Source organism: Erythrolamprus reginae, unplaced genomic scaffold (assembly GCF_031021105.1).
Source record: "Erythrolamprus reginae isolate rEryReg1 unplaced genomic scaffold, rEryReg1.hap1 H_1, whole genome shotgun sequence".
In the NCBI taxonomy this organism is placed as follows: domain Eukaryota; kingdom Metazoa; phylum Chordata; class Lepidosauria; order Squamata; family Dipsadidae; genus Erythrolamprus; species Erythrolamprus reginae.
The window spans coordinates 376923-434185 of record NW_027248462.1 but is presented as its reverse complement, the minus strand read 5'-3'; the positions used below and the strand labels follow the sequence as shown (position 1 = coordinate 434185).

General features: G+C 40.6%; 1 protein-coding gene across 1 annotated transcript; it reads right to left on the bottom strand.

The window, feature by feature from the left end:
- Nucleotides 1–12782: 12782 nt before the first annotated feature.
- On the bottom strand, nucleotides 12783–47472 carry LOC139155270 (sarcoplasmic/endoplasmic reticulum calcium ATPase 1-like). The gene is made up of 22 exons (XM_070730391.1): nucleotides 47005–47472; nucleotides 45707–45724; nucleotides 44829–44911; nucleotides 41637–41741; nucleotides 40164–40302; nucleotides 33352–33432; nucleotides 32784–32869; nucleotides 31134–31431; nucleotides 29569–29735; nucleotides 29336–29424; nucleotides 28182–28284; nucleotides 27099–27230; nucleotides 25576–25701; nucleotides 24663–24881; nucleotides 22796–23131; nucleotides 22040–22260; nucleotides 21638–21840; nucleotides 20852–20937; nucleotides 20593–20726; nucleotides 19031–19148; nucleotides 17947–18064; nucleotides 12783–13282 (listed from the first exon to the last, which is right to left on the bottom strand). The coding sequence occupies exons 1-22, from the start codon at nucleotides 47120–47122 to the stop codon at nucleotides 13260–13262; spliced, it is 3003 nt and encodes a 1000-aa protein (XP_070586492.1). The 5' UTR covers nucleotides 47123–47472; the 3' UTR covers nucleotides 12783–13259.
- Nucleotides 47473–57263: the final 9791 nt, after the last annotated feature.

The following is a 57263-nucleotide window of genomic DNA, read 5'->3' as shown; positions in this document are numbered from 1 at the left end:
CTGGCATAAGCCAGTGAAAGTGGTCCCAGTGGTACATGATACCACATCCCTCTCCCTCTATTGAGAGAAGGCTGTTCAATTTTGACATAGATGAACAGTATTTTCTTAACAGAGTCCTTTCAACAGTTGTAAGAAGGCTCCACATTAGAGGTGGGTTCCTCCCAGTTCGGACCGGTTCACCCAAACTGATAGCGACCCACTAGTAGCATCATGATGACGTCACAGAACCAGTTCAATCGGTGCCAGTCTGTGGGCACCACAGTCTTTTAAAATAAAATTAAATATATATATTAAGAATTTTCCTAAAAATGCGAGTTCCAGGTATACTTATAAATGAAGAGGCAGTAGCCATCACAATCTCCTGAACATTTAAAATTTATTTAAAACTACAAAAAAAACCTATTAGGCTTTCATCAGATCTCTATTGACTTTGTCAGAATGTAAAATCCCCATTGAAGAGATGGTTGCTTTTATGTAATGCTGCTCAATTTAATCATTGCACACATTGTATGTGTGTATGTGTGTGTGTAAAATATTTTTGCTGATAATGAGAAGGAAGGGAGATTACTATAGATCTATTTCGGGCTTATTTTGCCTTCATCAGTTAGCCATACCTTTACTGGAATTTGAACCTGGGGCTCTGCCTTGTAAAGCAGTGGCCTTAGCCTCTAGGCTACAGGCTTGTCCCCTGTATCAGCTTGTACAGGGGAAGGGTTACATGTGATTTTTTTTTGTCGCGTTGACTTACCAGCAATGTGCATTGCAATTGCCACCTTGTTTTTGGCTTTGGGGGGGATTTTTTTTAAACAAAATTTCCCATGGCACAGAAGGAAGTAAACTGGCAGCGAGGTAAGTTAGAATCCATGTCTGCTCCACACCTATTGCACCACTCAGGTGATCCTGATGACACAGATAAACTCACATAGAAACATAGAAGACTGATGGCAGAAAAAGACCTCATGATCCATCTAGTCTGCCCTTATACTACTTTCTGTATTTTATCTTAGGATGGATATATGTTTATCCCAAGCATGTTTAAATTCAGTTACTGTGGATTGACCAACCACGTCTGCTGGAAGTTTGTTCCAGGGATCTACTACTCTTTCAATAAAATAATATTTTCTCATGTTGCTTTTGATCTTTTCCCCAACTAACTTCAGATTGTGTCCCCTTGTTCTTGTGTTCACTTTCCTATTAAAAACACTTCCCTTCTGGATCTTATTTAACCCTTTAACCCTTAAATGTTTTGATCATGTCCCCCCTTTTCCTTCTGTCCTCCAGACTATACAGATTGAGTTCATTAAGTCTTTCCTGATATGTTTTATGCTTAAGACCTTCCACCATTCTTGTAGCCCGTCTCTGGACCCGTTCAATTTTGTCAATGCCTAGGGAGGGTGGAGGTAAAACGTATCAGGAAAGACTTAATGAACTCAATCTGTATAGTCTGGAGGACAGAAGGAAAAGTGGGGACATGATCGAAACATTTAAATATATTAAAGGGTTAAATAAGGTCCAGGAGGGAAGTGTTTTTAATAGGAAAGTGAACACAAGAACAAGGGGACACAATCTGAAGTTAGTTGGGGGTAAGATCAAAAGCAACATGAGAAAATATTATTTTACTGAAAGAGTAGTAGATCCTTGGAACAAACTTCCAGCAGACGTGGTAGATAAATCCACAGTAACTGAATTTAAACAAGCCTGGGATAAACACATCTCCATCCTAAGATAAAATACAGAAAATAGTATAAGGGCAGACTAGATGGACGATGGGGTCTTTTTCTGCCATCAGACTTCTATGTTTCTATGTTTCTAAAAATGGGATGCTGGGACAAAAATGGGTATATATGGTGTATAAGATGCACCAAAATTTCCACCCTCTTTTGGGGGAGGGGGGACATGTGTCTTATACTCCGAAAAATACAGTGAATCCTTCAATTCCCCACCACCCAGTCAAAACTGAAGAAACGCCTTGGATGAGAAGTGAAACATCTTCGAAGAAAAATGAGAAAGTCCAGTTGCCTCTTGAAAAAGCACCTTTGGATATGCAGATATCGATAGGTGTTCCTGCCACTGGCCAAATAGCTTCCAGCACCCCAACTCGTAAAACAATCTTTTCTGGTTATTTCACATTCCCATTGCAACCAAAGACTCATATCAGAATGCCTTATTTCAGCTAACAGGCAATAATGGCGGTTTCTGGCCCAGGAAATTCAGTGCATTTTTTGCAGGCATGCTGCTAATGTTAATCAGTCATCTCATGGTGATGGTTTGGGGAGGGGCTGCTGCGGTTTTCAAAAATGTTTTGCAGCTGGGGCCAATGATGGATGTGTGGGCAGAGCTCTAACAGCCAGCAACAGATGCTTAAATTAACCACGATATAGGACATTTTAGCCCAAGATTTAGCTGAGCTGCAAAATAGGCAGCAATATCAGGGTGTTGCCAACCAGGAAAACTAACAATCTTTTGCATACATAGATATTGTTCCTAACTTTCTTTCTTTCTTTCTTTCTTTCTTTCTTTCTTTCTTTCTTTCTTTCTTTCATATTTCTATGCCGCTCAACTCCCGAGAGACTCAAGGCAGATCACAACAAAAATAATTGTGGATCAATATAAAAGCATTTCAGTGTAAAATAATTGCAGTCACCCAAATGTGCTTTCTGATGTCACACACAAGCACCACCATTTTATATTGTGTGAGATAGGTGGCAAACAAATTTAATACGGTATATTGAAAACAAACCAACAAACCAACAAACAAATATATTATGTCAGAATATATTTGTATTGCAAGCTATGTTTCATTACAAGTACTTTTACACACGCACACACACACACACACACTCACATGGATCACAGGTGGGCCATGGTTTTCTTCGCTGCTGGGTTGCTCCTTGATGCGCCGTACATGTGTGCACGTGCATTGCTAAAAAAAACAGCTTATGTGCATGTGTAGAAGCAAATGTAGAAGCAAGGTCTTCTAGTCCAACCCACTGCTCAAGCAGGCGATCCTTGTACCATTTCAGACAATTGATTTTCCAGTCTCTTCTTAAAACCTTCTAGTGATGGAGCACCCACAACTTCTGAAGCAAACTATGCCAACGATTAATTGTTCTTCAGGAAATTTCCCCTTAAGAGCATAAAAAGAGCCATGCTGAATCAGGCCAAAGCCCATCGAGTCCAGCATTCTGTGTCACACAGTGGCCCACCCTCCCTTTCCCTTGACTCCCAACAAGTGGTACTCAAGGGAATCCTGCCTGCCTCAACCAACATAGAGGCGGCACATGGACATCCGTTTCAATAACCACCGATACACTTGGCATCCATGAATCTGTCTCATTCTGCCTTGAAGCTATCCAGGCTGACAGCTGTCACAACCTCTTCTCGAAGTGAATTCCATAAACCAAGGACCCTTTGGGTGCAGAAATATTTCCCTTGATTTGTCCTCACTTTCTTACCTATGAGCTCTAGGAGGGGTGTCCTAGTATTGTGTGATAGAGAAAAGAATTTTTCTCTATCCACCTTTTCTCTATCCATGTATGATTTTATACACTTCGATCAAGTCATCCCTTAAACGCCGTGTTTCAAGGCTGAAGAGACCAAGGCGTTGCAACCTGGTTTCATAAGGGAGATGCTCCATTTCCTTATTTCTAGGTAGATTCTCTCTTGATTCATTTCCATCCATTGCTTTTTGTTCTGCCTTCAAGTGCTTTGGAGAACAGATTGACCCCCTTTTCTTTATAAAAGTCTCTTTGTCATGGTTCCAAGTAATGCTCCTAATCAATTCAAGATTTTTTATTTATTTTTATTTATTTATTCATTCATTCATTCATTTGTCCAAAACACAATACATATGGAAAAGAATAGACATGAAGTAATATATATAAAGATAATATGTAAAAATAGAGAAGATATATGAAAGGAAGAAAATATATATAATATATGAGATAAAAGAAAGACAATTGAACAGGGGATGAAAGGCACACTAGTGCACTTATGTACGTCCCTTACTGACCTCTTAGGAACCTGGAGAGGTCAATCATGGATAGTCTAAGGGAGAAATGTTGGGGGCTAGGGGTTGACACTATTGAGTCCGGTAATGAGTTCCACGCTTCGACAACTCGATTGTTAAAGTCATATTTTGCCTTGGCTCCTTCAAAATTCCTGTTTATTGGGTACATCAAAGCAGCATAATGTCAGGTCCCATAGAACCCTACCAGGACACCCCATATTCTTGTGGGGAGGGCCTAGATGTATTTCTTGCTTTATCACTATTTTCTCCCTGTAGTATGTCTCTATTGAATTTTGATATACCTTCTTGAGAACGTAAGAGGGGTAGGAATGGTTAGAATGCCATCTGTTTGTCTCCAGCAAGCTACAACTGGGAACAAATTGTTATCAACTTTTCAGCTTGCGCTTCTGAAAACAACTCCGTACCTGCGGATTGGCTTACCCTGCTCTGGATTGAGGGGAGGTGTTGAATCAGAATAATTGCAGAACATGTGGTTGCCTGATTCTTCTTTATTAGTAGTGTTGGGCAAACCGAACTTGCATAGTTCAGGTCCGTGCAGAATTTTGCGGTGTTTGGAATACCGAACCCGAACTTTTAAAAAAGTCTGTGTTCAGATTCGGTGTTCGCTCGAACACCACGGTGGGCGGGAGGTGGAGGTGGGGAGGGCTCTGACTCAGCAAAGCTGAGTGAGGAATTCTGGGAGTTGAAGTCTACAAAGTCTTAAAGCGGCCAAGGCTGGCTGGCTGAGGAACTGTGGGAGTTGACCCTCAGAGTGGAAAAAAGCTCCTATGGTAGAAATGGGTGGGTGGATGCGGGGGAGAAATAGTGTTAAAAGCAGGAAGTGACCTAAACTGTTCTTTTTAATAATTGGATTTGTACTGTGCTTTGCCGTTGTGAGCCGCTCCGAGTCTTAGGAGAGGGGTGGCATTCAAATCAAATCAAATCAATCGATCGATCGACTGATCGATAGATGGATAGATAAAATCAATCAATCAATCAATCCATTTTACTTCTCTTCTTCCTAGAAGAGGGGAGCTGCTGCTTGCACTGGGACAGGTATTTTGGGCTTGGAGGCGGCACGGCTCTCCCCCCCCTGTTGCGCCCATTGCCCAGGGCAACCCGCGGCCACCTGTCTCCTTTTATTTCTTACGGAAAAGGTCTGGCTGTGGCGTCTGAGCCTTTTCCATAAGAAATAAAAGGAGACAGGCAGCCGCGGGCTGCTTTGGTGGAAGACGGGAGGGCGAGGCCAGAAGTGTTAGGGTTCGGGTTCGGGTTGGGGTTCGGGTTCGGCGAACTTACCCAAACTCCGCCGCCAAGTTCGTCCAAACCCTCCGAACCCAAACTTTGTTGGGTTCGCCCAACACTATTTATTAGGAATCGGGCCGTGCAACAAAGAAACAAGTAATAAGTCTAGTTGAAGTTTGTGGCAAAAGACAAGGCGGGCGGCTCAGCTCTCCCTTTTTAAAGGGCTTTCTTACTGTAGGCCCAGCTTTGACAGCTGTTTCGATTTTCCTGCCCGTGGCATGGCCAATCCGCGGCCAGGGCATGTAGATGAGCTAGTTCAAACATATATTTACATAACCTATTGACATATTCCTATTGACATGGATACATAATAGGAGGGGTTTATATCTCTTATGTATGAGAGTCCTCAGATCCTGCCATCTTTGTCTTGCTATCACTTTCTCCAGTTAAGGGCAGGGATGGGCTATTGTCCAGATTGGGGGGGGAGGAACGCAGTGGGGTAGCGAAAATGGAGCTCAATCCCAGAACACCCTATTTGCACTGAAGGATGTTGAAAGAAAATGCAGGGCGTCCTGCATAAGCTACACCCACAGTGTGGTAGTAAAAGTTTTGGTAGCCCTTCACTGGTTAAGAGCTACCAAAATTTTTACTACCATATTGTGGGTGTGGCTTACTTTGTGGGTCTGGCCTGATGGTCATGTGACTGTGTAGGAGTGGCTTCCCAGCCATGTGACCAGGTGGGAGTGGCTAGATAATCATGTAATTTGACCAAGGATTTTCCAAGAACCTCAAAACAATACCCATATGAATGGACGCAAAACAAGCAGGTCATTGAATTCACCCACATCCTAGAAATGAGCAGCCATAGAAAAGTGAAATGACAGAAACCTCTCACTTAGAATTTTGAAAGTACATTTTGAGCATTGTCAGAAAGGTGCCTTCATGATTAAAATGGCCACTCACAAAATAATCACTTACTCAAAGGCAACAATCAAAGTGAACATCCCAAAATGCTCCATTCCACATAACAGTCTTGCTGATTACCAAACAAAATCAATGTTTCTGCCAAAACATTAGGTTTCAAGCATTATTCATTTTATTTTCTAGAGCGGGGTCCCCAAACTTGGCAACTTTAAGACTTGTGCATTTCAACTCCCAGAATTCTCCAGCCAGTTATGAAGACATCCGATCTAGAGAATATTATAGCCATTTGGAAAGGAGGGGGAGGCAGAAACCCAGATTGCATAGAATAAATTCCAGATCTTATCTCCTTATACTTTTGTTTGTAGCACTTACAAACCTAGAGACTTTTATTTGTAGCAGAATCGCCAGCTTTGGGGTTTTTTTAACACTTTCGGGAAGAACGTAGAGGTTGCCCAAAGAGAATGTGCCACATTTTTTTCCCAATATCTTTTGGTGCAAATTGGGCGCTCTGGGGTGGAGCTCATTTTCACTACCCTACTGCATCTCCCCAGTCCAGGCAGCAACCCCCCCCTGACTTTCTCTCAATAAAAGTTTCATTTTTAAATAATGCCTGTTTCAAGAGTTCTGCTTTCTTGAGGAGATAGGAGAGGCAAGACCTTACACAAACACATGGTCAGGTGTGAAACCAACATTGAATAATTCCCGTATTTTTGGTATAATTAAAGAATAGATACCATCGCCTCTTGTGTCACAGGTTATGTTAGCCAAACAAGTCGATGATTAACTTCTCAGCACTACCTCCTGCTATTACTAGGGCACGTTGATCTGACCTTGGTTCTCAGGAGCCTTATTGTTGTTATGTCTGGCACATTGGAAGAAAACAGTCTACATTTCATAAGCCCAGCTCCATCCCATAAATATGGCAACTGATAAACGAAACAAGAAAATATGGCTTTAGCTAGAATCATTTTGGGAGTTGACACTCTTTTGCGGCGAAGACAGAATGACACACGGACAAGAGCTGTGGGTTATATGGGTCACTTTATTAATTTGATTAAATAACACAAAACACCTGCAGAGATGAAGCCAAAGGGGCGGAAATTCCCTTTCAATAACATTTCTTTGCAACTAATGGGCAAACTAATGGGAAAGTTCCTTGCAGGGCAAGGCAATTGTCCCCACCGTTCTCTTGCCCCTTTGCTACACCAGCTTTGCCATGTGGGAAGGCTCAGCCCCAGTCTCTGGCCAGCAAGCCTCAAAGGCATCCCCACTCCATTACTCAGGCGGAATCTGCCCGGAGGTCTTGGCGAGGGGTAGCCTATCACCATCCAAACGGTGCCCAAAAGGAGATCACACAGTTGCTGCTAATGCCCCTTTTCTGCCCCTACTTGCCAAAGTGACCAAATTACAAAAGCCAGTTATAAACAGAAGTAAACTAAAGAAAAGCACACACACACCCCTAACCATTACCATCCTTTTTCCGCAGTGTGGAGTAGACAAAAAAAACCAGTCTTGCCATAATGATGCCAGACCACAACAAATCCCTACTCGGACCCATGGGTAACCACTTTAATCACACTGAAAAGAGGGAGGGTGGGCGGGTGTCTTCAACTCCTGGCCACTGGGAAAAGGAAGGAGCAGCGAGTGGGGAGGCCTTAAAAACCCCTAGCTGGGCCCGCCTGTCCCAGCGGCCCCTTGAGCGCACGTTTGCACCAGGCATTGTGGGCGATCTTGCAAGCACTCACGAGACCGCCCACCTCAGAAGAAAGCTGTTGGGTTTCACCACTCTACTGCATGCTTGCACTGTCTGGTAAACACATCTCTATGGTCAGGCAGCAATTAACTGACCAGCGTGTCACCTTTTGATGACCAAAAGGGGCAGGTACTCTACAGACTATATAAACTTCTGCAAAGTAGATGCTCCTCCCTTCTGATCCTCTTTTGGCCCTGATGACCCTTATTTCCACCTCCTTCTACCTACTGTGTGCTCCATTGTCCTCAGCTGAGGACACATGTGTGAGATCAATCTGAAAGCATCCTCACACATGGAAGCATCTAGAAGTTATTAATATGTACTGGAATATAAGCATTTATGCCTGCATTCTGTAGATTCACGAATCAACAGAATTGTAAGTAAAGATTGCAGTTTATTTCATCTTTATGAAGGAGTGATCATTCATTTCTAATAAATGGGATTCTAAGCCACGCAATTAATTTATTGCCATGCTCAATCCGCTGCAAATTAAGCCAGCTGAACTCTGCTAATATTAATAATATTAATAGTAATTAAAATACCCAACAAAAGCCGCCCGAACATGGTGGCCTCTGTGTTGCCTCCTCCTCACTGCAAAAGCTGTCGGAGGTGAGTTCTGCTGGCAGGCAATAGTATTAGAACAGTACTATCATGTCACTCCTAATCCTTCTTTTCATTAAACTACACATACCAAATTCCTGCAAACATTCTTTGTGTGTTTTTGTTTTTAATCACCTTTGTTGCTCTTCTCTGAACTCTTTCCAGAGTCGTGACATTTTTTATATATCATGTTGAGCAAAACTGGACAGAATATTCCAAGTGTGATCTTATCAACAGTTGTTCTAGTCTTGTGCTTTTCAGCTTAATTACAGCCTGTGCTCAAGGATTAATTTGTCGATTTTGCAACTGCGTTGTCTAGACTTCAGTTACCCACCATAAGTATTCTGCATTATGAAACTGCTATTATTCCATCTATGATTCCATTTGGCCCGCTCTCAAAGGAGGCATATACAGCATGTCTTCTTATTTGTACTTGAGAAGCCTCTCACTAGGACTTCCTGTTTTTGGAAGTCTTTCTTGAGCGATAATGCTAAGAATCTTTTTTATCTGGAAATACCCATTTTGCTGCTGGCAGAGCAGATTTGTTTCTGCCCATATAGTGTGATTTGCATTTCCTAACTGAATATTATAGTTTCAATCTGTCTCATAAAAAATAAACAATTAACAGCTTTTTTCTTTCTTTTTTGCATGGGACCAGCTCCAGAGAAATCTCTTTGCCTGGTCTATTTAGGAAGAGGAATGATAAAGTGGCAAATTCTTTTCTTGCTTTTTCCCAGATGTTTGATCAACTATTGGGTGGCGGTTAAAGGTTACATTACTTTCAAAATAAGAGTCAAACAAACCATAGTGAAAACAAGCACTTTCATGACAACTACAGTAGTCCCTCGCTATATCGCGCTTCACCTACCGCGGCTTCACTTCATCGCGGGTTTTCAAGAAATATTTCTTAGGATATATGAGAGAGAGATTATGTATACGTATGAGAGAGAAAGAGAATGTTGTTGCTTTATTGTTTTTTATTATTTTTATTAGTTTTCAGTTATATTATATATGTACTACTGTGATATGTATTTTGTAAGAGTGTGGGAAGGGTTTATAAACACTTAAAACAATGAAAACTTACCAAACAATTATAATATAAATACTTAAATAAGTACTATCAGTCGATAAATTCCACATCGCGGATTTCACCTATCGCGGCCGGGTCTGGAACGTAACACCAGCGATAGGTGAGGTCTTACTGTATGGTTACAAATGTTAAGATAATACCTTTTTTTGTGAAGAAAACATTGAATGTCTGCGTCCTGTGCAATCAAAAATGCAGAATTGTACAGAGTGGGAAATACAGTGATCCCTCGAGTTTCGCGATCTCAATCTTCGCGAAACGTATATCGCGATTTTTAAAAAAATATTAATTTTTAAAAAACCACTTTCGCGTTTGGCTTCGGGACTCAGTTGGGAAGCCGCGTGGCTGTTTTAAAAGGTCGCCGCCGGCCTGGGGGGCTTGCCAGCACCCCCCCAACCCCCAACCCGGGTTTGGGGGGGTGCTAGGAAGCCCCCCATGCCAGCGGCGACCTTTTAAAACAGCTGCGCGGCTTCCCAGCTGAGTCCTGAAGCCAAACGTCAAAGGCGAACTTCCGCGTTTGGCTGTTTTAAAAGGTCGCCGCCAGCATGGGGGGCTTCCTAGCACCCCCCCGAACCCGGGTGGCCGGGCGAGCAGTGAGCGAATGGCGGGTGGCCAGGCGAAGGGCGTGTGAGCGGCAAACGGCGGGCGAAAGGGGGGTGGGGGGCGGGAGCAGCCGACATCCAAAGCAATCTGTTGGCTTCCGCACTTTCGTCGCTCCCCACCTCCACCATCTGCGCATGCGCGGCCATTAAAAAAAATTTAAAAAATCACGCATGCGCAGATGGTGTTTTTACTTCCGGAACCCTACATCGCGAAAAATCAATTATCGCGAGGGGTCCTGGAACGGAACCCTCGCGATAATGGAGGGATCACTGTATACACTGCTTATTGTACTATAGTGGGCTAATTTACCTGATATACTTTGTTATGATGTAGTTTGCTTGGGTTTTGAATGGCTTAGGGTTGCTATTTTTATTATTATTATTATTATTATTATTATTATTATTATTATTATTATATTTATTAGATTTTACAGACAATTTTCCCTGGCTACTGTCTAGTTCAGAATTTTTCAACTAGTTCCTTATATTTGGATTTTAGTTTCTAAAATTTTCCAGCCAGCATGAAACTTTGACAATGACTGTGTTTAACTAGAGAGTTTATGAAATTGAGATATTTGGAGGGTTCTTGTGGATGTGTATATGCATGCCATGCAAGCCCAATCAATTCTGATGTACCCCATGGGTCATGTTAAATAAATTATTTTTTTCACTTAAAATGTCATCCCAGCCAGTTCAGATTAGTAGTTCCACATACAGGTAGTCCCTAGACTTATAATCATTCGTCGTGACTTATGAATTATTTTTACACTAATGAGCCTTGCAGCATCCTTAGTCATGTGATCAAAATCACAAACACCAACTGACTCATATTTATGATGTCTGCAGGGTCCCATTCTCATGTGATCCCTTTTTGCAACCTTATTGCGACCAATGTCGATGAGGAAGCCAAATTCACTTAACAATCATGTTTATTAACTTAACAACTTCAGTGATTCACTTAGCAACTGTGACCAGGGTCAGCATCCTCTGGGTCCTGTCAGCCAAACAATGCCGGCTAGTGAGGCCACAGGGAGGCCTTCTCTATGGTGGCTCCGGCACTCTGGAACTAGCTTCCCCCAGAGATTCTTAAACCCCTCCCTCACTCTTCTGGCCTTCCGAAAGGTCCTAAAAACCTGGCTTTGCTGTTAGGCCTGGGAAGGCCATTGAGCACTGACATATTGCTCCGGCCTAATTGATTGATGGATGAATATTTTTTTATCATGGGGTTTTAACTTTTGTTTCTTTTTTGTTATACAGTGATCCCTCGATTTTCGCGATCTCGATCTTCGTGAAACGCTACACCGCGGTTTTTCAGAAAATATTAATTAAAAAATACTCCACGTTTTTTTTGCTATACCACGGTTTTTCCCACCCGATGACGTCATACGTCATCACCAAGAGTCACTTCTCTGTCTCTTTCTCTTTCTTTCCTGTCATTCTCTGCTTCAATCATTTTCTCATTTCTCTTTTTTTCTCCCCTTTTTTCTATCATTTCTCTCTCTTTCTTCCTCTCTCACAATCTCTTCCTCCCTCTCTCATCTCTTTCTTTCCTTCTCTCTCTTTCCTTCTCTCTCCCCCCCTCCACTTGCCCACGAGAAGAAAAAAAGCAACCTCTGCCGGGCAGCTCCCCTTGTGCCCCCGCTTTGTGCCTGCCTCTTTTGGGGATTTTTTTTTCTTTTCTTTTTTCGCCTTTGGTCTCCCATTAAGCCTGCCGCTTGGCCGCCGCCGAGGAGAAGCGCGGGGAGGGCGAGAGAGGGAGATCGTGGCATCCGAGGTCCCTGCAGAGCAGAGGGGGTGGCTGAGGCGGCAGAGGCGTAGCGGCGGCGACGGCAAGCGAGCTTGGAGCCTTGCTTCGCCTCCTTCGCTGCAATACAAACGAAGGGGTCAGACGCAGCCTCGGCGAGCCGAAGGTTTCCGCGGCTCTGACCCAGAGCAGGAAGGGCTGGTGGGGGCGGCGAATCTACCTCCCCAGCCACCGGAGGGAGATTGGGCTGGTGGGGGCGGCGAATCCACCCCCCCCAGCCACCGGCTCCACCATCTGCGCATGCGCGGCCATTGAAAAAAAGGGTGCGCATGCGCAGATGGTGTTTTTACTTCCGCACCACTATACCGCGGAAAATCGATTATAGCGAGAGGTCTTGGAACGTAACCCTCGCGATAATCGAGGGATCACTGTATTGCATTATATTTTTCATTGTTGTTCACCGCCCTAAGTCCACGAGGAGATGGGCAGCATATAAATGTAGACAGACAGACAGACAGACAGATAGATAGTCATAAAATGAGGCAAAACTCACTTAACAACTGTCTTGCTAAGCAATAGACGTTTTGAGTTCAATTGTAGTAATAAGTTGAGAACTACCTGGAGACTGTATTAGAACAGTTTTCAGTCTCTCTATCCATTCCCCAGTGACCCACAACAATAAAAAAAAGCCAGAAATCTTTAATACAGTTAAGAGTTTATTCTTTAATATCAATAAATAAGCAGCTAGAAGAATCGTTTCATTTCCTCTAAGTTGAGGAGTTTCATTTGTTTGTTTTTCCTAACAAAATGTTTCCTTCTTTTTTTATGTGTGCATTAAAAAATCCAGTCCTGGGCTAGGAGATGGTGGGGTCTATTCATGAGAAGAGAGAGGGGAGGAGGGAGGGAGGGAGGGGGGAAACGAACGTAGTGTGGTCACTAATGCGGAAAGCACTTGGGACGGTATTTGTGTGCATGTGTGCGCGCGTGAGCTTGCGTGTGCAAAGGCAAGGACGGGCAGGTGGCTCAAAATGTACAGAAGCCGAGTCGCTGGTGAGGTCTGTGGGTTGGGTAGAGAAGCAGCTGGCAGGGAATGTGGCAGGGCATGCCAGCACTGTGGCCCACACTAGCAATCCAACTAGCAGAGGGGGTCAAAGGGGGAGAGAGACACTATTAAATAACAGAGGGGCAGAAGAAGCAGAGGCGGGGCCGAAGACAAGACAGTGGGGTTTGGGAAATGGGCTGATCTTGACGGTTGGGGGGGAACGACGGGGTTATTTCCATGACGACTCAAATGTTCACTTCTTTCCTTCTACATTGTCTGTAAAAAGGGAGGAAGAAAGTAAAGAATAAAAAGCAAAGAATGAAGAAATGAAGACATCACCCCCTCCTCACATATACTGCAAGCAAGACAACTAACCTAGAAGTACTTCCTGCAAAAAATTGGTCTGCGGTTGGAATGCTAGAGGCCTAAATGGGGTTCTCCTCACTTTTCCAATAGCAAGTGGCATTCTAGCAAATGGCTATTATTGTTTCTGATGCTTTCCCCACTATCTCTACAGGTCTTTGTGCCTTCAGCTGGTTATCAGACATATAATCTCATAATCTAGTAGCCATATGTGTTTTCTTCATCTGTTGGGGAAAGCCACCCCCTTCTAGTTGGAGAAGGCATGCCAGATTCCATGGGTCCATACTCCATTATTTTGAATTTACTTTATGAATTCCTTCCTTAGAGCACTTTCTTTCCTGCCCAATCTTTTTGAGAAATGTTTATGAATTCTGTATATTTTTAATTCTCATATTCTATACAATTAAAAAATGGCCCATGGTATAGTTAACATCTTCTCTTTCTGATTATTACCATCATGGAATCTAGTGAATTGTTTAAATAAATACATTGAAATATTATCAATATCCCACTAAGTTGGAGAAAACTGGCCCACGTGTGGCCTTAACACTGGAGAGACTAATTAAAAGAAAATCCATAATGCTGTGCCCAATGTTATGCTTAGAAAATGAGACAAACTATAAAATATATTTCTCCTAGAGATGAAGACTTCTCCTGACATGAATTATGGTAATTTCCAGATATTAATAAAAATAAAGCTTTTGAGGATTTTTCATAGTTTAAAGGGGGTGCTGTTATCACGTGGAACAATATTTTTGTACATTGTTTCAGAAGTGGTGTTGATTTAAATTTTGCTAATTATTTATATAATATTCTGGTATATTATTATGGATTATGCTGGGTATTGCTGAGATCTTCTTATCGGAGAGGTATGTGATGGATGGATGCATGGGTGGATATAGAGGTAGAGACAGAAAGAGAAATGGAGAGATGGAAATGGAGAAAGAGAGAGAGAGAGATGGATAGATGATAGAAATGGATATAGAGGTAGGTAGGTAGGTAGGTAGGTAGGTAGGTAGGTAGATAGATAGATAGATAGATAGATAGATAGATAGATAGAGATAGCTAAATAGATATTGATAGACGATAGAAATGGATAGATAGATAGATAGATAGATAGATAGATAGATAGATAGATAGATAGATAGATAGATAGATAGATAGAATATTACATTATAATTTAGCCCCAAATAATTTTACTGATTAAGACCTAATATTACACACTGAGTGGAACTTGCAATCTATGAAGAATGAGGGGCCTTGGAGCCCTAGAAATATCAACGGATGATCACTGCCCTGGTTTCATACATGCTAACCCCAGCACAGAAAAGCTCACCCAACCCAACTCATTTTCTCTACAGCTTTGCCCAAGCATCCTCACCCACCTCTCAGAAGAATCTGACAACACCAAAAGCAGCAGGCCCAAAGAAGGCACGCATCACCCCCTATGCTGTCCAGCAAATGTATGGCCAAACAATGACTTAAATCAGACATTTGCCTAAGCATGACACAAGAGCAATAAAGGCACAGTTAGGCACAGTCAAGAAGGCTGTGGAAAGCAGAAAAGTGTCCTCTGCAAACAGTGGTCAGTCCGAGACTATTTTCTCATTGAGCCCAACATAGTGAAATCAGAAGCATCTTTAAAAGGGCACCAAAGGCTAAGAATGGACAGGAAAGGCACAATATAAGAAAAGGTCTTACTAATCAAAGTACAATTTAGAATGTGTAAAATGGTTTGCATTGAAAGTTACCGCATCTTTTTCTTTTAAAGGATCCTATGAATTATTCAGTGGTTTCAAAACTGAACCCTAAACCACCCTATGATTCTTTAGAAATTTCTAAGATGTTCCTCAAAGGATGGGTTCAATAAACTTGGGCAAGTTTTCCTAAGCAATAATTTGTTTCCCTTACTTAGCTTCCTCTGCAACATAGGAACTGCAGAAGTCATAAGAGGCGGTGATGGCCATTTATCTAAGGGACTGTTTTCATATTTTTTTAAAAAAAATGCTTCTTTTTATCCTATTATGTTGGTTTAGAAAGTGGGAGAAATAATTTTGACAGAAACATGGAAAATCCATTACTAGGGCAAAAAAAAGGGTAGAGCATATTTTATGTTTACAAATGACATAATATTGAAAACCAGGCCCTTTCTAATCATCTGTCTTTCCTATAACAACTGTAGAGAGTATGAGAAATGTCTTTGACAGAAATACACAAGATCCATCACCAGGGTGATTGGGATGTGTGCAAAAATTCAATTCAATTTCAATTCAATTTATTAGATTTGTATGCCGCCCCTCTCCATTTAAGTTTGGTTTAAGTTTGCAACGGACAGACATTGGAAGCAGTTCAGACACATTACTAAATTACTGAACTATTAAAAAAGAAGGTACAGCACAATCAGATCTGCAGATTCTGTTATTATAGCCAAACTTAATAAAAGTACCCCCCCCCCTTTCTGTGGAGCAGACTTCTGGATCGAGTCTACCTCCCAAATCTGATTGTCTTGTACTGTACTTTATTTTCTTACAGTTCAGTGAATTAAAGAAGGGTCTGTCTAAACCGCTTCTGAATATGCCTTTTGTGAACATAAAATACGATTTACCTAGGGGTGAAATCCAGCAGGTTCTAACAGCTTCTGGAGAACCGGTAGCAGAAATTTTGAGTAGTTTGGAGAACTAGCAAATATCACCTCTGGCTAGACCCAGAGTGGGGTGGGAATGGAGAATTTGCAATATCCTTCCACCAGGAGTACGGAGGGAATTGAGATTTTGCAGTATCCTTCTCCTATCATGCCCACCTAGCCACACCCACCAAGCCACGCCTACAGAACAGGTAGTAAAAAAAAATGGATTTCACCACTGGTTTCACCCTTTTTTCCCTAATAATAAATCTTGCTTAGCTCTGTCAAAATAATTTCCCCTACTTTCTATACCAACATTACAGATACACTGTTTTGGCAATCTTCTAAGAAAAGTTTGGTATTGTAATTTTGCTTATTTGTGTACCTTGGCATATGAACCAAGGTACCATTCCCAGCTTTTCAATGAATTGAAATAGAAAGCAATCAGCAAAACAGATTATTATTGTACCTTTCCTTCTCCTTCTCACATCATCACTATTCAATATTATATATTTTTCATGTGATGAAGCAGAAGGCGAAGGAAGAGAAGGATACACTTTTTGATTATTCCTATATTCACTTTATCTATGTCTACTGTAAGGTATAGTCATTGAGGCTAGCTAGATCAACCTATTCTGTGGATTAGACATGGTTTTATATTCTCGGAAATATTTGAAGCTTTCTAAGTAGATATACAAAGATTCCTTGGTAGACATGTTAGTCCCACCACCTTAAAAATGCTCAATTTGAACTCTTTGGCAATTCAGCTTGCTCTGTGGGCATGGAATTTCTTGGAATAATTCTCTTTCAGGGAAGGATTTTCTGTCTCTTTTCCTATGAAGCAGTTTTTTTCCCCCTATGTAGCTGGACGCTGGACAATGTCACTTGCAGCAAACAGACTGTCCAAGCAAAAAGAAAAAAGAAAAGAAAGAAAGAAACATTCTTCCCAGCTTCGCACAGATATTGCCTATTTTTCTGCATAGATCAACAGACAGATATAAAGGCATGCAGTTGAGGGTTGTACAGTTAAGATACCTGGGAGACAGGATACAGAAGAATAGAGGGGGAAGGAGTTTATGCTACAGGATGGAAAGGATAAAAGAAGCCAGAGTTAATAGAGATTAGGAAGGAAGTTCACAAGAAAAGGAGAATATTATTAGTCTGGATAGAATGAATAAGTAAAATGAATGAATTAATGAATGATTAGCAACCCATAAAGGAGGGGAAACTCTCTAAAATAAGCAAACAACTATTTCTTCTCTCTTTTGTTATACTTTATTACACAGAACTCCCAGAGGTGCTTTTTCAAAAGGCAACTGGACTTTATTTTTCCTTGAAGATATTTTGCTTCTCATCCAAAAAGCTTCTTCAGTTCAGAACTGACGTTGCCTTTGAAAAAGCACTTTGGGGACAACCATGACCCGATGGATAATTGAGAATCTCCAATAGAAACTCAGACAGTTTCCATCTACTTTTGTGCTTTTTTTGGTGCAACAGATCTATTTTATCTTCAGAGCTAAAAAAAATGAAACCAAGGTTACGGGGCCAACTCTATCATTTTATAAAAGAGGCTCTGCCATCGCCTTTATCAGAATTGTACATTCCTTGGAACTGGTATCACATGCTCCATGGAGTTCACCAGGAAGGAACCCTAGTGACCAAGGATCAAATCCTATTGTCAGTATCCCAATAGACAGGCTGAAGTCATTGTTTGAGTTAGAGACTTTGGCCTGCCACCTATATTTAAAGTTATAGATGGGAATTCTAGGCTAACCGAGGAAACACCAGAGGAAGGCAAGAAATAATTATGAAGAGAAAGATCAGAAGGGAAGGGGCACCCTATTTCTCTCCAACTTGATGGTTTTGTTTTCATGGATTCCCTCTGGGAAATCCACTTCCAGTAAGAAGGAAAAGGCAAAGGACTGGGAAGATAAGGTATGTTAGGGAGGCTTACGTTCCAGATAGTTCCGGGCAACGAATTTGAGACATTCATCCAGAAAGATGACAGGTAAGGATATCTTCAACACCACAAGCCAGTGATGCAAGTCCAAGTGTGTCAGTTTGAAGATCATCTGGAAAGCACAAGTAACAACAATGCAGACATCAATAGAGAAATGTTTATTTTCTTCTACTTTTCTACTATTTAGTACTTTAGTACTAAAATAATGTAAATGCACAGGGTACATTAGATATAATTAATAGAATCCTGATTAAAAATTTAATAAATGGCACTTGTTTTTGCCAGCAAGCAAGAGTTAAAAATCCTTTGATGAAGGAATTCTGGAATGAATTGGAGAACGCCTGAAGCATCTCTTTTCAAGCCATTAAAGTAGCTGTTTCTTCTAGACTGACTCTGCTGCTTTCAGAAGCTACTCTTAGATCAGGGGTCCCTGAATTTGGCAACTTTAAGACTTGTGGACTTCAACTCTCAGAATCCCACAGCTGTCCACAAGTCTTAAAGTTGCCAAGTTTGAAGACCTCTCTTTTAGATGTTTCCATGTGAGTGTACATGCATGCATAGCTGCTTCACCTGTTATTTTCCCTAGCAAGCAGAGGTGGCAGTGCATATGCACACATGAAGAAGGAGCCAGAATCAGTTTCTGAAACAGCTGAAGAAGCCTGGAAAAGATTTCTCCAGCTAGAAGTACAATAGATCAGCTGTTTGAATTATTTGGGGGAAAGGGACATACTGCCATGCATTCTGAAGTATTTTTTCTTTTTCTTGATTTCTGTAAAATTCAGCAAAAAGTGGGAGTGCAGTTCTCTAGCCATTTGGACTATGCCATGCCTCGGATTTGAAGGCAAAAAAGGTTCACCAGCAGGAATGAACCCAGCTGCTATTCCCTAAAACAGCTGGGCGTGTTGGTCATGTTTTAAGTGCCACTATGATCCTGGAAATGATACAGTTGTTTTAAAGGGCTGAAGAAAAGTTGCTTTATTTGTGCCTCATCAGACTCCATGGCCCGCTTTATACTTTTGAATCCTAAAGTAAAATCCCCCAGCCCTCATTGATCAAAAATATGGTCACTATTACTTACAGGCAGGGGATCAACGTAAAGGATGACAAAATGCAGAGACATGGAGAGGCAGATAGATCCCAGAAGCCAGAAGTTAACCCAGGGAGGCATCCGTACCAAGGACTGGTTCTCTGAAAGGCTATATAGCAGAAAGTAATGGGAAATTAAATCAAAGTTAGGATTTCCACTCTGTTTTTGAAACGAGAGCTTCCAGTCTTAAATAATCATTCAGTGCAAATATATAGCGACTAGTCCTCCAAAAAAAATCAAAATATATGTGAATTGAGCAACTTTCCTTTGAGCAAAGGGCTCATTAGATCAGTGTTTCCCAACCTTGGCAACTTGAAGATATCTGGACTTCAACTCCCAGAATTCCCCAGCCAGCGAATGCTGGCTGGGGAATTCTGGGAGTTGAAGTCCAAATATCTTCAAGCTGCCAAGGTTGGGAAATACTGCATTAGATAGATATCTCAGTTCTGCTTGGAAGGTCCCACCCCTGGTGCATTTGAGAATTACGACAAAGTGAGTACACAGTATTGGAATTTGGATGCAAAATTCAATTAATCTCAGACTTCGTTTTAAATCAACGCCTTTAAGATAGGAACATAAAAACTTAAGATTTTAAAACGTATGATCAGAATGGGAGAGCCAGTGATTGTAAGCACTTGTTCTTTGCCCTCCCTTCTGAACACTAAAACATAAATTAATTATGCAAATAAGTAGATGTTTTAAATTAATGATACTTGTCTTTAGAGTTTGGCAATAGTTCTGCTGCCATAACTAGGAAACACTGTTTTTGTGCTAATTAATCTTGGCATTCTTCAGCAAGCTGCCCTTCTTTTATTGTGAAGACCAGAAAGGGACAACTTGCCATAGCCAACTCAGTGTGGGATAACTCACTGTAGGATAATTTAACAATTTTATTTAATTATTTTATTTAATTATATATATATATATATATATATATATATATATATATATATATATATTTCATTTTTGTCATTGACATTTCATTCTGTCCCTCCTTTTGCATCCTTTCTTTAATGATTCTATTCCACTATTTCTTTAATATTAGTGTAACCCTTGTCCTGAGGTGAGTTGGCTCTGTTGAGTGAGTTGGCCATGGCAGGTTACCTACAGTGAGTTGGCCGTGCTGAGTTGATATGGGCCAATTGTCACAGACCTTGTGAAGACACGTCCACAATAAATGAGATGTAGCTGACTTTCAATGCTATTCTTCAGATATTCCTTGGTTCCCTATAATGCTATAAAAATTATTCTCTGGTGTTTTGCATGAAATGTAAGTTAACTCCAAATATGAGTTTTTGCACATTACTAAAAAGATGAATTAAAGCTGAATCTCTAATATTCTCTTTTTTTGTTGTTGTTGTTGGCATGGACTATGAATAAGCTTCACAGAGAACCTTAATTTGTCCTTCTTCATCATCCTGCACAATTTGGAAAGCTGGAGAAAGCATAAGATTTGCACAAGGTGAAAACAAATGCATGGAGAAATACTAGTGAAAATGCGCAAGGCAATACCACATGAATGAAGCCATGGCCTTCATCATCCCCCATTTTACCTGTTGAGCGCATTGCACATCTCAATGGTGACCAAGACGGACAAAGCCATGGTCATGGGGACAGAGGACTCAAAGATCTCACAGTCAAAGCCTTCAAAGTGAGGGTGGTCTTCTGTACATTGCATGAAATGGGACTAGGAGAAGAAGAAAAGAGTGGGGGAAAGCGAGATTAAGATTGAACAGGGCATTTCTGAATTTAAAAATCCTTCATTCCTCATATGATACTTGTCTCCCACAACTTAGAGTGCGCAAAACTCACCAATTGATGGTAAGTCACTCCGGGTCCATCCTCAGCATAGATGAACCACCAGGCAGCAGCCCCAACAGTGGCTGCTCCGACGTATACTGTAGGCAAAACAAAAAGGGAAAATTATCGTGAGCAAAGAAAAAGCCAGTTATAACAGAAAAGAATATCTCGTCAAGGATGATTGCTGAGAAACTAGAATGAAAGGGCTGCGTTGGTTTCTCCCTTGCGCCATGATGGCATAGTGGTTAGAATGCAATAGTGCAGGCTAATTCAACTCACTTCCAGGAGTTCGATCCTCACTGACTCAGCCTTCCCTCCTTCCAAGGTTGGTGAAATGATGACCCAGATTGCTGGAGTCAATATGCTGACTCTGTAAACCACTTAGAGAGTTTTGTAAAGCCCCTTAGATATAAATACAAGTGCTATTGCTATTATTTATCTGGTGAATGCATATTTTGCCCTAGCCCATGTGTAGGTAAAGTTGGCTTTTCTATGAATTGTGGACTTCAGCTCTCAGAATCCCTGAGCCAATCATGCTAGCTGCCCTAGCCTAATGGCTCTGTTTGCAAACATATAATAATAAGTATGAGCAACATGCAACTGACTGAAGAATAAAGATGCAGAAGATTTGTGCTTGCCTAGGATGATACAGATTGCTGAGCTGAGATTATTGTTAGATCGTATAAGACAAGACAGACTTGGTACAGACTTGAATTCACAGTTAAAATATAGGGCCAAAATATATGATAGAGGCCTAAAGCTAGACCAAGACATCAGCAATGGGAGGAGAGCACCTACTTCCAATGGCCATGTAGCGGAAGAAGAGCCAACCGCTAATCAGGGGCTCCTTGGGGCTGCGTGGTGGCCTGTTCATGATGTCCAAATCAGGGGGGTTAAAACCCAAGGCAGTGGCTGGAAGCCCATCTGTTACCAGGTTCACCCACAGCAGTTGTACAGGGATCAAGGCTTCAGGGAGACCAAGGGCAGCAGTAAGGAAGATACTGGGATGGGGAGATGCAGGAAAAAAAAGACACACATGAGATCAAAGCATCTCTGGAAGATAGGGACATGTGATATCAGAAGGAACAGATCTTTCCACCATAGTTACTCAGTATTGATTTGTCCCTCCTCAAAACCATTTTCCAGTCAACATGGTTTAGCTTTGAAGCTGATCAGATGATAGCGTGCGAAGCCCCTTACCAGACGACCTCACCCACGTTAGAGGAGATGAGGTAGCGAATGAATTGTTTCATGTTGTTGTAGATGGCCCGGCCTTCCTCCACCGCAGCCACAATAGTAGAGAAGTTATCATCTGCCAACACCATTTCAGAGGCAGTCTTGGCAACTGCAGTGCCAGAGCCCATGGCGATTCCGATTTCGGCTTTCTTCAGAGCCGGGGCATCATTGACACCATCACCGGTCTATCAGGAGACAGAAAGAGAGAGGAAGGAGATCGAGAGTTAACTGAGATAGAAAGAAAGAAATATTGGAAAACCTCCAGGTTCCAAAACTCAACAATCCTCTTGGATGAGGGGTAAATTATTATTAATTATTATGATTGAATCACTAGGTGGTCCTCCATTTCAGAAAAGAACAGAAAAGAGGACATTAAAAAGATCTTAAGTGAGATGGGAAGCTACCCTGTTCCTAGAAGAATGAAATATCTTAAAAAGGCAGGATAAAATATTTCCCCTATAAGATAAATAAAAATCTTAAGGGAGACAGAAACTGAGAGCCCCAGCTCCCTCCTCTCAGCAGATACTTTGTGCCCAAGAAATACTGGACCAGCCTATCTACAAAACAAAAGATATTCAGCAGATATATTCTCATTTTGCCCAGAAACAGAAATATATGCCTCTAGTACCTAGGATCAGTCCCCTGGTTGTGAGACGAGAGCTCCACCTCTAGCCCACCACACCACTCCTTCCCTGCCCACTTCTATTCCCATCTACTCACCATGGCAGTAATCTCATCGAAGCTCTGCAGGAACTCCACAATCTTTGACTTGTGCGTGGGCTCAACCCGTGCAAAGCAACAAGCTCTTTTGCAGGCTTCCCGTTGCTCACCAGAGGGCAAGTCATCAAATTCCCGGCCAGTGTAGGCCCTACTGGTCACGTCTTCATTTTCATGGAAGATTCCAATGCGGCGACAGATGGCAATAGCGGTACCTTTGTTGTCACCAGTAATCATGATGACACGGATACCAGCTTCACGGCACAGTTCAATGGATCCTGAGACTTCTTTGCGGGGAGGATCCAACATTCCTACGCAGCCCACAAAGGTCAAGTCATTCTGTGAAGGTCAGAAAAAAAGATTACGAGCCGGCCTGTGGAATCTACTAGCCCAGACATCCTTTCGCTAGATAACCTCCATCTGGTCTTTATAGCAGGTTTAAACCATGTCAAAGACGGGAATGTTTGCAATTAAGATAAAAAATGGTACAAGATGAAATCTCTGATCATCTTTTCAAAGAGTTACAAAAACATGGATTTTTGTAACCAAGTGGTGACACATAACAACTTTGTTATTTATGGTACTGACTTTTTTAATGTTGTCATTTGTAAGCTATTGAGTTGCCTCAAATGTGGAGAAATTTTTAAAATAATGAATAAATAAAACTTTCATTGAATAGATCTATTATAATATGGTTGCTTGAGAGGAGAATTGGATTAAAATTTCCTCAAAGTTTGTGATGATAGGGAGCTTCTCCCAGACTAACCTAAGTTACAGCTCACTTGTGCATACAGGAGGGGGAAGAGTTTTATGTGCTAACTCAAGTTTCTTGGTCAAGAAATAAAAAAAGTAAATAGGGAAGAATTAATAAGAGATAAAGAATGAATATTTTAAAAGTTCGAAGTACAAACGCTGGGTTCTACTTTATTCTTCATAGAATGTTTTGAAACAAAATGTCAATGCTAATTTTTATATTGGTGCCTTATATCACCTAGCATGACTTCAAAAACAGGATATATGGTTCAGTGGCTTGCATGAACTACGCAATGGTGATTTATTCAGTAAACTATGTTTAAATACACCCATGGTTTAATATACAGTTGCTTCAGCACATTGCTTATACTGTATATCCAACATATGGAGTAGCCTATTGTCTTTCAGTATTATCAAGAAAGCAGAGGTTGAGATGAAGGAATTGCTCTTGTGTGAGTAAATATAAAGCAATTCCCTTCCATTTTTGCCACCAGGACTTTGGTGTAACTTTAAAGATCAGGGATACAAGTCATTCCCACACTCCATAATCAAGCTAAAGTAAATCAAAATGGTTTTTTTCCACCTGCAAAGCATGCATTTCTCTTTATGCACACTTGCACATGAGAAACATTTGATGATAATCCATGCTATATTATCTTAACATGTGTTTACTGAACTTTACATTTGATACTGCCCTGAAAATACTGTTTAATTCAGTTACATCATTTCTTTCATGAGAGATGTCTCCCCTTAGAAGGTGACCTAGGAGTTTTGGCTATCTTTCAAAAACTTTCAGGTCAGCTTCCAGGGGAGGAATCTCTTACAAAAGAAAACAAGAAAATAAATTAAACAGCATTTTGGGGCAGTATAAAATATAAAGCCCAGTGTCTATATTTTAAGACAATAAAGTAATTTAGGCTAAAATGCATATATAATCTTCAAGGTAAACAGTATTCAGAATATCGTAAAAATGTTGCGTCCTACCTTGGTGACTTTACGAATTGTGGACTTCCTTTCTGGGAATTGAAATCCACAAGTCTTAAAGTTGCCAAGGTTGGATACCCCAGTCCTATAGCTTTCATTAATAATCTACTGCTGGTGGTTAGCCTTACTTTACCTCATACTCAATAAATCTGGTGGCATCTTCTAAGACCATATCTTCTCTCTTTGGTGGGGTGTCACGAGTGGCCAATGCCAAGCAACGGAGAGTATCCCGTCCTGTGCCCCATTCCTTGATGACTCCCAATATGTGGTCCCTAACATTGGCAGTGAGGGGAACTCGTGTGGTGCCCACACGGACATAGTTGCAACGATCAATCACACCCTCGGGAGCACCCTATGAAGATACAACAAAAGTAAGCATTGTCACTTGTGGAGAAAGTAGATAGAACAGAAAGCAATGTGACTACCATATTTTTCAGAGTATAAAATGCACCTTTTTCTCCCAAAAAGAGGCTAAAAATTTGGTTGTGTCTTATACTCTGAATGTAGCTTTTTTCTAAGCTTTTTTTTTTCAGCCCGAATTAGCTGCTAACAATTTTCCCAGCTCTTACCTTGCAGCAGTGCAGGGCTACCAAAATTTTTACTACCACACTGTGGGTGTGGCTTATGCAGGATGCTCTGCATTTTCTTTCAACGTCTTTCAGTGCAAATTGGGTGCTCTGGGGTAGAGCTCCATTTTCGCTACCCCAATCCCTCCCCTCTCCCCTGTCCAAGCAGTAGCCTTGGAAAGATGCCTTGCAGGATCTTTCATTGTTTCTCTCTGCAAAGTCCTAAGTCTTTGCAGACTTTTTTAACATTGCTCTAACTTGCTTCGATAATAATGATAATGATAATGATAATTATATTGATAATGATAATGATAATGATAATAACAACTTTGAAACGCCATTAAACTGATTGTTGTTAAGTCAAAGGTTACCTTTGGAAAAGTCAACTAGAAAAAAATTAATTGGAATAGAGACAGAGAGTGAATTCCTATTTCCCCTTGTGGGTCACTGAGACAGGCCACAGAGAAGAGTACTACCAACCTTGATAAACATTTTGTTACCAACAGCAGCCCTGGAAGCTTTGGCTGGAGAACAATAAACAGACATAGACTTCCTGTCGCGAGAGAACTCCAGGGTGAATTCCTTCTTCATGAGTTGCTTGATTACCTGAGCAAATGCAAAGCAGAGAGAGAAAACGAGAGTTAAACCTTACTTGGCTTCACAAAGAATGAGATGAATCCAAACAATTGAATGAGATGAATCCAAACAATTGATCCTCCAAATATACTTTCCGATATTAGCCAAAGGCGGAGGCAGAGGTGGGTTCAGGCCGGTTCACCCGAACCAGTAGTGTCCGGCTGGTGATGTCACACTGACATCACAGATCAGTGTCGCCATCTTTTTTTTTTAAATTGTTTGAATTTTGTTTAAATTTTGTTTATATATTTTTTTGTTCTGAGCATGCACAAAAGCTGAGTTTCCAGCACTGTGCATGCGGTCACCATCTTGTTTACAGCTTTTTTTTCAAAATTATTTTGTTTTTTTGCTTCTGTGCATGTGCGTGGGTGCTTGACACATGTATAACCACGAGGCACAGCTATGTGGCATGGGAGGAAGCAAAGCGGCAGCAAGGTAAGTTAGAACCAACCCTGCTCAGAGGGCATGGCCATCTCTGGAAAGTATGTAATGTGAGAATAATCATCTTTTTTGAGCTTCAGAAGAGACTCAAATTCACCTGGAGAAGGCCATCAGAAGATAGCTCTTAAGACTGCAAGAAAACAAATGTTTCAGTACCACAACAAGCAAAACAGACTATTTAATTGATTATCAGCTTCCAGATGATGCTACGTACATTTATAGCGGCTAAAATAACAAAAGGCCAGTGGTATTAATTAAGCCACCAATAATTTGGAATAATTTGGAATTGTAAAGCACCCAAAATTATTGGGTGAGGTGGATGGCTGTAGAGAATTAATTAATTAATTAATTCATCCACTACAAGGCAGAATTGGCAAATTGCAAAAAAGTGGGGGAGAAATTATACTTGGATGAGTTATATCTCCAGAGAATCAACTCCCTTTTTTGCCCCACAACAAGCTCCTAACACAAACACATTTCTACTGTTGCGTGCTTCACTGAACAGTGCCTCTGCATTCCAAACCTGTTCCACAGTAGACTGTGGGAGGATCTTGAGAACCTCAATATAGACAATGAACATTGTGGCATGAAAACACATTGCATGAAATTTACAGTAGAGGTGGACATGGCACCACTCAGGGACCAAGCACTGAGGACTTTATATGGTGGAATCTGGCATTACGTTACAGGAGGAAGGAGTGAAGACAATTGAATCATTGGTATGAAAAAAGAAATTGGAGAAGTAATCCTCCCTAAATCTTTACTGTATTTATCTGAGAGTAATACAGAGTGTGTTATAATCTGGCAAGGTTCTCTCTATACACAAACAACAAAGAAACTACTTTGAAAAGTTAATCATGGCAGTCTTGGTTCCCTGTGGCTGGCACTCTAATGGAAGTCAGTTCCTGGAAGAAACATATACTTACTGAGTTGCAGGCATTGGCACGGTCCACCTTGCTGAGATTTCGTACATCTGTGTTGAAGACATTCATCTTTTCAACCAAGCAGGTAAGGGCAGTTTCAGTGGCCTCACCAACCTTCTCATATACACCTTTTGACTGGGAGAGGGAAGAATCAGAGATATAATTTAGGCGTACCAAACTGTCATCATGAAAGGCTGAAGAAAACAGGGTTGAGAAGAGAGAGTATTCAGACTCGCAATAATCTATTACTGTGACTATATAATAAAAGAAATTAGTATTCAAAATTTCGGTTTTCTAGTCCCGTCTACCTCAAAAGGACTGATTCTTATCATTCTTAAGGCTGTTCTGAAGGCTTATAACTAGTCTCTGATATTGTTGCTGTTGTTTGTGTCTTCAAATTAGTCTTTACTCTAGGCAACTACTGTATATGGATAAATCCAGGCAGTTATTTGGGGACTTTTTCAGAAGTGATTTCCAGTTGTCTTTTTAAAAGACTGGCTCCAAGTCACCCATGTGGCTTTGTATCTAAGGTAGGAATATAATTCCTGCTTTCTACACAACTACCTTTAAGCAATTCACCAAACTAGGTCTTTGTGTTAATTGCCTAAAATAATGACCACTGGTACATTTGGCATGATTTTATCAGCCCTTTGAAAAAAGAAAGCCGTAGTAATGAATTTTGTAAGTCCGTTGCCTTTGACATCTGACACATCTCCAGAAATGCAAAAAAGAAGAAGGAAGTTTGGACTTCCTTTTATTCCAGGCATCTCTACATTTAAGGTTTAACTGTCATTTTCTTAGCTCCAATGAACCTGCCAACTCTAATTTGGAGAAGGAAATTGGAGAATTTTGTCTAGTACTACATACAATTCCTCTGGATGCCAGGTCAAAATTTGTACATTGCCTTTTAGGAGTTTTTAGACTCTAAATAATTTTTTGTTTTAATTTCACCTTTTTTATTTCTGGTTTTATTAGTTTAATGAAGAATTACTCAGTTTTATTTTGCAGGTTTTGGTGAAAGGGACCAAATATATTACTTAATAACATTTGGTGAGAAGTGGCTGATGAAGCCAGAAAAGAACTCACCTCATTGAAATCCAGCGAAGAATCATTGCAAAGAGCACAAATCGTAGCCAATTCAACGAGACCATCGTATTGTCCAGTTTTCACTTGTTTGTCATTCTTAAATCTGCAAATGCAAAAAAAACCCAAATTTAAATGTATTTGTTTTATTTATATAGCCCATTATATGGCCACCCATCTCACACAAAAAAAAATGATTTTGGCAGCATACAACAAAGAGACATACCGTAACTGCTGGTGGAAAATCCATTTTAGTTAGGCAGTGCAATAGTACTACAGAAACCATGTTTCAAGTATTACAAAGCCCATCCTGTGTGGCTCTCACCACCCACATCACTGTATTTTGCACCCACTGAAGCTTCTGGATACTCTTCAAGGGCAGCCCCATGTAGAGTGCATTATAATACTCCAAATGGAAGGTGACTATGGCATGAGTGACAGTGAGCAGAGCCCTCCTCCCAAATCCAGGAACAGGCTCAACTGGCACATAATAGAAACCTGTGCAAAGGCCCCCTAGCCATGAATGCCACCTACTTTTTAATCAGGACACCAGATTATGCACAGGGTCTATCTGGGATAGTGCACCCTATCTAGATAGCATAGTTCTGGAACTGACAGGACCCTAAAGTCAAAGCCACTCAGTCTTGCCAGAATTCAGCTGAACCTGAGGCTTCCCATTCCTATAGCTTCCGGGCACTGAGATAGGATGTCCACGACATTGCTTAATTCAGCAGTGGCCAAAATATGTAATTGGAATGAGCATAGATTGTTTCTGCGAATGATGGGGGAAGCAAAACAACTAAGGAATGAGAGCACCTGGAATTTCTGCAAGAATAAATACCATATAAAGGCAGAAAATGATTTATTTAGTTTTGATCTAGTATTTTGTGTGAAACTAACCATTATAATTTCAAACCACAATAACCTATAAATTATGTGTTGGTAAGTCCAATCATTTCAAACTAAGAAAATCATTCTTGAAACAAAACATTATTTAGCATAATGTAAAAACCAAAGTATTGGCTTTGGCTATCAGGTTTAAAATTTGAGTCGATTGAGAAAGGCGGCATAGAAGTCGAATGAATGAATGAATGAATGAATGAATGAATGAATGAATGAATAAATAGGCTTTGTTTAGAATTCATATTTATACTTACACTTCTCCTTCAGGGGCATAGGTGGACCCAGTGATACTGAATTCATTCAAGGCACAATAATCTCCCTCTATTTTGTCCACAACAAACATCTAAAGAGTCGAAGGAAGGAAGGAAGGGAAGGGAAGGGAAGGGGGAGGGAAGGAGGGAAGGAAGCAGATTTCAATAAGAATGAAAATGAGATGGCCAAAAGAGATTCTAGATGAGAAAAATGCTGGCATCCATCCTCAGCTCACCTTGCAAACCGACATTTGGTTGGTAGTCAAGGTGCCAGTTTTGTCGGAACAGATGACGGAGGTGCAGCCCAAGGTCTCCACTGAGGGCAGGCTTCTGACAATGGCGTTTTTCTTGGCCATACGGCGTGTCCCCAGAGCTAGACAGGTCGTGATGACAGCGGGAAGGCCTGAGGAGGAAGAAAAAGAAGGAGCAAAAAGATAAGCTTGGGGAAATTCATGTCATGTTCAAACAAATTCAGTCAGATGACCCTTTTTGGCCCTTACTACCAAGGGTGGGTTCTAACTAATCTCCCTGTTGGTTCGCTTCCTCCTGTGCCACATGCCCATGCCTCGTGGACGCACACACACAAAGTGCACATGCAAATGTGCAGTGGCAAAAAATCCAAAAAATAAATTTAAAAAAAGATGGTGGTCCCCACAGAGTGGCACTGACAGAACCGGTTCCGTGATGTCATTGTGACATCGCCAGTGGTTCACTACTGGTTTGGGCAAACCGGTCCAATCCCAAAGTAGCCCACCTTGTTTACTATCCACAATTATACTTCTTTTTCAGAGAAACTTACATTATTAGATTCCAGTTTGTGACAAAGAATGCTAAGGCTTTAATGGGAAATATAACAGTGTGTCATCATAGCCCAATAGTATATGAAATACTTCAGATCTGAACAGTCCTTAAAATTTCAGAGTGACAACATTGTTGTAAAAAAAGTGGGGAAAGGGTATTAATTCTATTCTCTGTATTGAAAGGCCAAGAGGTACAACATTACTGTAGTCAGATTATCAGAAAACCTAGCTTTGACTGTGATTTTAAGAAACACCCTCCTCTCCATCAGTTTCCCAAAATGGCTGCCAGGGTAGTTAGAACAAACCAAAGTACCAGAAAGCAAATCTGCAAAATAATTGTAACTCCTTTCACCTCTAGGATGCTCTTTGCTACCTTGCTTCATTTGGCTTTTCTACTAGTAGTCCCTGACTTGCGACCACAAGCAAGCCCAAAATTTTTGTTGCTAAGGTAAAATTTGTAAAACAGTGTTTATCGCTTAGCTTAGCTTAGCATCATCAGGCATGGGGGAATTGAAATTTCCCTTCCCCCTAGGCTTACAGAATTTATACATGGTATGCTTGTATGTATGAGTGGTTATTTAAATTGGGGTTTTTAAGATTATTTTTAATATTAGATTTGTTTACATTGTCTTTTTATATTGTTGTTAGCCGCCCCGAGTCTTCGGAGAGGGGCGGCATACAAATCTAATAAATAAATAAATAAATAAATTAGAGTAGAGGAGGATTTTTTTTTCAAAAAGCCAACATGCAACAATGAGAGTTTGCATAAAGTGTCACAGATAACTTAAGACTTTGCAAGAGTATGGGTTAATATCTAAAGGGCTGGACTCCAACTCCTTCATATGCTTTCCAGAGTTCAGTGCACTCTATGTTCAGTGCAGACGAAAATGAAAGCACAAAAATATGATGGCAGCAAAAGCTATTTAAAAAAGAAAAAAAATTGCTGCCATTCATTAAGCCCGGACAGATAATTGTGGAAACCTGGAATGGCCTCAACTGACCTTCTGGGATGGCAGCCACAGCGAGGGCAACAGCAATCTTGAAGTAGTAGATGGCGCCGCGGATCCAGGAGCCACCATGTATGGGGTCGTTGAAATGCCCAATGTTGATGAGCCAGACAGCCACACAGATGAGGGAGATGACTTTGGACAGCTGCTCACCAAACTCATCCAGTTTCTGCTGTAATGGCGTCTTCTCTTGCTCTGTGGCCGCCATTTCATCGCGGATCTTACCAATTTCAGTGCTCACACCAGTGGCGATGACAATACCAACAGCTTTGCCGGCACCAATATTGGTACCCTGGAGTGAATTTGAAGATGAAACAGAATAGGAACAAGATAGATTAAATTCCACAAAGGAAAGTGGTATTCACTATAAAAAAGGTGGACAAAACTAAGTTATTTTAGATAAAGAAGGCTATAAATATGGCTATGTACAATCTTGCACATAGCAAGATTGTACATAGAGAAAATCCAAGGTCTCCAGACCTTATGGCATTAAAGAACATGTATCTGCTACATCTATAGCATGTTCATTATCTATCTGCAAATAATAATAATACGGTAATGATGATGACGATGATGATGGCTGGAACTATTGTTAAGGACAAGAGTCTCCAACCCCTGGTCTGTGGATCTGCACCAGGCCGGGTATGCCAGAAACTAGAAGTTGCCAGAAGTTTTGGAAATTATTGAAATTACTGCTGTTAGGGATCACATCAGCCACAAAATCCCCATTCCCTCACCCCTTCCAAGAACCATGTGCACATCTTCTAGGGTGAAGTTTTAGCATACTTCTATATTCTTAATGAAGAAACAAAAATATTGCAAATAACAGCATATTTCTTTAAAATGTGTGGATTTAGCTCTTGAAAAAGATAAAAGGGAAAAAAAGGAAAAACCTCTGCAGGTTCAGGTACAGCAGAGATTATTGAGTCATTGGAGGGCCTGAAGGACAAATCATCTTGGATAAAATCTTTCTATGTGGTTATTCAGAGGTCAGTACTGACTGATGGCATATAGTCAACAATTTGATCACCTTATACTTGCCATGCCTTCCTAGTTGTATTTGACTTGCAATCATATTCAAATTTTTGGCTATACCATATCACACTTTCTGACAGTCATATATTATTAATAGGTAGCATAAAATTATGGAATTTATAAGCTTGTAATTTTCTCCCAATCTCCCCAGTTACCTATAGGTGAAATAAAAGTGCAATGATCAGTCAATTTGCACTGTTGCTTGAGGGAGCAGTGGAAAGCAATGATGTCACCTTATTGCCCCAAAAGTGCTTTTTCAAAAGCAGCCGGACTTCTTCAATTTTTTCCCCTGAAGTTGCTTTGCTTCTTGTTCAAGAAATTTATTCAGCTCTGAGATGAATAAGCTTCTTAGATGAGAAGCAAAATGTTTTCGGGGGGGAAAACAGAGTCCTTTTGCCTTTTGAAAAAGCACTTTTGGGGCAACCAATGATGACTGAGTATCTCCACAGGCATTAAACTGTTCCTTTATCCCACTGTTTAACCAAATAAAGACAATTGGAATATGGTGTTTAATGTCCAGTTAGTATCCCTGCCATGTACTATTTGGATCAGGGACAAAAAAAATGCATCAGGAGAATTTACATCTTCAGCCCTGTCAATAATACTCACAGAAAACAGCATGTTCTTCTTGTCCTGATTTACAGCCCGGGGATCTGGGACAGGTTCGGTATGTTTGATCACAGAGACAGATTCACCTGGGTGGAGATATAAAGGGTCAGACCACTTGCTTCGTACAGAACAGGATCGGGATGGTCTAAATGCAAGCATTTAGACATTGTATAGATCTGTGTTTCTCAGTCTTGGGTACTTTAAGTTGTATGGACTTCAATTTCAGAATTCCTCAGCCAGCAAGCTGGCTAGTGAATTCTGGGATTTGAAGTCTACATATCTTTAATTAGCCTAAGGTGAACAACACCAGCATAGACATACCCCAATCTACCTATATCAATGATTTTCCAAGGCACATTTTCCCAACCATAGATTTATTATCTATAGAGTTTATGATCTCTATATGGACCTATCCTTCCCCTTTACAAAGGGGTTTAAAATATAGGTTCTCCTCCAGGTCTTTGCTGAGTGGCTGAGATTTAAAAATATCGTCTCTCATTTGTTTTACTTTCCTCCCCATTATCTTATGGGCAGAATTACTGTTACTGTGTTTATATGACTTCCTTACCTGTCAGAATAGACTGGTCCACACGCAGAGTAGTGGATTTGATGGAAATGATGCGGATATCAGCTGGAACTTTATCACCAACTGGGGAACAAAAAAAGAATAACCTCCAGTTTTAGCTATAGAACAGTCACTATTATTTGTTGTAAAAAAAAAATAAAGCAACTGCTATTGACTATAAGCTAAGCCAGTGATGGTGAACCTATGGCACGGGTGCCACAGGTGGCACATGGAGCCATATCTGTCGGCACACGAGCCATTGCCCTAGCTCAGCTCCAACGTGCATGTGTGCACCAAACAGCTGATTTTGCACGGAGGCTTGCACAGAAGCTCTGGGAGGGCATTTTCGACTTCCGGAGGGCCTCCACGGAGATGGGGGAGGGCATTTTTGCCTTCCCTAGGCTCCAGGAAATCCTCTGGAGCCTGGGGAGGGTGAAATATTGGCTTACGGGGCCCACCAGAAGTTGGGAAACGGGCTGTTTTTGGCCTCCAGAGAGCCTTGGGGTGGTGGGTAGAGGAGGAAATTTTAGCCCTCCCCAGGCATTGAATTATGGGTGTGGGGATTTGCACAGGAGCAATCACGTGTGTACACGCACTTTTGGCACTCAAGGGGAAAAAGGTTCACCATCACTGAGCTAAGCCATGGCTAAGCAAACCACATTTTCTGAATTTATACAATTTTCTGGGCTAGCATAACTTAAGCGGGTCAAATAAAAATCTAATGGTGGCATAGACACAATATACTAAACTTGGGTTAATTTTAACCTTAGGTTGCTCCTTCAGATTTAGCCTCTTGTTAAAAACTCAATCCATTTAGTTAATTTATAAATAGGTATACTATGCAAACTCAGAAAAAAGGTTAATTCCTTAACCAGGTTTTGTATATACTGTAGTATATATCCAATCATTGGATCACAAAGCAACCCTATTGAGTTTGCACAACAAATTGATTTCAACCTATTTGTGTATTATGTGAACCCATCCACAACCATCACAATCGCCTGGACTAACAGATGTCCAGTAGATGTTTCAGTCATGCCGCTCACTTCATGATGTCATTTTAGAAATGCCATAATTTGTGTCAGTCATATTATCATGAAAATGGTCTATAGCAGGGGTGTCAATCTCACAATGATACATCATCATCATCATGTGACATATCACAACTTTTTTTCCCTTAACTAAAATGGGAGTAGGTGTGACCAGTGCATGACGCATCAGACACACAGGCCGCGAGTTTGACATCCCTGGCCTATAGTTTCCAAAGTGTGACAACTGTAGGCATGTGATGTAAGTTGCTCAACCTACAGGTGCTTGCAAGATAACTTCCTTCTCTCAAAACTAGATAAGGAAGTTGTACAAGGTTTCCTTCCACTGTGAACCAAGGTATTGACAGCTCTTCCCGTAGGCAAAACAAAGAGTTTGTCTCAGGTCATAATGTATTCAGTTCCTTTCTGTCAAAGAAGGAGGTTTATTCCAGGCTACATGTCTACTTTAGTAGGCAACTGTCCTCAGATGAAATTCAATTTCCAATCCAGATGGTTTCTAAGGCATGCAAGCTACCTTATCTTCTGCTTCAGACAGCAGAATGTCTTGGGTCAGAAAGGCTAGTGATCCATTGACCCAAGTTCTATATTAAGGAATGAAAAGTGATGGCGTCCACTGGAGGGCAGTAAAAGACAGTGACAAATCACTGGACAGGAGGCCAGCGAACAACTTTGTTAACCGGGATCATCACAATGTGTTTTTTTACAGTGTTTCTCAAACTGTTCAGCTTTAAAATATGCAGACTCAGCTCCCTGAATTTCCCAATCAGCAATTCTATGAGTTAAAGTCCACATATCTTAAAATTGTTAAGGTTGAGAAACATTAGTCTAAAGACAAAGAACATTATTTGTACAGAACTGAAGGTAGTTTGAATGACAACAATTTCTCACTGGGCTCAAATTCTGAAGCAGGAACTTCAGTGGATGAAATGTCCCATATATATTAAATCTCTCTCCTACACCGCTACAATTAAAAAATAAATATACTATATTTATATATAGTATAGTACTACTATATACCACTATATATACCACTACTACTTATGGCAGAAACAACATGCAACCAATTGAAGCAACTGAAATTAGAAGAGTACAAATGTCCATCTGCATTTGTGTAAATCTCTCCCATTTAGCACTTAAATATAGTTTTTGAGGTTTAATTCCTGTGGTGATAAAATTCCTCAATTGAGGAAAAATGAAATTTCTCCTTGTTCAATCAGAAATTATTCTGGGATTCTCCAGTTCCCTTGACCCCATTCCCCTTCAGGATGTTCCCTGGTTTTCTTTTTTTTTTAATGAAGTCATTCGCCCACAGTTAGTTCAGGTGGGCTTCCTCTGCCTCTCACCTTTACTATTCTCCTCAGAGAATCTCTCCTAGCAAAGCCATTTAACAAATACAAGCCTATGCCACACTAAAGCCATTTATGAGACTCTGCCTATTACCTGTTCATACCTACTGCATTTATTAAACTAATAAATATTGCTCAGAAAGAAATGCAGAGGAAAAACTTCAAAAATCCTTATTCTCCTCAGAAGTTGATGATAGTCAAGAGTATGCTTTGGACATGTCAGGATTGAAGAATATAAGATGCAGATGGGGTGGAGGTGTTTTGGGGGTATTTTGCCCTGCTTCTAAGGTAGCCAGAGGCAGTATCCCAATGTGGGTTTCTCCTTTGCCTGTCCCCCTTTCATCTAACAAGGCACAGTAACCCTAGATGTCCCCATGCACCCCGGCTCGCTTTTCCACCAGCGCATTAAGTGTCTTTCTCTCTCTCTCTCTCTCTCTCTCTCTCTCTCTCTCTCTCTCTCTCTCTCTCTCTCTCTCTCTCTCTCTCTCTCCCTCCTTGCCTGCCTCATCACATTCCCGAGGCACCACCAGCTGCCTGCCAGTGTCCATACAAGGCGAAGCTGGTTGCTGGGCACTACCCATTGCTCCATTGCCTTCTCTTCTTCAAGGAGATGGAGAGGTCATGGCTTCCCTAGGCAGGGAAGGGAACTCAATACCAGGCCAGTCTAGGAGAAAGGTGGCAACAACTATGTTCCTATATCCCCCAAAGTGATGCTAAAGTTGCTTGGCCAGTAAAATTTAAAAGAAAAGGAAAGAAAGAAAGAAAGAAAGAAAGAAAGAAAGAAAGAAAGAAAGAAAGAAAGTAAACTATTCAGAGTTATCAATGAGCTCCAGAGGCTCCTCAGAATTACCTCTTTGTTAAATTATTTCCTGCAGACATTCAAGGACTTTGACTTAACACACTCTCTTTGCCTCTATGGTAATACATATATATTATTTACCAATATTGAATTGCCTCCTAATGTATACGTTGTGATGCCCAGTTAGCAGAGGCCAAATGCACATGGGTTTGACTATAAATCCAGTAAGTTTAAGAAGAAATTTTAGGGAAATGAATCCACTCCTTACGCAATTTTCGTAAGACACAAGAACATTGTGTCCTTCCTTGGCATTCGGTCACTGAGGCACATGAAAGAAGGTGATAAAATCATGAATGACAGTTGGGCCAGACAAGAGCTATTCAGTGTCCAAATTAAGAACGGGGCATCTATGTATAGAAAGTTACCCCTTTAGAGTAATTAGCATTAGAAATCAAAATAGGGAAATTTTGTCACCTTCAAACCCTGCTTGTGAGATTCCTTAGGATAGCTGGGTGGTAGCTGCTAGAGCTAGGGCACTGGGCAAGGTGAATCTGACAATGCCACCAAATCTTCTGACACTGAGATTTATTGATCAAAATATATATTAGGATTTTTTTTAATAAGCACATTTTTAAGAATGTGGGAATCAACATTAAAAAAGCATGACCAAAGAACTGGGCTTTCAGGATTAAAAAAAGATTGAGATGTGGAAAGATTGAGAGCTTCTAGTCCTGTATTCTCTGTTAGAAGGAAACATTTATCTAAAAGTTTTTGGAAGCTGATTTCAATGACAAAATGTTTTGCACATCCACATGCATACATGCATTATTTTATTGATATTTGAGCTGGAGATTTAATTTCCTGTTGGATTCTTAATTCTCCAGCCAAATTGATGTGAGATAGGATAGGATGGAGAGACAGAGGTCCTATTTTAAAGGGAATGATCCAAATAAAAGGGCTATAGTTTCTAAAATGAGAGGAGAGGGGCTTGTTGTGGCCTATCAACTGTTAGCAACCAGCCTATTGCATTTTCAGTTGAAACGATAAGACGTCTTGTGTTCAACTTAAATTAACAAATCCTTTCAAAATTTACACTTAAATCTATAGACACAAAAGAGCAATTTTCCATTCACACTTTGTCCAATTTGCTACACATAAGTGAATTTTATGTAAGTCTGCCGTCTTTTTGGGGGGGGGGGGGGTGTTGCAGTGTTTCTCTTTTCTAGGCACCCAGAAGTAGTAACCACTCTCTTTAGTGGTCTCCTGATCTCCTTAGTGTGAATGTGTGACAAAAGGGAAAGCAAGAAAGAGGTTCTCCATCACATGGATGTGTGGATGGGTGGATGGATGGATGGATGGATGGGTGGGTGGGTGGGTGGATGGATGGGTGGGTGGGTGGGTGGCTGTCCTTTATATTTCGGAAACACTTGTGCAACTGGCCCCAAGAGTAAATGATCTCCGAATTAAATTAATTTAGAAAGAAGGAGGGAATGAACTGGCTGTTGGCCCAGCTATGAGGGCAGCTGTTGTCCAGTAAGTGCAGCTGAAGGGGATTCCTTAGGGCTCTACTTTCACTGCTCCCCCTCCAGCCCTCACTCTCCATGGGGACTGTCTGTTCCCAAAACATCCCTCTCGCCTCTATTCCAGGGTCAAAACAGGGCAAGCTCAAGAAGTAAACAAGCTCCATGATGGAGGGGCCTTGTTCAGATTCTGCTGAAGCAAGCATCTGCACAACTTCCTATGGATTTGAGACTGAAGAAAAAACACTATATAATCCAAACAAAACTAGCTACTCTTCTCCTGACTTGTGGGGAATGGCTGCCCCAGTGTGACCCAATAGGGTACCCCCTGGAGTGGCAGGGAAAATGAGGAGAAGGAGGTCCCACATCTGGATTGAGATTCTCGGCCTTGCACAAAATGGAGCCTGGCAAGAGCAGACTTCTAACTGTATAGGCAGTCAGGAAAAGAAAACACTGACTTTAAATGAGGTTTGCAGCAATATATTGTCACAGAGTGGGAGGGGAAACCCAGAATGGGTAGTCCTTAATACAATTTCTAACAGGAAGCATTTACAGTAGAAATAGACATTGTCAGAATGTTTCTACTTCACATACTGGAAATTCAAAACAAGGCCAGTTCCTTCCTTTAATTCATTCATGGTTGATTAATTTGACAAATTCTGAAATTTCCCTGAGAGAATTATATCTCAATTTAACCTTTTCTACTGTAATAGAAGCATTCTTGCCTCCACTGAGGGCATTTTCCTGGGGCTAAGTTAAACTGCTCCTTACCATCCTTAACAACAAAAGTAAACCAGCACAAAATTGCTGCTCAATACTGCCAAGCCTCCATCCGCCTAAACCGCCTGTTTCAAGTCTCTGTGGTCACTGAAGTTCATCACAAAAGTTATGGATAACAAAGCTGGATTTGACTTACCTAGAGGCTAACTTTCAATGGCATTAGAATAAGAGTTTGCTATTTCAATGACAGTATAGCTAACCATTACTTAAGCCTGTCTTGTGCATTGGGGACAAAATGGTGGCCATATCATCAAGTAACAGCAAATAAAAGATATAATCAGGATGTCTTGTGTCCTAGTTAGGTATCAATAGAAATGACGTTTATTTCTTTCATCACACGGAGAATAATGTCTTCTTTGCCACATATTGCAACCATAATTCCCCTGCTTATCTAAGAATGGGATGATCCCTGCTCAATGCTAAATATCTTTGCAACTCAATTTAATAAAATAATGCTTCTTTATCACTATTCAGTCTTTGGCCCAAACCTGTTCAAGTTGAGGCAACCTGTGTAATCAATATAATACAGAAATGCTATGTAAATGTTGACAAGAGCTTCAGCTTAACAAACTCTGAAGCATTTTTGAATCCTCAGGTAGGGACCAGAGGCAGAAATCTTGGCAACTGCTCTTTAAAGAGGGGCATAGCTGCAGATGATTGTTACTAGAGAATCATACTATCCTTATCCTTACTCCCAACCCCAAAACCTTTAACCTCTACAATTGACCTCTCCCCCTTTCTAAGAAGTTTGTAAGGGGCGTGCATAAACACACCATCGTGCCTACTGTCCCTGTCCTAATGTTCTATTGTCTTCTATCATTACTTTTTATCATTACCTATCTATGTTTATTTGTACGTTCTATAATTGTTTGACAAATAAATAAATAAATAAATAAAATCTGGAGAATATATATCCTCTAAAAAAGAAAGCAGTAGAGAATACTGGGCTATCCCTTCGACTTGACCCGACTTGACCCGAGTTTGCGGAGAGGGGTGGCATATAAATCCAATAAATCTAATCTAATCTATCAAGGAGTAGGTATTGGGGTGAGAGGAGAATACTATCTTCTAAAGCAGTAGCTCCAGAAATATCTAAGCATTTTGAATGTCACTGCTAGTGGTATCTGTCATCTTCAGTCGCCTCGTTTCTAATAGCTTAAGTTGGGAGCTTGAGCTTCTTAGGGATTTAAAGATTATGGAAGAGAACTTGTGGTATCTAAACTGACTCTGGTACTCACTCTATGTTTAGTCTCCTTCACCCTGGGGAATCCCCATGACCTTTAATGCTTCTCCCCTCCTGCCCCCTCCCCCGGGCACTTACCTGCTACCTCTGCAATGTCGCCAGGGACTATGTCTCTGGCCTTTATTCTCTGTACCGCCTTCCTGTCAGATCGATAGACCTTGCCCATTTCAGGTTCATACTCCTTTAGGGCCTCAATGGCATTCTCAGCATTTCGTTCCTGCAAGGAGAAGGGCCCCACTCAGAGTTAAAATGCCCTCTTGCTTCCAATTACCGCTAGGGCCTCTTCAGCGGAGGAAAATGGCATTCCTTTTCCCCCGGTGCAAGAAAACCTTAAGCCTTGATATTTTGACACCCTGAAATTTGCTGAAAGCACTTTCATGCTCTCAGAGATTTACTAGGTTAGAGTACAAAGTTTCCTCTTGGTATCAAATAATATTCATAAGGTACATCTGAAGAATATATACATATATATATATATATATATATATTTTCTTATGTCGGATCACCCTGGTATATTTAAGGAACGTCACAGCTCCTTAAATATACCAGGGTGATCCGACATAAGAAAAACATATACCCCCTCCCTGGTACAGAGCTGGAAGGATTCAGATCTGATAGCTCTAACTGCTAGTTCTCTGCTTTACAATGCAGAAGTTCACCAGATCGAATCCCAGTAAAAAAAGGGTGTGGCTAGCTGATGAGGCCTAATAAGGCCGAAATGGGACCATCCTAGTCTCCCTTAATTTTAAAATTCCAGCTAAAAAAAACATTTAACATATATATATATATATATATATATATATATATATATATATATATATATATATATATATATTAAGTCACATTGTAGTGCATCTAGAGCATCACGGAAATACCTTCACCTACTAAAGAGGACTTCGCACCTTACATTAAATCGCAATATGCTTGGCTTGGCTTGGCTCTGGTTTGATGTGGCTTGTGACCGTGCCCATTATGCTTTAAAGTTGGCAACTTTAAGATGTCCTTGTGACTTGAAGTCCACCATCTCTTAAAGTTGCCAAGTTTGAAAAAAGTACTGCTTTAAAGCATGGTTGGCTTGCTTATTTATTGTGTTTATCAACCACCTTTCATTCATTCATGAATCCAAAGAGGCATGTACAGGACTCGCTTCTAAATTTTCCCACAGAATAACCTCCTGGGGTGGGTTGGTTAATGTAGTCCATAGGGACCTTCTGTAGTTGACTGGAAGGCTAGATTCTCCTGATGCCTGTGCAACACCTGAATTAACCCCTAGGGATCTGGCTCTGAAGGGGCAAAAGGGATTTGAGGTTTATTATATTTTTTTTACCCATTAGTCACTTGCAATGGCAGAAGTGCCTTTCCCTGGACCCGCGGTTTCCTGGGTTTTTCCTATGCAATTCCAGAAAAAGAGGCGTTTTATTTAAAGGCAGCTGACAGATACATGTTGCATTCACACATGCTTCAAATCACCTTTTCCGTTGAAGTCTGGATTACCTCACGCACCTGAATCCACCAAACCACAATGCAACAAAACATGGTTAGTTTGTTTACCTGCCATACTCCAACAATGGCGTTGGCAATCAGGATCAATAGGATGACAAATGGTTCCACAAATGCGGTGACAGTCTCTTCACCCTCTTCAAACCATGCCAGCACCTGTAAAGGGAAAAAAACCCCACAGATAGTTGTAGAGGGGAGGAGAGATATGGTGCTTGTTCATTTTCCAGTCAGAAATCCTAAATCCCAGCCCCACCTCTCTTTTCTCCTTCTGAAATCCCATTTACTTTTTAATTCTCCTTGAACATGCCATCTGAAAACAGCTGAAGCCAGTCTGCATTTTGCATTGGCACAAAAATGAAGCGCATCTGTCAATCTCCCTGAAACCTGATAGCACCAGCAAAAAGAGCTCTGTCCTGTTGCTCTGTGTGTGCGTGTATGCGTGTGCGTGTGTGTGCTCATGCACAAACACATGGATGCTGCACAATTCTGCAGGCAGGGGCAAGTGTGTAACTGTATGCACAGCTTGACATGTAAAAGGAAGGTATGTGTTGCACACAATTGCAAGGAAGCATCTGTACAAGGTTTCACACTTCCCCCTGCTGGTGAGAGTTGTGTCTGATGGGGTTTCTATTACAGAAACAGTGTGGCAAAAATATATACCTCATGCTGTTTGATATACTTGGTGGGATGCATAATTGTAAGAAGGATATATAGTTGATTAACAGTACAAATGTGCTTTGTAATGCTTGATTGTTATCTCCAAAGTTCTTTCTTTTTGTTTGCAAGTCCAAATTCAACACTTAAAATTCAAAACAAGACTGCCTCTTACTGTCTTCATTGCTGCCCTAAAAATTAGAAACGCTATGAATGTTTCCAGACTAGTTTCTATTTAATGAAGCTTCAGGAGTGAAAAAGCCTGACAGACAGTGGAAAAGAGATAACACTAAAGACACGTTCTTTCATCAACTGCAGAAGAAATAAGTGTAGATGCATGCCAAAGAGAAAATGTATCTTGTTTAGGGCCAGCCCAGAAGCATGTTTGCAATTGTCTTCTAATATAGAATAATTCAAGCAAACTACAGAAACCATGGTGAGGACAGGGCTATTTCCAATGTGCTCTTAATTTTATTTATACTGCCTGTACTGTTTTTCAACGATAATAACAATCCCTAAGCAGATTGTTCTTTCCTATGTTCAGAGGGCCGATAATACTTGTATCCTACAGAGCTCCATAGGAGAAAGAAAATAAGGAAATGGAAGGAACAATTTTGTTGACTGGCTTCTTTTTGGTCAAGGGAAGGCCAATATTCCTGGGCTGTCTGAGGATGAAATGTTGAACCACAGCTACATGAGAACAAGTCTGTAAATTATGACCTTTTCTGAGACCTCCTGTTGCCGAGCTGGGCCATGTGCTCTTGAAAGATCTAGTATCACAATCTGAGGAGGTTGCATCTCAAGTGTCAAGAAACTGGGCAGAAGCACAGCAGGCTCTGGGTGCTGAAATAAGGAAAATCTCAACTTCTTGTGCTTGGGTTTGCTATATTTTAGGAATGGCAGGGAGTTTATGGTTTCTATGAACCTGAGAGCATTTATGCCTATTTAGGAATGTACAGGTCAGGTATATTCTTTTTCTAGACTGAGTCAATGTATTCAATATAGTAGAAGTACACTTATAATTTAAACTATGAGATAGCCAAATTGAGTTTTTTGATCAAAAAAAGCACAATGTCTATATGTATTGCTACCTGGAAATCGCTATGGACTCTTGGCACAAACGAAGAAAAATTAGCTTATGATTGTGGTTTTGATGATTAAAGTGAATCGATTATAGAAAGAAGGTCACATTGTAATCATAGACTAATATGTAAATTTATAATTTACTTATAACTGCTATAAAGGAGCCACTTCTTTGCATGTTCTTTCATTCTTTTCTCTTTTTTCCCTTTTTTGTATTTTTAGGGTTTTTTAAAAAATTATTTCTTTTTCCCCACCTTTAAAAATGTTTATGTTAATGGGTAATAGTTTTTGGTTTACATTAGTTTTAATCTCCTTTTTAAAACTTTTTAAAATAAAATTGTGTATTTAAAAAAGGAGGTGGAAACAATGCACATTCAGAAGACAAACTGCCCGTATTGTTTTCTGAGATTTTGCTCAGAAAGAAATGGTTTTGTGAAATATTTGAAAATGGCCAAATAAAACATGGCGCTTGCTTTCAAGTATGAAGGTGCCAAAATAGATTGATGTGCAGATAAGTTAGCTCAATTTGCTTTCTGAGTTGTTACACAAAAGGAAGTCGAATTTTATTTTCATAAAAAGAATGTCCTGATTGAATTAAACATCTACAAGCACCCCAAATGTTAAAAAATAATTGATGAGGAAAAGCACATTGAAGATGCTCAGATGCAAAATTTTCATGTACATGTATTACCTACTTTGCTAATGAAAATAATTCCATCTCTGTGTCCTGACTCAAATTAAGGCTTCATTAGTCCCTACCCTTGAGGTGAAAGGGCATTATGAAATATGGCATTGCAGTTATTTCTGAAGACTAAACCCTCTGGTCCTGTGACCAACCTGTGACCACGGAGAGGGGCGGCATACAAATCCAATAAATAAATAAACCCAGCTGGATCCTACAAAATTATCCTGATATCCATGTATATTTCCTTAATTTGAGAGTTATTTTTCCCCACCCACCTAATTCACCAATTTGTTGACACTGATTACCAATAGAAGGTAATATCTATAGCTCAAAGATGAACTACAGAGTTTTTAAAGTGCTTTTTAAGCTTGGTGGTTTGCTTGTAGACGTTTCATTACCTAATGAGGCAACATCCTCAGTTAGTGTGAGTGTGGGGTTTGCTCCATTTATATAGAGTAGCTTACCCATACCAGTTATAAACAGGGAGCAAACCTCACATTCACTCTCATTGATGATGTTGCCTTGTTGAGTAATTAAATGTCTACAAGCAAACCGACAAGCTCAAAGAGCATTAAGAACTCCACTCATTACTAAACCATCTAAAATCAGTCCAATAACTGCAACTCCGTTCTTTCCATTCCAATGTAGTGGAGGTTGGTGTGTCCCTAACACAGGGTGGCATCACCAGAGAGCGTGTTTGCATTAATCATTTGCCCACAGAACAGCTTCTTTCCCATTCTAGCCCCCAAATGGTTGCCTTTCCTCTTGACCCCTATGTGGATTTCCCAAGTTTTCTCAGATACTAGGCCATGGTCACTTACGAAAGAGATGCAGGCTGCGAGCAGGAGAATTCGCACAAGCAAGTCTTCAAATTGTTCCACCACCAGCTCCCATATAGTTTTGCCTGATAAGCAAGAAATGTATGAAAGGCACAAAAGACACAGAGACTGCAGAGATGGGGTGGGGGAAATCAGCCTGCCCAACCCCCAGTCAAGAAAGCAGTGGGTTGCAAAGAAAAGGATAGTGGGCTACACATATCTATGATAGATTTTTCAACAATTCCAGCCATTATACTTGGGTTCTTTTATGCAAGCTATGTGTTAAGAGAAACTCCATAGCAACTATTAACTGGGAGAAGTGGCAATGTATAGAACCATTTTCCCCCTGTCTTTTCCCAATTGATCTGTCTCCCAAAAAGAGATATTTGTTTCATCCATAAATATTGGAGATTTTTTAACCTCCCAGTTAGCAAGCAGCCTCCATTACTTGGCCAACAACATTTCAAAGAACTAAGCTATCTTTTATCCCAGCTATGCCTCTTAGAAGCTTGGAATTAGTTGTAAGGGCCAAGAAAGGGGAAATGGATGTGGGGTGATACTTGACAGATCAGAACATGGATCTGAATTGAACAACACATAGTTTGGTAGAGACCGAATTTAGCATCTGATTGATCAAAGAAAGAGCTCTATGCCTATAGATCATGATGAAATGTGGTGAAAATTATTGGAACAAACCACATGGCAATTGACAGGTTAAGATGGGATCTTATTTCTAAATAGAAAATTTGAGGCCTCATCTGTACACCCAATAGCCACTGAAGGGAGTGTCATTGTGTATAGGAGTCAAATGGGCCATACTAATTCAAGGTCGAGGGATTTTTCCTTCCTAACACTTATGCACAATCTTTTTTAGGACTCACCTTCTTCAGCTGGGAGTTCTGGGGTTCGCAGACAACATATTGAGAGAGGAAAAGAAAGGAAAAAGAGAGAAAGAAAAGCCGGTTAGGATTATTGCTAGCATGACTGTTGCTGATTGGCAATAGACCAGAGTGATGGTTAAACTATTTTAGATTTAACATGGAAGTTGGTTCTTCCCATGGAGTTTAAGGTTAATTTTCAATGTCATAATTTGACAGTTAGAATGAAAGAGTTATATAATCATGCTTAGGTTTATTGAGGAATTATGAGTTGGCTATGGACACCCCTGCAGAAATGAGTAAACTTTTTAATAACTTCAATTTATAAACCACAGGCCTAAGTGATTGCAAAATTGGTTTGAGCATAGGAAATTCTTGGAGGTAGGGCTTTCACAAGGAGACAGGAAGGAACAGACTGGGATCATTTACAGCAGTTACAAACTCATGTGTGTCCCACAAAATAGCACAATCAAACATTTCAAACCCCCTCTGATCAAAACTTTGTTATAATCCCATTGAGGAATCTGGAATTTTTGACCTTACCCCATGTATTTGAAGAACATTATAAAATTAGGAAATCAGACTGTCCTCTCAATCATCCACATCTTTGGCAGCATGATGTGCCCACTCTCCACAAAACAAGCTTCTCCATAGCCACCCATTCACACAGCACCACAACCAACCAACAATTGCATTTTGTTCCTCAAAGACATCACAAATCTACTCAGCATCTAACTAGTTTGCTTCACTGGCCGTGTAATATCAGTTCTTCTCTTTTGTTTCAACCACCCGGCTGCTCCTACAAGTTGCCCATCAGCAATTTTGATATCTCATTCATACCAAAGGGAATTTACTGAGTTATTCTTAGCAAAGCAGCAGCAGCTGCCCTATCTCCAGCATGACTATCTCCCCACCCCACCCCACCACAACTTTGCAAATAGTCCATTTTCCCTCTTGGGCTTTGCTTCTACCTTCGTTCTTATTCCCTGTCCAACTTTAGACTCTGCTAGAACATCTCTTATCACCTCCATCCTACTTTTCAATAATTATGTGACCACCTTTTTTTAATAATAGCTGATTATACTTCTTTCACCTCTACTTATTGCTTCTGTCCTTCCTCACATTTTAGAATCCATGCCCATCATTGTGTATCTCTGGATGGATTGCTTTCTTTGCCTCTCCTATCTATGCTGCTCTGCACATCCTTTCATCTCTCTGGCTCTCCATTTCCCCTGCCTTCGTGCATCCTGGCCCCTGGCCAAGTGGGTACCAAAAGGGCTATTATTTTAGAAAGCACTCACCGTTGGGTCCATATTTTTCCATACTCCTCTTCACCTGATCAGGAGAGAGGCCTGTATGCTCACTTACTCCAAAGTAAGCCAGGCATTCTTCTCCTGTTTTGGCATGGGCGTTTTCCATTTTTGCCCTACCGCACCTGTCCCTTTGTTGTGTTTAAAGCTGCTTCCCACTTCTTCCGGCTTGGCCTGCTTCTGCTGTTCCCTTTCCGTATGTTTAATGGAGTGTCACTCGTGCCCCCGTGGAGTTCCTCCTCTTTCTCAGCAGACCATGGTCCTTTGGAGCACTGTATCCAACGATGGAGGGAAAGCCCGGTGATGACCCGTCCTTGCACAGAAGCCTTCGCCAAACTTTGAGGCTGGCACACGTCCTTATGAGGCAGCCTGGGGACCAGATCCTTGGACATTCTCTGTGGGCCCTCATTGGGTGGCCGGTGCTGACATCACTTCATCCACCAACTCACATATGGCCTTCTGCGGACAGAAAGTATTTTTGCTGACTTGAAGGGAGAAGCCAGGAGGATGGTTGGCTTAGGATAGGGGGAGGAGGAGAGAGGAGGCTGAGTGTCCACAGGCCCATGTGTCACTCAAATGCTTGCCTGTTCCTTTCAAGAGATCTCACCCTAGCCTCCCCCTCCTGCCTCCTACAGATTTAGGGTTTATTTCTGTCACTTGTCGTTTGTAATGAAGATACACAGAGAAGTGGGCTGCCCTCATTCCCGTATATGCAACTAAATCAGTCTTTTAAGCCTTGTCTCTCTCATTTGCATTGACTTTAAATATTATTTAATAATTCTCACTTGTGCATTTACATATGTGTCATAGGTGTAGAATTTTAGAATTTCCTCCCTCTTTTTTTCACTGTTAAATTTTTCTTTGTTGGACCTCTCATCCTTCTCTCCCACTTGGCAATCTCTGACAGCAACCAAACAGATGACCAAAAGAGATTCACAAGCTGAAGAGGTCCTGTCACTTGTCTTTGATATCTGCTACTAGCTCTAAGCGTGATTTTTGCACTTCTAGTTATCATGGTTTATGGCCACAATTTCATGACCAATTGTTGCTTTTATAAGCTCCTTAATGTACATTCTATTGCAATTTCCTGCAGCAACCAACTCTTTGGTGCTTTTTTTTTATTATTTATTGTACAAAAGTTTAATATACTTATTTTACTTTAAAAACAAACATGGGTTCTATTTATTTGGTTGTGTAGAATTATTATTATTATTATTATTATTATTATTATTATTATTATTATTATTATTATTAATTCGATTTGTATGCCGCCCTTCTCCGAAGACTTGGGGCAAATAGGTAGGTAGGTAGGTAGGTAGGTAGGTAGGTAGGTAGATAGATAGATAGATAGATAGATAGATAGATAGATAGATAGATAGATAGATAGATGAAGCAAGACATCCAATAAACTCAAATTATGTGTTCCATTACCTCAAATACAGATGTGTGCATGCAAGTATGTAGTACTTCAACACTATACATTTTCTTCATAACCATAAATGTTGTTATTGCTTTTACTAACTGCAGTCACAAGTAAAATTAGATTTAAAGTAGGCCCACTAAAATTAAAATACAAAGACCAATTCATACTAATGTAAATCTCATAAATGTTGATCCAACCTGGTATTTTTATGCATGTTCCACAGACAGTGTGCAAGGTTACTAATAATGAATTAGATACTAATTTATACCGTAAATACAATTGCATTCAGAAAGTATTCAGACTTCCTTCACTTTTATCAATTTTGTTTTGCTACACTCATTGAAATTCATTTTGTTTCTCATTAATCTATAGTCAGTAGCCCATAATGATGCAGTGAAGAGAATTTTAGAAATGTCTGTAAATTTCTTTTTTAAAAACCACCCTGAAATATCACATAGAGATAACTTTGGTACTTTGATGAAGCACTTTTGGCAGCATTTACAGTCTTGAGACATTTTCGGTATGACATGACAAGCTTTGCACACCTGGATTGGCAGATTTATAGATATTTGTGCCATTCTTCCTTGCAAATCCTGTCAAACTCAGTGAGATTGAATAGTGACCAGGGGTGGGCTACTGCCCGGATGGGTGGGAACGCAGCGGGGTAGTGAAAATGGAGCTCCACCCCAGAGCGCCAATTTGCACTGAAAGATGTTGAAAGAAAATGCAGGGCGTCCTGTATAAGCCATGCCCACAGTGTGGTAGTAAAAATTTTGGTAGCCCTTCACGGATGAGATAAGTTAGAACCCACCCCTGGTTGTATTGGTGATTGTCTTTATGGAACTCTTCTCCATCTCAACACAGGATCTCTGGAGCTCAGTCAGAATGAGCATCAAGTTCTTAGACACCTCTCTTACTAAGGCCCTTCTTCCCCGATTTCTCAGTTTGACCAGGCGACCAGCTCTTGGAAGACTTTTGGATGTGCCAAATTATTTCCATTTGAGAATTATGGAGGCCTCTGTGCTCTCAGTGCAACAGAAATTTTATTGTAGCTTTCCCCAGATCCCTGCCTTGCAATAATCCTGTCTCTGAGTTTGACAGGCAGTTCCTTTGACCTCATGGTTTTTGCTCTGCTACAGTATGCATTTTCAGCTGTGAGGCCCTCTATAGAGAAGAATGTGCCTTTCCAGATCATGTCCACTCTATTTAATTTACCACAGATCAACTCTAATCAAGGTGTAGAAACATGTTAGTAAAGATCAAGAGAAATAGAGGGCACCAGACCTAAATTTCAAGTGTTGTTGCAAAGGGTCTAAATACTTTTGCCTTCAGGGTTTGTTCGTTTTTAATAAATTTATAGACATTTCTAAACTTCTGTTTTCACTTTGTCATTATGGGATATTGGGTGTAGATTAATGAGGGGGGAGTTAACTTCAACAACAATGAAATCAGGCTGCAGCATAATAAAATCAACAAAAGTGAAGGTGGTCTGAATACTTTTTGTTCAGTATTTTATTCGATAATTTTATTAAGGATTGTATTAAACAGATAAAATGGATATAAAAATAAAAAATATATAGAAGGTACTGAATTTTCATCCCCTTCCAAAAAAAAAAACAGAAAAAAATCTGTCACCCACAAATATATTCAACATTAACATCTTATCGCTGTCTTTTAAAATAAAAACCCAATTAGATCTTCATTCCATACTTCCCAGGTCCTTGCATATAACAAAATTGTCATCTTTAGCTGTGTTCATAAGAAATTGTCTGAATTGACTGCAATAATATTTGAATAGTTACAGAACCTCAAGTGAGACATTAAACATAGTAAACAAATAAACGTAATGACTAAAATTAATGCATTTGGCGTTCTTTTGACTTTTTCCAGGGATTTTTCTAAATATGTATCTCTCTTCTCACTAGGAAAGAAGGACAACACTTAGTTTCTCTAGAAAATAATTGGATACCATTGGACAACTGCCTTCCAAGAAACATGCAAACTCCATTATTTGAAATACAAAGGTTATGAGAAGATATTTGAAGTGAAATGTCATAGTTTATAATGAGTTTGGGATTGAGGATAGAAGATCAATTGTATGTACTACTTTACAGAGAGTGGTCCTCAATCTTATCTCCCCTTTTATCTGAAATTTTCTATTTCAAATCTAAAAGTATTGGAGAAGGAAATTGCTCTGACTTCCTCATACTGAGACAACACCATCCAAAGTACGATTCAAGCTGGAGGAATGGTTGTTAAAGATGACGGAATTTGCAGAGGGCAACATTGATTTTTTTACCCCTCTGAGTAGAGAAAACACAACTACATCTGTTAATGACAGGAAAATCTTTAGGGACTTCTGGATGAAAACAGGAAAAAAATGAACCTGTGACTTATGGATTAGAAAAGGTAGAATATGGGAAGAAGAGAGCCATGATATAATGACAGAGATGATAAAATAATGTCAAGATTCGAAGTATTTTTTTTGCTGTTGCAACCATTAGCATTTCTCAGTATGCCAACAGACTGCAGGGGAGTGTAATATAGGCTTCAGACCTCAAGAAGACAAGCATGAGAGCTAAGGACACTTCAGCTGGTGTTTACCAAAGCCAAAGACTTTTCTCATAACAATGAATGAGACAATTGGATAATGTGACCTACGCTAATGGGGGAGGGAGAATCCTATACTTTGATTAATGGAATTATTAGCTAGGTCCATCAGTGCCAAAATGATGTACTCAATAAAGTTTTGTATTAAGAGATTGGATCATCTCGATTGTGCCTGCTTTGGTTAGATTAATCAGTCGGAACATTGATGATCAATCTATTTATAACTGTTATAAAGAAAGATAGGATCTGCTTCTTTATAGCTGTTTTCTTTTATTTATTCACTTATCGCTTTTTCTTCCTTTCCTTTTCTTTAAAAATATATATACTGCAACCAGGTTCCCAACTGTCTTTCTTGGGGCTGACATAAAACTTTTACTCTGCAAAAAAAAGTTATGCAAGAAAATTAATTTTTTAAAAGTGCAACTCAAGCTCTACAATGCTCAATTTATTCAGTAATATGTCTTCACACCTTCCAGTTGGTAGGCATCTGGTTTTAATAAGGGTAGAGGGGGCGATTGTCACAGGATTAATAATGGCAGGAGATTCTGTCACAGCCTTTGAAAGACTCTGTTACAAGATAAGGAACCGGAAGAAGAAGGAAAAGCAAAGGATTTGAAGTGCCTTTCAACAGCTCATGCCTGGATAGGCGAGTGAGTCTTTCCAGGGATTCTTATTCTTCTCAGTAGGATTAAACAAGACATTGTTCCTTTATTTATTTATTTTTTTAAGAAAATATCATCTTTATTGAAGATAAATAGGGGGGGGGATACATAAAATAAAATGACTGTGCAGATATCAATACAAAGATATATAAAATTTGAATATACAGTTAAAAATCGGAATACACATTTATATATAAAAAGAAGAAAAAGCTAAAGAAAAAGGAATGGAAGAAAAGAAAAAAGAGGGTGAAAGAAGATGAGAAATAAAGAAAGAGATGAAAGGAAAGAAGAAATAAGTTCATATCTATAAATTTATTAAGTTTCATAGATGGTATCAACTTATCTGTTGACCCGATTACTCTAAAGCTTTTAAGATCTTTGCTATCAGCATAGATACAAATTTTGAGTTTCTAAACATTGTTTAGAACATTAATTATTTATAAATTTGCCTATAGATGATCACATGCAAATTTGATGTAAAGTGATCCCTCCATTATCGCGAGGGTTCCGTTCCAGGACCCCTCGCGATAATCGATTTTTCGCGATGTAGGGTTCCAGAAGTAAAAACACCATCTGCGCATGCGCACCCTATTTTTTCATGGCCGCGCATGCGCAGATGGTGGGGTTTGCGTGTGGGCGGCAGGGAAGACCCAGGGAAGGTTCCTTCGGCCGCCCAGCAGCTGATCTGCTCGGTAGCGCAGCAGCAGCGAGGAGCCGAAAATTGGGGTTTCCCAGCCACCCACGCAAAGGGGAAACTCCGATCTTCGGCTCCTCGCTGCTGCTGCGCTACCAAGCAGATCAGCTGCTGGGCGGCCAAAGGAACCTTCCCTGGGTCTTCCCCGCCGCCTCGGCTCCTCGCTGATGCCCGCCCGCCGTTTGCCGCTCGCCCGTTCACCCGCCCGCCGTTTGCTGCTCGCCCGTTCACCCGCCCGCCGTTTGCTGCTCGCCCGTTCACCCGCCCACCCGCCGTTTGCCGCTTGCCCGTTCACCCGCCCGCCCGCCGTTTGCCGCTCGCCCGTTCACCCGCCCACCCGCTGTTTGCCGCTCGCCCGTTCACCCGCCACTCGAGAGCAAGAGGAAGGAAGAGAGTGACGTCATTGTGGGGGAAATCGCGATATAGTGTTTCGTGAAGATCGAGATCGCGAACATCGAGGGATCACTGTATCCCAGTTTGTCCCATAAAGGGGCATTTCTCTTACTAGCAGCCAAGCCAAAATTGGGGTTAAATGCCTCAGAAAATATGAGCAAATAGTAAAGAATCCATTTTTCCACAGTCTTAACCTAGAGTAACGGAATATAACCCCTCTTTTTCCTCCTTCTCCTTCTTTAATAATATACACAACAACAATTTTCAGTTCTTTAGCCAATGTTGTTCTTCATTCATACTTAAACTTCATTCCAAAAACATGAGATGTGTTCAGTACAGTATAGGTGCCAATCCAAGCACTATGTCCTTTTTGTAACTGACAGAGGGAATTTTTTGTCAATGCGCAGATTTTCAAAGTGTTACTCAAAGCTTTTTGGTATGGCGCCCAATATGCTGATAATCATTGGGACTACCACTTCAAGTTTTTTTATTATTATTATTATTATTATTATTATTATTATTATTATTATTATCATCATTATTATCATTATTATCATTATTATCATTAGTAGTAGTAGTAGTGAGTGTTATATACAGCCATACGTAGCACGGATTTGCATAGCCACCTCTGATTGGCTAATCTAACAGCAGGAAAAATAAACTGCTGACAGTGGCTGGCTTGGTTGCTGGCAAGCTCTTAAAAGTGGCTTCCCTGCAGCTAGCAAGCACTTTGCATTGGAATCAAGCTAGTATTAATAAAGGTGTTGAACTGCTCCTACATCCCATTTCTTCTTTCCTGCACAATCTAAGAATAGTAGTAATACATTAATAATTATTAATTGTAATCATATGTGTTACAGTTTATTGCACAGTCAACCAGATGTTTAGATTGGATTTGGCATTTTTATCGATAGGGAGCATAGGTAGATTGTGTTTATTGATATGAAAGGTATTGTCACAGGATGTAACTTGTTCCAGATGAAGCTTTAATTGACTGGTGGTGATTTTGTCAATGCTGTTGATGGTCGAAAGGCATTACAAATGTTTGGTTGCACCCAAGGCACCTCACCTACAAAAAGTGACCTCACCTACAAAAAGATATTGACAAAATTGAACGGGTCCAAAGACGGGCTACAATAATGGTGGAAGGCCTTAAGCATAAAACATATCAGGAAAGACTTAATGAACTCAATCTGTATAGTCGAGGACAGAAGGAAAAGGGGGGACATGAGCGAAACATTTAAATATGTTAAAGGGTTAAATAAGGTCCAGGGGGGAAGTGTTTTTAATAGGAAAGTGAACACAAGAACAAGGGGACACAATCTGAAGTTAGTTGGGGGAAAGATCAAAAGCAACATGAGAAAATATTATTTTACTGAAAGAGTAGTAGATCCTTGGAACAAACTTCCAGCAGACATGGTAGATAAATCCACAGTAACTGAATTTAAACACGGCTGGGATAAACATATATCCATCCTAAGATAAAATACAAAAAATAGTATAAGAGCAGACTAGATGGACCATGAGGTCTTTTTCTGCCGTCAGACTTCTATGTTTCTATGTTTCTATTACTATTGGTATTATTATAATTTTTTAAAAAGAGCCCCTACGTTTGATATTTATAAAGAAGTCACATGTTTTTGCCAAGATATCAACCCAAGAGTGATAAATAGAACTCCCTCCACTCATCAAGTGAAGAGGTGTTGAATGTGTGTGGGTTGAATATCTAAGGGCTTGATGGCGGAGGAGGAGGAGAGAAAGAACAAGAAAGAATCTTCCATTCATAAAGGCTTTCCAATCTGGCAAGTAGTGGGGAGAATTAGAGCAATTGAAACCATAATAAACCTGTCAGGTGGGATGATATCTTCCCTTCAAATATTTCCCTTCAAATTTGATAAGGTTTCTGCATGATAGAGAACTGTGGAAATCATCTTCAGAGATAGCCCTGAAAGTCAAGAGTGGGAAGCACTGAATGGATTGCACCTTATCAAAAGGAAGATAGGCAATTATCAAGCCAAACCCAGAAAATTTTAAAAGTCATTAATATAGCCTCAGAGAGAGGGGGAAGGAGACTAAAAAAGCCAAGCATGGCATACAAAAAAAAAAAAGATGGATTTTAATCACATGATTCTGGCTGACTTTTTTAACTCCTTGGTGAACAACCCTAAAAATAACTTTTATTTGTTTGTTTATTTGTGCGTTCGATTTTTTATGCTACCCTTCTCCCTAGACTCAGGGCGGATTACAACACGTTAGCAACAGCACTTTTTAACAGAGCCAGCCTATTGCCCCCACAATCCGGGTCCTCATTTTACCCACCTTGGAAGGATGGAAAGCTGAGTCAACCTTGAGCCAGTGATGAGATTTGAACCGCTGACCTGCAGATCTAGCAGTCAGCTTTAGTGGCCTGCAGTACAGCACTCTATCCACTGCGCCACCTCGGGTCATTTAGATTTTGTTTTATAAAACTAACTGCTCAAGTTTATATAAAATCCTAAATCTAACTGCTCAAGCCAAATTCCACTAGTGTTGCAATCAGGAATAAGGTTCAATTCAATTCAATTTATTAGATTTGTATGCCGCCCCTCTCCGAAGACTTATAGTCTTGCAATGCACAATAACCTTTTTCTACTCAGTACTCTTCAAGGAAGCATCCAGCGCAACAAGGACTACAGGTACTACGGTAAGTGACACTTGACAGTTCAGTTTAAACAATAAACAAGATGCCTGGCTTCACTTCATCTGCATTTATACTTCTTAGCCATCCTACCTTCTGCTAGTTAATTGAAATTCCTCTTCATAGCAAAGGGCAAATTTAGGAGCAATTTTTAAAAACCTGAAAAAGTTTTAATTTTAGTTCCGCAGCATTAAATCATGTGTAAATATGAAGAATTGTAAACTCTTTAGACTTCCCACAGTTGTCCTATACTTAACAGTAACTAGATGGCCCTCTCTACCCCTTGTACCAACATGTCCCTGATGAAATTTATTTTTAATGTCAAGTCCACAAGATGCCATCTTCTTCTCATCCCCAACTCTTCCCCAAGGGATCTCAAAATCAACCTTAGCTGCTCCAGTGTTAGCTTTCCCACTTAAGCAGTCCAGCCTCAGCAGTTTTGCCACACGCACAACTTGACGCAATTTGCCTGGCACCTAGTTGTGTGGCTCCCTGGATGCCCCGTTTCAAAGCCCTTCTGTTTTTCCTCCTCTACTCAAGAAGATCAATCCCTGGTTTAAAGACCTGGATCAGCCTGAGCTGCTGCCACTCACTATGGGTACAGTCAGCGATAGGGTTTGGTCGCCAAGCTATAAAAAAGATGTTGAGAGTCTAGTGCAGAGAAGAGCAACAAAGAATCAAGGAGACTAGAAGCTAAAACCAGGGGTGGGTTAATTTATTATTTTTTTATTTTATTTTATTGGTTTGTCAAACATGTACAAGATAGCAGGTATTGGTATAAACATAAACAAAAGCAAAGTAGGTAAAGGTAAATTAGGGCAATAGGACAGTAGGACAGGGACGGTAGATGCATTGGTGTGCTTATTCACGCCCCTGACAGACCTCTTAGGAATGGTTTTAAGTCGATTGTAGATAGTCCAAGGTTAAAGTTTTGGGGGTTTGGGGAAGAAACCACAGAGAAACCACAGAAGAAACAAGTTACCTTCTCCACCGGTTCACATTGCGATGTTTTGCCTGCGCAGACACACTCCACTCACCCATGCAATTTCACTTCTGCGCATGCTCAGGAGCTGGAATTGGCCCAAAACACAGTTGAGGAGCTGATCATCTGTGTTTTAGAGAAAGAAATAAAGGTCAGTATTAATTCCGGAGCAGGCGGGAGGGCTGTTCAAGCAGCGAAAGAGGAGAAGCTATCCAAACAGAGGAAAATTTGCAAAAAAAAAATTTTTTTTAAAGATGGCGGCACCTAAGGCCTGGCACTGACCGAATTGGATCCATGATATCACCAGCGGATTGCTACCAGTTCAGGAGATCTGGTCCGAAAGGGAGGAACCCACCCCTGGCTAAAACATACAAAAATGGTTACAGGAAGTGCGTATGTCTACTTTAATGAAAATAAGGGGTTGCCACAAAGAAGGTTGCCATGACCTATTCTCCAAAGCACCTGAGGGAAGAACAAGAAGCAATGGGTGGAAGTTGAACAAGGAGAGAAGCAATTGTCTGGAGGCTGTTAGGGTCTGGATGGGTGTCAACAGACTTAAGCTCAACCCTGATAAGATGGAGTGGCTGTGGGTTTTGCCTCCCAAGGACAATTCCATCTGTCCGTCCATCACCCTGGGGGGGAATTATTGACCCCCTCGGAGAGGGTCCGCAACTTGGGCGTCCTCCTTGATCCACAGCTCACATTAGAGAACAATCTTTCAGCTGTAGCGAGGAGGGTGTTTGCCCAGGTTCGCCTGGTGCACCAGTTGCGGCCCTATTTGGACCGGTACTCACTGCTCACAGTCACTC

What these genes read in the sequence shown, in the direction of transcription:
- LOC139155270 (XM_070730391.1), bottom strand. Translation starts at nt 47,122, where the DNA reads ATGGAAAACGCCCATGCCAAAACAGGAGAAGAATGCCTGGCTTACTTT. An exon ending in TATGCCCCTGAAGGAGAAGT is followed by an intron (nt 28,285 to 29,335) that starts GTAAGTATAAAT and finishes TTGCATTTGCAG; the next exon opens with ATTTAAGAATGACAAACAAG. An exon ending in GTAACAAAATGTTTATCAAG is followed by an intron (nt 24,882 to 25,575) that starts GTTGGTAGTACT and finishes GTATCTTCATAG; the next exon opens with GGTGCTCCCGAGGGTGTGAT.